The sequence below is a fragment of the Lissotriton helveticus genome, chromosome 10, assembly GCF_964261635.1.
Source record: "Lissotriton helveticus chromosome 10, aLisHel1.1, whole genome shotgun sequence".
NCBI classification, from domain to species: Eukaryota; Metazoa; Chordata; class Amphibia; order Caudata; family Salamandridae; genus Lissotriton; species Lissotriton helveticus.
The window spans coordinates 492,073,392-492,145,480 of NC_136071.1; the positions used below are offsets into that span (position 1 = coordinate 492,073,392).

At 46.0% G+C, this 72,089-nt stretch overlaps 1 protein-coding gene across 1 annotated transcript; it reads right to left on the reverse strand.

Annotated features, from left to right (window-relative positions):
- Window positions 1–16,010: 16,010 nt before the first annotated feature.
- Window positions 16,011–58,398, reverse strand: ANTKMT (adenine nucleotide translocase lysine methyltransferase). The gene is made up of 5 exons (XM_078664304.1): window positions 58,237–58,398; window positions 28,700–28,804; window positions 24,133–24,273; window positions 17,330–17,380; window positions 16,011–17,196 (listed from the first exon to the last, which is right to left on the reverse strand). Exons 1-5 carry the CDS (start codon window positions 58,396–58,398, stop codon window positions 17,008–17,010), a joined length of 648 nt encoding a protein of 215 aa, XP_078520430.1. The 3' UTR covers window positions 16,011–17,007.
- Between the last annotated feature and the right edge of the window lie 13,691 nt (window positions 58,399–72,089).

Consider the following 72,089-nt stretch of genomic DNA (forward strand, 5'->3'; position numbering starts at 1 on the left):
GTATTATTCACAGTAACTGTTTTAATAATCTAAGTATAGAAATAAATTGTAGCCCCTAACAGGAGTAATATATATATCATGTGTTTTTAAATAGGGTTGGTTATTGCAGGTTAGAAAGAGTTGGGAAGGTCTTAAGGTCAGTGAGGTAGGATAGGAGTGAGTGTAAACAGATGGAGAAATCATTGCTTGGAAAAGCAGGGCCTCAAAAGGTGTTGGCGCAGGGGACACGCAGAGTGTCTGTGAAAGAGTTTTTGGGACGTCAAAATTAAGGTGGTTTAGCATGTTTTCAAAAGATGGTTGGCTACAGTTGATATTTTGTGTGTTATGTGCAGTGTCAGCAGTATGTTGAAAAAGATGTGTTTTTTTAATTATGACTTCTGTTGAAAAGAAATGTTCGTGCGTTTTACATATTTTTGCATTTTATCCTTTTATGAATTGTTCCTGCTGGTTCTGTGTGTCAGAAGCGACACCGTAAGTTGTGTTTGACAGCCAAATCTCCACTAACTGGTGATCTGCTGTCAAAAGGAGGGTGAGGATTTTAAGCCTGTCAAATTAAGCAGGCCTGAATATTCTGTTTTGGGCTGCAGGTTCACAGTGCATAAAGTGCATGCAATGGTGTTGTGTGTTACCGCTTATTTACATGGTAGAGAAGTGTGGCTCAATGGTTAGAGCGGCATACCCTGATGCAGTAGTCTGGCCGGGACCAGGGTTCAATTCCCGCCTCGGCGGGTCTCGGGCTCAATTTCCTCGGACCTGATAATTCTCGCTTCGGTGCCCATTCTAATCATGAGTCCCACTCTGCACCTCTGGGCAATAGCTTGCTTAATCTCTACAACGGCCTCAAAAACGCTGAGTATGCCTGACTTCACCTTGGGGGGTGCCCAGGAGTGGGCTCCTCACAGGGAAAGGCCAGGAAGGGTTCCTCAGCGGTATTCGTACAAGCGCCGAGATGCCTACGGGTAGTCGTGCGCTATACAAGTGCGTAATCATTTCATTTCATTTCATCTGCTATTGTATTTTGTCTATGCTTTTTGTGCTTGATATACAGCAAGTATATCTGATGGCTTGACATGTGCGTTTTGTGCGTTTTTTTCTATGCATGTTTTTGTTTTATGTTGCTGCTTTTGATACTATTACAAGTTTACCTGTGTTGTGAAGGAATATACATGACGATGTGTATCCTGCACAACAGTTGGGTAGATTTGCTCTGACACTAAATTCCACAGATATGATATTTTCATATCTGTGAACAAGACAGACTACACTTCACCAGTGTATGTCAAATTTGGCTATATAGTATTGAAGTAAAATAAAAGAGATATACAGGATCAAAGTGTGTCACTTGCTGTTAGTCACAATACTGTCCTCTTCCCTTAAGGAACAGACAGCCCTAAATTTATTTATCCTTGATTGGACCTAAGGATGAAAATTATAGATTTGTGACTTTTGTACATGGTGACCTAATTTCTATATTACATTAGTCAGTTTTGTTCTGCTTCCTAAGTAGTGTATGGCTTTGTACCATAAAGGAAACAAGGTTTCATTTTTCCCTGAAGAAGGAACTGGAACATTAGCTGAGGTTACCGTATATGGTTTAGGGGCCAGTGGTAGAGTTAAAATTTGTGAACTATTTTAGATTTTTGTTCACCCAAGTAATTCCTTGTTCTTCCTATAGATTTTTCTTTTGTTACTTCTCCCCTGACTGATGTCGCATCGTGCCTAGCTATTGGGGATTTTAGCTATGTCCTAGTTTCATTTTTCTTTTCCATATTCCTTTCACCAGTTAGCCCTTTTATTATTTTTGTATTGTTCAGGTTCACACTTCCAGATTGCAGTAATGTACCAGAGACACCCATATTACGTTTAATTCCTTTTGTATGACCAGACTGGTTTTCAAGAATTTTCTTTAGGCCTACTTTGATGTTTTCCAGTCTGACTGTCAGGGTAGTGATGGACTGGTTAACTGACTCAATACTATAGTAAGATAAGTTTTCCACCTCAATAGGAGACACCTTACGTTTTTTTGAATATGACAAATTCAATGTCTATTCTAATTTGGTTTTTAGTTCCTTTTTTTCTGCTGCTTTAATTTTTGGTGGATTAGATGTGTTCTAAATCATGGAAATACCAGGACTCTCTAGTTCTTGTCTTTTGTTTCCACATTTTGATCATTAGCCTGTGTATTGTATAGTGCACCTGATGCACAGTTATTAAAAGGGAGGTATCTAAATGTCCCTGATAATCTGTATCATGTGATTTCTCTTTTGAGGTGTTCTAGATAAGGAATTTAGGAACACCTAGATGTAATCATTGAGGGAAAGAAATGTGTTTGCCCCATTAGACAATGCCACCATGTGTGAGGACATCCATTCAGATAGAATTCCCATGTCGCTATCTACCCTTAGATGGTAGAGGATATGCTCTCACATAGAAACCCAATTAAAGAGGCTAGAGGCACTGTTTTGCCTACTGCCTTTGTCTTTGTATTGCCTTTGAGAATGACAGTGTATTCTAGACCAGAAATGTCCCATGGCGTATGGCCACTCCCTCGCAGATTGCAGGCCACCTGATTGCAATACCCTTGTTATACAATGAACTGTTTTTGTACTTAATTGAAGGAAAATTAACAACTGTGTCACATTTCCTAATTCACTAGGTTCTGCCGGATTAAGTCATAATAACCTGCGGAACTCGCCCACAATCCTATCAGTGACAGCTATAGATGAAAACTCCCAGCACCCAGAAAAGTAGCAAGGCTGGAAAGTGATCGCCAGCGTGCCATAAATGGTATCTCCAAAGTATTGTGCTTGCTTCATCAAAAGGAGTTGAACATCAGAAAAGAAGGAGGAGCTGGTTTTGCCACAGCACCCGGGAGTTTCAGTGCAAAAGAGCGAAAGAATTGAGGCTTCAGTTTTCCACATGTCATGTGCTGGTAACCTCTGACAGTGTGCAGTCCCTTGAGCCCCTTGGCCTGAGTTTTGGCCACACAACCCCTTTTCTTTGCTCCAACGGAAGTGCAGTGCACCGGAGGATCCAGGATTGGCAAAAGGCACTACATTGTGGTACCTATGATTAAATGAAAGGGCAGCCCGAGCATCCTCTGACACTGAATAGAGAGTGTTGGAGCCTGAAAGTGTTGCTGAGAGTTACAGTCTGTTGCTCTTTCCCGATTAATAGTACTTGGGTCTGCATGAGATGATCTGTGTCCATGACTAATGAAGAGCACAATATCTGTAGTGCCTGCAGCACAGGAAATATTGGTGCACTGCATTGAGACATTGAGACTTTCAAGTGAGCTGCAAGTGTTTGCCAGGAAGGCACTCCAACGGATACTGAGTAACATCATTTTCATGAAAGGCCTGAATGAAGAGGCCCATGCGGAAGAAAACTACAGAAACAGATTTTGATGGACAATAGAAGCCTGCCAGAGAGGCTTGGACAGACTCTGGGTATTTCCCGTGCGATTGCATAAAATGAGTGTTTGGAGACTGTTTCTTATTGTTTTACTAAACTAACAACACAACTGCCAGTACTGGACTAACTTAATTTCTAATGGCCAGAGATCTGTTATGAACAAAACATAACAATCTGATGTAACATTTGTTACTAGTTTATTTAAATCATTTTTTCTGATTATTTTTTCATTTTTTCAAAAGACCTTTCTTGTGCATATACAAAATATATACAAAATATGTACAAATAGATACAAATTTTACAAAACAGATCATAAACCACTAAGCAACACATCCACACCGAATCTTTCTCACTACAGACAAACCATTCACATTCACTAAAACAAAACAACATATACCTCTGAGGTATTGGCCCGTGTCAATAGGTCCAGTGTCAGCCATAAAAATCAAAAAAACTTAGGGGCCGATTAGGATGGCGGTTTTTCCGCATCCTCCGGGCCGGCGGACACTTCCGCCGGCCCGGAGGATGCGGAAAAACCGCGGCGGAGACTCCAAAGACCCACCGCCAAATTAGGATGGCTGGTGGATCTGGAATTCCGTCCGCCGCTTTTCCGCTGCGGTCGGCTTCCGACCTCGGCGGAAAAGCTGTAACATGGCAGGCGGTGTCTATGAGACACCGTCCGCCATATTATGATGGTTGTGTAAAACTGCTTTTCCACGGCGGCTTTTCCGCCATGGAAAAGCATACGGACATTCACTTTGGGGGCCCGTTGCGGGCCCCCTGGGTGAATGGGGGGTGGGGGGTGCACATGGGGGGTACCTATGGTACCCCCCTGCATTTGCGTGCACAAAGCAGCAGGCACCGTGCGGTGCCTGCCGCTTTGTGCATGTAAATGTAACACATGCTTTTTTAACATTGCGGCGGGTGCAGCTTGAAGCTGCACCCGCCGCAATGTTAAATATAGAGGATGTGACCGCCACCCTGGTGGTCACATCCTAATCAGCACGGAGGGAACGCCGCAGCCCCTGCGGACGTTCCCTCCTCCTCAAGGGTGGCGGACGGACGGAAGTCCGTCCGCCATCCTAATCGGCCCCATAGTTAAGACAAAATACGATCTGTCCTGACTGAATTTGATGTTTTCAAAAGTATAAATGACAATGTAGACTGTATTACATCTGTTTGGCTCAATGAAATGTTCATATTGACACGGGCCTATACCTCAGAGGACTGCCCCTTTCTTTTATGCTGAGTTTGTAACCCTAAGCATATAAAAGGCCTCTGTGTTTTGTACTCTTTAGACTGCCTCATTCAGTTGCTAAAGGCTTCTGTGTGACATAGTCTCACTTAATTAAGTTTAATAAAGATGTCTTTTCATATTTCAGCTTCTGTGCCAAGTTCTTTGCATTAGTGAGACCCCTGAGAATGAAGATTACAGTTCTTCAAAGTGTGCAATCAACACCCAGATATAATCTAAAGTGGCCATTCTAAAGCATGAGGTAAGAGTGTAAGCTGCCTTTATGTCTATAAGCGATCTTCCATTTAAGATACCTAGACCTAGTTGGTTAAAATAAGCTGCTATACTTGCTCCGTGCTTGTTTGACCTTTGGTATGGCTTCTTAGTTCCGGTGTGGCTCAAGCTTGGTCATCCATGGTCACAAAAAGAGCGTTGGAATCTGCCTTCATGAGGTTTGCATTGAAGCCCCCCATTATTATCCACAGGTCACCCAGAAACTGAGCTGAGAGGTCCATCAGTGCTGGGAGCAAATTACATAACGTTGCTTCACGTTTTGACCAAGCAGGATGAAGGTAAATACTGCCTAGGATGACTGTTGTTGTTTTCCAGCTGATATTGTCCTGACTTGTTTATTAATGCTTTGAGTAGTACATAATCTCCTTGGCCTTTTCTCAATAGTGTGACTTGTGCTGCCAGATTGTTTTCACATAAATTGATACCCTCCCCCCCCCCCAGAAGGGTGGCCCCCTAATTGGGAGGGTATTTGCTTTTGAGTCATAGACTGTAAAGTCCAGCCAGTGAACCGATTTCTAAGCCCAAGCTTCTTGTAACACGATGACATCGAAGCTCCTCAGTTGATGTATTAATGCCATTTTATCTTCATCATTGTATAGCCCTTGTAGATTCCAGGAGCACATCTTTAGGTTTGGGGTTAAGGGCTCTTTTTTGGTTTTATACATCTGAGTGTTAGGTGCAAGGGCATGGGAGAGCCAGGTCGAATCTTGAGAGTTCTGCTGTATCGTACATTGGCGCCTGCCTCCTTCCTTGCCCATAGTAATTTGCAAAGATCCATCTCGTAGTGGTAGCATTCTTGTTCGTTGTGTGATGCCACATAGAATCGAATTTGCTCCAAGTCTTGTCATGTTATTCTGATTTTCTACTTGATGATTTTTATTGCTTCGTTATCCGTTTTTCTTTTTCTTTTAGGCATGCTGGGTACCTTGCTATTGCTGCTTCCCTAATCTGAAGACTCCAGCGTCCCAATTGGATTTATTGCCAAGTTGAGGAAGTCTATTTCTGTTGCCTCATTTTTGTCCTCAGTGTTCCGAGGGCAGAAGGCCACACTTTCGATGTTGGTTGTACTTATTTTCTCTAGTCCTGGCAGGTGAGAGCAGAGCTTTAAGATATTTCCTCTATTAAGCCTGTCCCATTTCCCTTGCAAGATGTACTCAGGGTACAGAATCACCATTGGATCCTCCATCTTTATTTTTGTGGTTGTGTTATGGTTTGAATTATCATACTCTATAGACTTATCGTGTTCTATAGACTGTCCTGGTATGGAACTGTTTTCGTACTCCTAAAATCTTGGGTTTGGCTTCAACAGTTAAAAGCATTGCCTCTTAATTGGATTGAAGGTTCCTTGTGCTTTGGTTTATCTCCCTCTATCACATTCAGGGGTTGTTGTCCGTTTTCTCTACTTTCCATGGTGGTTTGGGGTATCCAAAGTAAGTTATCTGGATTTAGCTGGATGGCAGCCACTTTGGTATTTATTATGGGCTTAATGCCTTTCCCGTCTATGTTTAAGTACTTTGGGTCGTCTTGAGATGCACTACCTCCATTTTGTGTTTTTCCTTATACTTGTGATCGAGCGCACAATGGGGCTTGCATCCAACCTTGCTCTGTTTCTAGACTACTTCTAGGTTTGGCATTTGTTCCTTCGCTTTCCCTAGTGGTATTACTTTCCATTTCTTTTTGGTTCGGAGTTGCTTTTTCCTACCTCTTTCCTGCATCCTGTGTTTTTTGATGATCGTCCTCTAATGTATTTTGCTCCAGGTGTTCTGTTTCCATATTCTGGCTTGCCTCTTGTTTTATTTGTGTACACTTCTCCTATTGAGCTTTTGTGACTGCCCCTAGCTTGTTCTATGTCATTGCCTTTGTGACTTTGTCTTGTGGCAGGCACCTTTTGCGCTATATTCCCATGTTTTCCTTTTGAAGCCATTGTAGTAGTTTTTTTTTTTACTGCCGTATCCATGTTGGAGCGTGAGATGCTGAATATAAAAGAATAAAGAAACTCATCTCAGGAGAATTGATAAATCCTGACAGACGAAATAAAAAAAAATTCCTCACTATCAGTGAATCAATCCTGTATTGTTAATAAGCAGGACAACATGTGCATCAAAAGAGCATTAAAGGAACTACGTCAGATTCAATACCAGATCTGCAATTTTATTTGAATAAAAACAGGTAACACAAAAGCCTACTGAACTAAGCAAGGTATCCCGAGAATATAAACTGGGAAGATATACAATTTCTGTCAAGAATATTCTGTGGTTTTAATCTTGTCCTGAGGAAGGTGGTGCACATAAAGCCAGATCCACCGAAACGCGTCGACTTTTAATTAAAAAAAAAAACCTGGGTTTTAACCAAGTTTGGACATACAAATAGGATTGTGTTTTAAACTCATTGTGTAAATTTATTGTGTAAAGACAAAATGATTTCGCATTGTTTGTTTTTATGAGTTAAAGAAAATCGAATATTGCTTCTAATAAACAAGACTGTAATCGCAATTGACATTGTCAGGTTAAATTTTATATTGTAGAAAGACACGTTCTCTTCTTTTTGGGTTCTACCTTTGACTAGATGAGGAGTATCAACATGGTCCTGGTAGTTTGAGTGCGGTGCTGAACATAGTTTGTGAGATTGAGTGGGAAAATGCTCTTTTGAGACTTTGAGGATTATTTAGTATTATACCGTCGGAACATCTTTTGTTTATACTATTGTAGTAGTGAGCCCTCTCTGCCTTTCTTTGTGTGGGGGATCTGCACTTTCTTGCTCAAGTATTTTTTCTTGTTATTTCCTTATATTATTATGACTGTTATGTTTAGTGTCACTTCCTCAAGTGTAGTCGTGTTGTGTGGCACACTTGCTCTCTTCCAACTTTTGTTGTGATGTGTCTTGGGCCTTCTCTGTGGTTGTCTTGATTTTCCCCCGGATTCCTTCTGCTTGTTCGTTGCTAACTCCTGGTTTCAGATGTGAGACCTCTTTTATTTGCTTTAACTCGTTTCAGTCTGGATCTTGTTGCTGTTGTGGCACGCTGCTCATTCTCCGGGGCCGTCTATATGCCTCCTTCTTTAGGTCCTCAATTAGGGAGATCATTATTTCTGGCAGTGTTTCCAGTTTTTAAAATATTGGGCTGCAATCTCCTGTGCTCTAAATATAAAGGCGTTCACGCGATCTAATATACTATCTAAACCCGAGACTAGGCTGGCCACCATCTGGAGTATGTTCATTTGAGCATTCAGCTGGTCTGCGTGTATGTATGCCGTTTTTGTCATTGTGCTTATAGACATATTGGTGGTTTTTAGGAGGCTCTTGATTTTTAGAGCAGATAAGACAGAGTTTTCCTTCCCCTCGCCGGTCCTGTTGCCGGGGTCTCCTTTTCCTGAGTGGTAAAACGAGAGTTCAAGAAGTTTGTTAAAAGGTTCTCAGTTTTGCTGACTGGTGGGGTTAAGTTCTCTTCACTTCTTCCCCCTCCTGTGGTGGTAACCTAATTTTCGTTGGTGTTAAAACACGAGTTCGACAAGTTTTAGCACCAGCTTGCTAATGAGCACCAATCTCCTTTCTGTTTGATATAGTATTCCTTACTACTGCTCATGTTTGGGTTGCTGTTATCTCTTATGTTATTTTCGTGGCGGTACTGGGTTTGAGCTCACTATTGAGAAGTTACTTGTGCCAATCTTAGTTTGTATATAGCTTGGCACTTTCTCTGTATTGTTTTCATGTAGGATGGAACCAACTTAAGAGGCAGCAGTTGGCTTCAGCATTGGCCTGAACCGCGATGTTTGACTAATTTCTTCCTGTTGGTCGCCTTTTTTCTCTAGTTCCTTAATACTGCCTTTTGGGCTCTTTGGGTTTGTTGTGTTAGTCATCAAGCTCTTTGCACTGGTAGATGAGACCCATATCAGTGATATGGGTGTATCTGGCCCTGTTGGTTGTCCCCTGGGTTTATCTTTTCGTGAGGAGCCCTTTTGCCTTCTTTGGGTCGAGCTCCCTTTAAGATTTTTCCCAGGTTACTCTCCCTTGCATTTGTGTTTCCGTCCAGTCTTAGCGCAATTGATGCTATTTTCTCCTTTCCTAAGATTATTTCTTCCAGAGTCAGAGGTACTGGAAGGGAAGTTTTTATAGGTGCGTCCCTGCTGTGCATGTCACCTGAGGACTCATTATTTGTGAACAGATGGTCTATGGGCTGTGCTTTTTGTTATTTCATACTTGTTGAGGGTAGGTAATTCCTAATGTCTTCACAATCCCCTTTGATTTTAACTGGAGTCTTAGGGCCATATTATCAAGAACGGCGATAACATTATCGCCGCTTTAGCGGCAGGAAACTGCAGCTAAAGTGGCGATAAGGGGCTTGATAATATGCCCTTGTGAATTCCAATAGAAGCCCAGGTTTGATGTCCTTCACACCAGAACCTGGGCTTCTATTGGAACTCACAAGGGCATATTATCAAGCCCCTTATCGCCGCTCTGTGGGACTATAACACCTTATCTTTCTGTCTTTTTGCCATCTTATGCGGGCGTTGGTGTGCTTGTATCTGTGCAGAGTTTCGAGTGTGCATAGTCTCCTTTGACTTCTTTCCTTTATGGGAGTTTTTTCCTTCCTTTGGCTTTATTTTTATATTGACCAATGGCATTCTTATTGAGTTCCTTTTGTTGTCCTAGCAGACTCCCACTCCCGAGCTCTGATTCCGACACCGACCATAGGCCGCGTTGCTCCACTGTGGCTGGAGTAGGAGACACTGCTGGCCGTAGGCTTGGCTGGTGCTACTGAGGCAGATAATTGCCGCGGGGTCACTGGCGGCCAGCATGACTGAGCAGAGCTAACTGCCGACAAGAGTCCGGTCACCGACGCGTCAGACCACGCTGCTGAAGCGGCTGGCTCTGAAGATGATTATATCAGAACTGAACAGCAGTCTACCCAACGCACCCAGATTGCCACTCAACTTCAAGTACTTGTTTCAACTTTCAGTGCTTTCGTTATTTATAACACAAATAATAATGTTGATCAAATACAATTTTAATGTTGTGTAAGACAGTGGGCGTGATCTCGCTAGGGCCAGCCCGCTGCCTATTGGGGAACTTTAAGGCATCAGACCACACAGACTCTATGAAGGGAACGTATGCCTGACATGATGTAGACTGCAGAGTTGGGGTGGGTGACACCGGCAATGAGATGTCAGTTGGTCAGGGCATCACTGCGCGCTGCAAAGATCCTAATGTTTTTAAATAATTCTGGAGAGCAGGTTTTGGCTGCCTTCAGCTTCGGTGCGGTCCAGCAGGGCTGGCTGTCCATTTCATCCTTCTCTGACATTAATATTACCATGAACACTATTTAGTTAGACAAGAAAGCCCTTGAATACCGTGCCTGTAATTAAGTTTTCAGCTCTCTTATGAACAAATATTCCACAATGTCAGTCATTACATTGTAGCTGATAAACAAACATATGGCTATGTTTACTTGTTTCATTGCTGGAGTTCATAAAGAAGTGACATCACATACAGTACATTTAACTGCTCAAAATAATAGAGTTTCTCATGGTGCAAATGGTTGTAATTTGTGATATTTATGTTTCCCTCGTCTTCATTGCTTCATTTTGCTCGCGAGAAAGTGTCACTCATACTCGTTGAAATGTCACTCATAATAACACTGAAATTATGAAAATGTCACACATGGGATTCTGAAACCAAACCTTGGCAGCTATGCAGTTCTGAAGCAGCGAGTATCGTCCTTTACTTACCATAATTATTCTTTACAAGCGTTCTTTAAAGTATTTTCACTCACTGAGTGTTGCAAAGGACCCCCCCCCCTCTTTTTAGGTACCATTAGCCTGCCCTGCTGTCATGTTTGCAAGATTTCCCTAAATGTTCTGTTGAATAAGCATCCAAAACACAAAGACACACCTCCACCATCTCTGTCTGACAAACAAGAAGAACGTACACTTTAAAACCATTTTTATTGATTAAGAAACAAAATCAAACCGTCAACCATGAGTGAATAAATATACTGTGCATTTTATAATACATACAATGACATAAAATAAGGTCAGTGCGAGTGATTGGCCGCTTTTTAATATATATATAAGAGTGAAGATCCTTGTCCCACATGCATACACGTTGTGCTTGCAACACTGGACTTGCCGTGCGCTACCGACCCTTTATCAGGGTGACATAAGTGCTAAGGGGATAAAAACAGGCTCAACGGGAAACAAAGCAATGTTTGGTGATCTTCGGGTGTCATGGGCTGCGTTTATTTCCGCGTATAAAACTCCAGTTCCGTTAAACCCTACTATCTGTCCAATTCTAATTTAGTACAGAAAATTGTGAAGGAAAAAACCTAACCAGAAATGATCCTCTCCACCCCCTCGCGAAAGGCTAAATAACTGAGGGAACGGTGACGGATACCTCAATTAACAGAAGATGTCCCTTTTCAGAGGCCAAACTTTTGGTGGATATGGAGATTATTAGGCCTCATACTAGATACACCGGTGCAGGTAAGAGCGGTGGTGCCAGGTGGGGGGGAGGGATTTCAACAGACAACGACGAGGGAAAATGAATTATTTATTTATTTTCCCTCGTGGTCGTCTGTCGAATCCCCTCCCCCAAACCGTGCCCCACCACTCTTACTTGCACGGGCTGCTCCTGACATACACAGCTCTCCTAGGAGGCCACATTTTCAATGATTATGGATACTGACCATCTCTCCCCAGAATGTATCCCTCTGAAAGGGGGAGGTTTACCGGGCATGGTAACTGATTCTTCTCCCACTTCTTAGACGGTATCTTCCCCAAAAGACTAAAAAATGAGTGGCTAGGGAAACTGAACGCCTCTCATTAGAGGATATCTCTCCTGAGAGACCAATTTGGAATGGGTATGGAGACTGGCCACCATCTCACGCACTAGATTACAATATTCTTGATATGCCAAAGTTGTAAGGTTTACGGAGACTGACTCCTCTCTCACCAGAAGATTTCAGTCCCAGACACCAAGGGCTTAAGGGGTAAGAACATTGATCTCTCTCTCTCACTGTAGTGCATCCCCGATAGGTCGACAATTTAAACCACAGTTACTTCAGTGTATCTTTCCAGAGAACCCAAATGTTTCACGGCTAAAGTGACCAAACTTCATTTGCTTAGTACAGACAGTCCCTCGAGTCCAAGCTTAATGCACATTGGCACACTGTTCTTGGCGGGATAGATGGGATCCGTGTACCATACCCATTGCCTGCTGTAGCTTACGTTGTCCCTTCCCTACTGAAAGGGCTTCCAGTCTAGCAGCTTTTATCGGTGCTAAATTCACAAACAATACATTACAGGAGAACCAGCACCACATAAATATACAAAGAATACAACCATAATAGGAAACTTTGTTATAAGATAAATATGTTTATATACGTCTATATATATATATAGATATCATATTATATAATATAAAACCTATGCACCACCAAAAATAAAAATGTTGAAACAAAACAAGATTAAAAAGTGCAGTAAAAAACAGGCTTTTACCCATTGTGTAGATGAGCTTTCTAGATTACTAAGTTCCATTGTTGTAAACATTGTGTTTTTTAAGCGTGTGAACCCAAGGAACTCAGTGGGAGGTGATGGATTTCAAAATGACCTCCATGTCATTTTCTGTCCGACTAGTTCCTAGAGATTTAATTCTTTTCCTCAGGAACGCAATGTGCACAACAGGTTCCACTTCCATTTTTCTCTTTAAAACTAAAGGTGGGTGGAAGATGCCCCTCCAAGCGTTCTGAAGTATTGAAAATGTATAAATGTTTAACTAGGTTGGAAAGCTTAGTAAAGCTCACAAAATTTTGCTGACGTGAAATTTCTTTTATAAAGGTTTCTGTCGATTTTTTTTGTAGCATAGAGCATTCTCCCATTAAGAAAACATCTGTGCTAATCATTTTCCCCCAAAACTACTTTTGTTAGATTTCCAAAATTAAAAAGTTATAGTTCATGAAGTTTGCAATAATTTGATAAAACTTTTACATTTTCCCAAAGTTTGTGGAGAAAAATCTCTGCACATCCCTATTCACAACACTATGTGTCGATTTCAGACGCGGATGGCAGAGATGGGACTAAAAGCACTAGACTACATTGCAAATATCCCTAAAATGTTCTCTATTTTTTCATTGTACATCCCACCAAGTTAGATTTACTAGGGATAAAGGGTAGGTGAGTGCCTTCAGTCTTCCCAGGGATCTGAAGTTCAGGCTATCTGCACCTCGGAGGCATTCATGTGGTGTCCACTGGAAGCCTTAAGCTGAGGTAAAATACTGTCTAGGTAAAGGGCCTCGCTACACAATAGTGTCCAGAGCATCCTGGGCAGGGTTTGCACTGGGAAGGGGTCTCAGCTTGCATAAAGATCTACAAACCTATACAGATTATTGGCATATTGGACTTGATTTCACTGCATATATTTTGTTGGTACTGCCCATGTTAAATTTGCTCTTAATGCGGGTAGTGGGAGTTCTAGGGCTAACTCCAGAAAAAGAAGACACGCCAAAGTGTTGTCCTTTCCATGAAGGTAGCAAAAATGTACTACCAATACCAAGGAATTTCTACAAACTTGATCTCAAGAGCAGAAGTGCCTTGCAGCATGCTTCAGCCAAATAGCTGCACACACGAGGCTGCAAAATTAGTGTTTTCCATAACTGTAATACTGCAATCTAACACTAGTAATATTAACAATTTCTTATATACCACATCATACAGCACGTTGGCTATTTGTAAGTGCTGTAAATAACAGGTGTTAGTATTACTCAATATAATAGTACTGAATTAACTGACCTTAAAACAATTAAGACCAGAGGAGTGATTGTGCTGTGATTTGTACTTGCAACCTGCTGATTGTCGCATGTTTCCACAGCTAGCATTCAACTCACTGAGCAATCCTGTCGGCTGACTATTAGGATCTGTCAACCCTAATTTGACCATTACCCTTTCGGTAACCCTTATGCTTCCTGAGCTCACGCGTTATCCCAAATAGATTCCTATCCAGAGAAGTATTCTTAATCTTCAGATGGAATACTATTTAAGTAACCCTAAACTTGACTGTTACGATAACCGTTATCTTGAGTGTACCCCTAATCCTAATCCTAACTCTAAATGTAATAATAATCCTAGTTTTACTGCAAATCTTAGCTGTTATTGTAACCATTACCATAAACCTTCCTGTAGTCCTAACACAAACCCAATGCTAACTCCCATGTTAACCCGCAACTAAGATTAGTGGCTTTAGTGTGGTCCAAGAGTTTGCCCTCACAGTCCTAAGAAGCGCTTCTTTCTGTTGGTACCGCAGCAGATGTGTGAAAGACTTCAGAAAGTGAGATGCCCAGAACTCATGGTCGTGTTCGCTTGTGTTTCTTGTAACAGACCTGTGGCAGAATCACACCCAGAGTATACTCAACCTGCTGCAGAGATTTTAATACCCTTGTCACATTGAGTTAAATTTAATGCCCCAGTCCGCAGCTGCAATTCCCAATTTGTTTTGTTTTGGTACAGGAGTATATTGTACATTGGACTTCCAAGTGATATTTACTCACCAATGTTTGCTTGGTGACAATTTCTGACCACCGTGGAAAACCATCTCTAAAGGTATATTTGAAAACAATGAACAATTCTGCTCAATGCTTGCCTTCTAATTTCAGTGCAGGGTGTTTTCATTATTTGTGAATGTTTTTTTAACAACAAACCAAATATTGCTAAGTTTCTACCTGGCTTGCCACAGTCTCCGAATGAATGGAAGCGACTGAGACCTTTGAGGTCACTGCTTCTCAAGTAGGATTAACACTAGTGTTAGAAATTGGGATGTGGTATCCCTATAGTTTCATTTAGGAAAAACAAACTACCCCACAGTCTGCGCTAGGGGTATGCTAGGGATATGGCATCTTCCAGAGTTTTGTACAGTGGCAGGCTAAGTTTTCCACCTTTGTGCATTTTAAATGTAGGACTATCACTTCTTTCATCTTCTTTCAGAACCATACCTCTACAGTGGCCGAATCTGGCTTTTAGGATTATATTTTAAAAAAGACAGTAAATGTTTCCCCCGTTGGTATATTTTCTTACTAAAGTGGTTTTCAATTTGAAAACACGTATTATAAAATACGTCCTGACAGTTCCAAACATATATGTATATGTTCTATTTTTTTCTATATGTCAGAGAGAATCTGGTCATTAAGAATCCTCGTTAGAGGTAAGTAACTACATTGCAAAATGGGACAAAATGTGGCAACCAGACATTCATTGACAAAGGCACCTTGGGATTGTTCAGCCATTGCACTGTGAGATACATCGATTTCCACCTTTTTTATGGTACATTCCTGATGTACCAGAGTGCATTGGGATAGGGTGATGAAGCTCAGAACAGCCACAGTTGCAGTTGCTTCTACTGTAGCTGTCAGATTCCAGGTAGACTCTACAGGACCATGTTGAAATCTTAAAAATCAAGGGCCATATGTATCAAGCCAAATTGACTTCGCAAACGGCGTTTGCAATTTGGACTAATGGAATGTATCAAGGAAATTTGCTTGAAAAATAAGGAATCACAAAATTTGCGATTCCTTATCTTCCGATTGCATTTAAGGAATCGCAAATTTTGCGATTCCTTACATGCAATGTAAGAAGCCCAAAAAAAATCGCAAATTGGCCTTAAGGAATCGCAAATTACCACCAACTTCTAGTTGGTGGTAAGTTGCGATTTTCTTTCAAAATGCATATTTTTTCATTTTTCAAAGTGCCATGTGACACACATACATGCCCTTAGGGCATGTATGTGTGCCACATGTGCACTCATGCAGAATTCAGGGGTGCAACAGGGTGTCCTTTGGACACCCCTGCACCCTTGAAAATATTCTCAATTTGCGATTAGCAAATTGCGAATCGGAAATTTCCCCTTCATTCCTATGGGCCTCCTGGCCCATAGAAATGAATGGGAAATTATTCCTTAATTGCGATTAGCAATTTGCTAATCGCAATTAAGGAATTTTAAGAAATCGCTAAAAAAAAGCGAATTTGTACATACATACCATTTTGCGATTTCTAAATAGCGATTCCTTAAAAAACGCTATTTAGAAATCGCAAAAGGGAATGTTGATACATATGGCCCCAAGTCTTTGATTAAATTCGTGTTTGTGCTGTCAGTGTCCGTTTCAAGAGGGCGTGCAATACAAGCATATTAACTATTTAGAGTTTGGGAATTGGCTTCTACTACCTGCAATGAAGCCCCTTAACCCAGTTTGGACTACTAAAATATCTCCATCTTAAAAACATAACCCGTGAGGATGTTTGTCAAGACTGGGCTACTGTAAAATCACCGTTCTAAAAATGTAAAAGATGTGAGTTCTTTACAATTGTAAGTGCAGAGTTAAACCCACAGCCATAAAGAGAAATTAAGTGAGATGAGCCACCCTTGTTGTAGAGGACTACAGAGGGGCATGTACAGTGCTGAGACAAATACTTTAGGTTGGCCTAACTACTGCCTCTAAGGCACAATCAGATAGGTAATGGCCTGGAATGTGACCCCAAGTGATCATCAGTGGCTGAGATTAATTCAAACATCTCGTCCATCACCTTATTTATTGCAGTAGATGCCTTAAATGCGACGAGTATACCCAGATGTGGCTCCTGTGATCATGATACCAGGAAACTGATGCTATTTCTCACTGAAGAGACCTAAATAGGTCGAGACCGGTTAATGGAGTTCCTGCCCAGATGGACCTGACCTGGCAGTTCTAGGTATAATGTTCCTACTGCGGCAGGACCAAGAATGATGAACATATGGCGAATCTATGTCTAAAGTGGCACTTTGTGCAAAAAAAACGATGGCCTAGGATACATCCTGAGCAACAGCCACTGGCTAAGATTAAATCAAGCATTCCTTCCATCACTTTGTTGTTTGTTGCATAGAGATGGACAGACATCTGCAATAAAGAATGCATTGCTAGACATGAAGTAAAAGTCAGATAAAGCCCAGCCTCAGCACTGAAAGAAACAGACCTAATGCCATTGGTCACAACTTCTATAATTTCTTTCAGGATCCTGGACTTATTACTTCTCCAGGAAAGGTACTGGGTGTTAGACCGCTTTGCCTGCAGGCTGGCCCAACCCAGCTTGCCGTACCGTCTTTACATCGTAGGCCCAGGCTCTGTCTGCACCCTGTCCCAGGATGCTGCTTGGAACCCAGGTTGGGAGAGGGAAGCGCCCTGTGACCACACGTGCACCGTCTGGGAGCTCCGCCAGCATTTTAGACTCCAGTAGCTCCAGCTGTGGGACAGAAAGTAACAGATTTGTTGATGAATTATATATACATCTCCAAAATACAGCTATTACAATTCTGAGCAGTGAATCACAGTTTTTTGTATTATCTCTGGTAGAAATGAAAGTAAATCTAACATACCACACTGGGAGCCAAGAAAACTGAAATGTTGCGACAGTCGTGCAGCTTGACCTGCAAAGTAAAGAGAATATGTCACCAGTTGGTAAAAGGGCGTGTGCACCCCTAGGAGGAAATGGAACAATAACTTAATGATTCCTCACATACCTAGCATTACTATTTTTGGAATGCACATTTTCTACCTGAAATTGTAGTACTTGATCAAGGCTCTCTGCCTTATTCCTGGCTGTTTAGATATTCTAACAGGTCCAGAAGGACCCCAGAATACTTATAACAGCTGAAGACATAGATATTATTCGTGGTGTAAGACAGGGGTGTCTGACGGCCCCCATTTTTTATATTTTATACATTAATAAGCTTTATCCATTTTTAATGAATATTACCCCAGATGTACCCAAAATCAAAGGTTCATTGCTACCCACACTCCTCCATGCGGACGACACAGTGCTTTTGGCAGATACACCAAAGGCTTGGAGTCTGCTGGTGCTTGTCTTTGTGGACTTCATGGCCGCTCTGGATTTGTGTACAACCTTCACTAAGTCTGATATGATGGCTTGTGGTCCAAGGCGCAAACAGCTCTTGACCCTATCTGTTGGCACCTACTCTTTGAGCAGCATAAGCACCTTTTCTTATTTGGGGGTCGCTTTTACAGCTACGGGGTCCTAGACATCAAATACTGCGCAGCGCAGGACAAAGGTGCCAGGGGCAATTGGTTCCTTCTACAGTCGCCCGCAACCAAAGGGGGGAGGTCACTCATTCCTCTTTGAAAATATATAAGTCACAGTGTATTTCTGTTGCAACATGTGGCGCCGAGGTGTGGGGTATCTCGCATTGTGAGGCTATCCAGACCAATGAAAACAAGTTCCTTAGGAAACTTCTTTCAGGACCTATTTCAACGCCACACTTAATTTGTTACGAAGAGCTGGGCTGCATTCCCTACATAGAAGATCATATTAGAGGTAGCCCAGTACTATTGGCGTTGGCTAACTGTAAGAATCATGAGGCGGGCCTGGCAAGAGATATTATACAGGACTGCCTCTCATGCCACCCTGGCTAGCGTATGTTGAAGCTGAATATCACAAAATCGGTTTGCAGGAGGCTTTTTTAGAACCCCAAATCTGTAATAACCAACCAAAAAAGCATGTATAACAAGCAAGTATTTTATAACCGTGAGCGCATACGGAGATTTACTAAATAAAAAGAGAAGCCCAGCATTGCCGCTTACTTAATTCAGACTATCCCACACTGCCCGAATAAATATTTATGCTGTGCTCAGGGGCGCTGGGGGAGGTCCTTATTATTCTGTTTTAGAGCAGACACTGTCACATATTTGTTATGCATACCTCTGGGCTTTGTTAAGAGTCTAGAGCTGTTAGCCCATGTCCCTGCGATGGCAAGTCCGGACAGTCTATGCTGCAGTTTACATGTTTTTGTAAATATTATGAAAGATATGCAAAACATTTTTTGGCCCCTTTTTTTAAAAATAGGACGTGTCATAACATCAGACAGTGTAGGCCAGCTTTTACTTTTTTTACTGCAACTATCTGATGCCAAAGCTGTTTTGCACATCGGCTCATTTTTAAAAACCTGCTGTGAGCACCCGTGGCACTATGCTTTATTAAGTTTGCTGCTAAGATTGTCTCACTACATATAATTGCTGCTATATACTATTGCTTTAAATTATTTGTTTTATGTGTTTTTAATTGATGCTGGCAATGCTATGATACTCTTATGGACATGTACTACGCCCAAATAAAGTGTATTTGACTTGACTTGTAACACTAATATTTTTAATCAAAATAAGTTTTAAAATGAAGTAGTGAAAAAATAATTAAATCATATTCAATCCTTTTTAATGCAAGAAAACACCGAAAAAAGGCTGCAAAGACCATTCTCTGCAGCCACTTTCAGGTCAACATCCTGCAGCACCTTTAAGGCCAAGAACCAGACAAAGCACAGTTCTATATAAGGTCCTGAGAAACACCATAGTCTTGATTGTCAAAGGTGAGGATGGACATGGTGTCTTTGGCTAAAGAAGATATTGATGAAGATCAGAGAAGACTTACTGCCCCCGGTCATTATCCAGGTTATTAAAGCATGACAGCACTTTTTTGTGTGTTAGAAAGACAATATTCGAAAGATGCTATTTGTTTTTGGGGGTAAAAACAGTGTCCTCGATGCAAAGGATGTTTTCTCTCAGCTTGTGGGAAACACGATGGGCCCGATTCACAGAACTAACTTACGTCAAAATCCTAAACGTACTACTCATGGTATTCACAGAATGCGCTTTCGACTGTCCTAAGTTTACGTCTGCACTCGGGCCGGAATTTCCGCACCCGGAGCGGAATTTCCACCAACGGGCCGGAATCTCCGCTTCCAGGCCAGAATACCAACAATGCATCAGATATAGTCAATTAACACCAGATTGTGGATATTCAGGCCTGGAAGTGGATATTTTCCGGCCCGGAAGTGGATATTCCGGCCCGATGGTGGAAATTCCACTCTGGGTGCGGAGCTTACACTCCGGGTGCGAATATTCCGGCCCGAGTGCAGACATAAACTTAGGACAGTCGTAAATGCATTCTGTGAATACCATGAGTAGTAAGTTTAGGATGTTGTCGTAAATTAGTTCTGTGAATCAGGGCCTAATTGTTTTTTCCTGACTAGTACCACCAGGTGTGCATGACACTTCTCTAAGGGGAAAGTCAGTCTAAATAAGGTAAGGCACCTGAGGATTTTCAGTGAATTATTCATTACCACTGGACTCTAAATGAAGCCTTGAGTTTCTGCTCAGGCAAGGACTGCAATAGCCTAATCCCTATTTAAAATGTGCCACTTGAAAGCGTCCCATCATGTCCAGTATTTAAAGAGGGAATAAAACTGGAGCTAAATGAATCACTTTTGCAAGCCATTCTCCATCTTCTCAGGTAGGTTACCACCTTGATCAATTTGCATTATTACGCAAGTATCAGGAAAAAGACTCCCTTCTTCGGAGCAAACAATTCAGGGATAATACCCTTTTGCCTGAGCTTCAATAATAGTGCTGCCATTGTCAAAGCAGAACAACAACTTTAGGCACTTCTTGACTAGAGTTGTATCGATCAAAAAACCTAAGGCCACAACATTATACAATATAGTAAATCCTGCTCTAAAACTAGGATTGTGATGCAATTCCCTGAATTAACACCTATTTGCATAAATGAAGAAGGGCAGTCATCCAGATTTAAGGATATAGGTTCATTATAAGAATATCCTTGGGCAGTGATCCAACACTATAAGGTTCCTACAGCTTGTTTATGAGCAGCACAGCTAATTCTGAAATTGCTGAATCAGGTTGCTTCTGTTGATTAGTTGTCCCCATAACAACCAGCGTTTAAAACATTTCCTCATACCTTTTCTTCTTTACCTTAATCATCAATAACCATTTTTCTTGACAAACCTTATTTGCAGACCTCATTGCTTACATTGTCACTTCGTCTCTGCAACTTCTTTCCTTTTTAGTTTGTCGCACAGAAATATACTGGTTATTCTAATACTCTTAGCCAATAGATGTTTTGCATTGTTATCCTTGGTATGATACCCAGTGGCGGCTCCTCGGCTAAATCAGAGGAGTGTCAACCCACTGCTTTTAAGCAGTGTGAAAAAGGAAAAATAAAATGATAACAACTTATTGTTATCATCATTTTATTGTTTCCAGCTGCTTTGTGGGCAGGCGGGCGGGCCTGCTCTGCTCTCAGAGCAGGGCAGGTGTGGTTTGCCCACTCCAAGTGCGCATGAATGATTGGCTGGGCCACTAGGGCCGGCCAAACACTTTGCATGTTTTCCACGCAGGCTGCATTACAGCCTGTGGGGAGAACATGCCCAGGACCCCTGTCTCCATCTTACAGCGAACAACGGCGCTCAGACCAATCGCAATGCTGCATTGCAGTGTTGTGATTGGTCTGGGGAGCCTGGGTGCTTACCAATCGTTAGTGGTCAGGGGAGCCTGGATGTGCTTCCTGGTTGCTGTTCGGCTCGAGTCCAGGCCCCTACGTCCCCCCAACCACCAGGCCATTCCGCCAACCCCGATCTGTGCCGGCCGCCACTGATGATACCAAAGTTGACAGATGCCATTTCAGTTCATGCATTCTCCAGACCTTTGTTCACCTGCAGCTTTTAGACGGGGGCCCAGAAGAGCAATTGCTGATATCAAGAGCCCCTTATGTGTCTCAAGCTTCTGGGTCATTCTATAATCTGACTTGTGCCGTCTGGGCCACATTCAGAGTAGAACGATCAAGCGGACCAAATAATAGAATTAGTGCGTTCCAACAAATGTGTTTTTTTTAATATGACATTCAGACATGTGCCCAAGTTGATCAACCTTTGGCAGGCATTTTTTGTCTAACCTGAAGATGCAGGTATGCGGAAAGTGGTCATTTTAGTGCATACACCATTTTTAAAGTAATCTACTTGACCACACTACTGTGCACTGAAAAAAGTATAACCAAGGACCTCATTACAGTCAAGTGTTGATACTCCAGTGAAGTGGGACAGCCTACAATGGCATCTATTTACTTGAGTGAAATGCATTTACAATATTTGTACACGTTTCCTATTACCACTCCAAATTATCTTCAGTTAATTAAATACTGTTGCTGGTACCCCAAACGCCCATTACAAGTTAAAAAACCCAAAGATCGTTAGATTCATCAACAAAGACACCAGATTAATTCTTCAGCTATACCTAATCAACACACCAATAAAACAACTGTATCGGAGGCCGAGGCATACCCGTCAAATAAATTTAATGGCCTATACATTTTATTTCACAGTAGAATATACTCTAATCCAAATAACTGACTAAGCTATCCACCACTTAAAATGTACTTGCATGTTTCACTATACTAATTCAACACTAATCCTCTATGGGTCCTGGAGTAGCGTGCTACTCGCCGAAAAAGCGCTTAGATGCTATACAAATGCAATTACAATACAATACAATATGTGCAAAAAAGGGCAGATCCATATTCACAGCATTGAGCCGATCTTGGAACTTTATACTCTGTATCTTAGTGACATGTTTAGAAATGTCATCAGTAGCATGTCAATTGTGTGACACGTCTAAAATGTAACAGATATTCCTAATATGGGAACCACAACAAAAGCAGCCATCAAAATGTGGAGTGTTAAGAGAAGAAATACAATTACACAAGTCAGCTTTGACGCACAGCCCGAACAAATTGGAAATCCTCACTCAAGAGAACATCCAATCAAGTTTAGAAAATAATGCTATGAAGACTAGGTAGGAGCTTGAGCAACTGCTTCAGAACACACCTCGACTGATCGACTACATCATTTCTAAGAACCTGGATCTATGTGCCCTGATCTTAGAGCTCTAAACCCCACTAGGGTATTTCTACCCACAAGGATGAAACACATTTAAAACCCAGAACGGATCCATCTTGAAGGGGTTTCTCCCTGACATACTAGCCACATCTTGCTGGCTCATATCCAATGAAGAGGGTACAAGCAAAACTGATATTTTTCACCCTACAGAGATCATAATTAATAGTTCTCCAGGAATAAAGTCTCTGGAACTTTTCCGACTTGTTGGACAGATGAGGGGTTGTAAAACCAAGCTGGCAAGGTACAAAAGAGGGCTTGACTCCTAAAATAACATTACCTTTAGAAAAGTTAGTCAAGAGATGAGCGGATGAAAGTGCTTGAAGCTCACTTAGGGGCAGATGTATCAAAATACCTATTTGCGATTCTCAAATAGCGATTTTTTGAGAATCGCTATTTGAGAATTGCAAAATGGTATGTATATAAAAATTAGCTGTTTTTTAGTGATTTCTTAAAATTCCTTAATTGCGATTAGCAAATTGCTAATCGCAATTAAGGAATAATTTCCCATTCATTTCTATGGGCCAGGAGGCCTATAGGAAGAAATGTGAAGTTATTCTCAATTTGCTAATCGCAAATTGAGAATAATTTCAAGGGTGCAAGGGGGTCTTAAAGACACCCTGCTGCACCCCTGAAATTTACATGTGTGCACATATGGCGCACATACATACCCTAAGGGCATGTATGAGCGCCACATGGCACCTTTACAAATGCAAAAAAGTGCATTTGTAAAAGAATTCGCAAATTACCACCAACTACAAGTTGGTGTAAATTCGCAAAACTTAATTGCTTCTTACATAGCATTTAAGGAATCGCAATTTGCGATTCCTTAAATGCTTACGCAATATTAAGGAATCGCAAATTTTGCGATTCCTTAATATTGCGATGCGTTTTTGTTGATACATTCCATTTTCCGATTTTTTTGTCGCAAACGTTGCGTTTTACCGATTCTCAGCGTTTGCAACAAAAAAATCGTTTGATACATCTGCCCCTTAGAAACTACCAGGCAAAAAAGCTGTCCCATATGTTAAGTACTTGAAGGACCTAAAAAAGAGTAATTAATGAGAACAGGGATAACTATATTCAAACCCCAGGCGTAAACCAGATAGGGAATAGCATGGAGCTTAATTTTTTTAACACTTTAAAAATCTTAGAACTACTGGTAGTTTTTCCATAGTATCTTTCTTGCTTTTTACAGTTTACAACGTCCCAAAAGCGTTTCTGATTTCAGTTTCTATATAAACATTACTCAAACTTTAAACAAAACGTTACTAAGATCCTGCTGTGCTACACTGTGTGATAAGTCTCTATAACTTGAATACTACATACAGGTGGTTTAGTTTAAACAAAGAACATTGATCAGTAGAAATTAAACACGAGGATACAGCTGCCAAACACGGCAGTGATACGATACAGGCACTTACTTTCCACAGGTCTTTGCGCAGGTAAGATACCTCACGGCTGTAGCCTGCCCTCCAGGCATAAAAGCTGGACAGACGGATCAGCCAAGGGTTCAATTCATAGCCAACCGCTGGCTTGAAACCCCTTCTACAGGCCTCCAGTACCTAGGAGCAAAGACAGATTGGAAATGTATGAATGTTCTACAGGGAGTTAGTAGACGTGTGTGTTTACCAAAAAGCCCCTGCCTACTGTCTTTACTGTGGCATCTCTGAAATGGATGATAGAGGGCTTGTTGTGAGGCAGCCCTTTCTATATAACTACCAGAATGAGGGACTGTCGTGAATGATGTACTAGGACCCTTGTAAATATTAAAATACATTTTTCAGTTTCAGCTTTCACCAGGGGAATTGTGCATTGGTAGCCCTGACTATGCTATTATTTACCAGCAGATGGAGCTGTGGTAAAGTGCAGGAGCTGCTGCTTAATCCAGTAAACCAATGTAAAGTAAAGTCCACATTTGTAAAGCGCACAATCCCCGTAAGGGTCTCTAGGCGCTGGGGGGCCGTCGGGAAGATTAAGCGAGCTATTGCCCAGAGTCACATGGTGCTGAGCTAACCTGCCGCCGGAGCCGGGGATCGAACCGTGGTCCCCAGATTCCAGCGTCAGTCGCCCTGGCCGCGGCGCCACACCTCTCCCACCATGTAGACTTTATGATTTAGGTATGTGCTTGGTAAACAATAAAGTGATACTGGGTGTGTGTTGCAACTCACTTCCCTGTGGTCTCAAAGTCCCCAAAGCCTTCTATCAATTCAAGATCACTTCGCTCTCACCAGAAAAGAGTGCATTAGGTTTGATATAGGAGCGCATTGGTGACCATGGTGGGAAGTTAGCAGTCAATCAGCCAGATTCATCAACGGAAAAACGGCTCGCAAAGGGCCAGATTCTGAGAATCTGGCCCTTTGCGAGAGCAATTTTTGCATTTGGGATTCATAACCCCAAATGCAAAAATCGCAAATTGCGAAATCGCTAAATTGCGAGGAATTGCATTTAAGGAATCTCTATTTGAGATTCCTTAAATGCAATTCATGAACCATTTTTGAATTGCGAAATCGCTATTTTTGGCCGCTATTTACCGCGAAGTCTGACTTCGTGGTAAATAGCGAAAACTTAGAAAAAGGCACTTTAGTGCATTTTTCTAAGTTGTATGTTACACACACACACATGTCCTTTGGACATGTGTGTGCGCAACATCAGTCTACATTTACATTTCAGGGGTGCTACAGGGTGTCCTTTGGACACCCCTGGCACCCTTAAAATCGCATCCTTATTTGCGATTAGCAAATTGCTAATCGCAAATAAGGAATGACTCCCCATTCATTCCTATGGGCCTTAGGCCCATAGAAATGAATGGGGAGTCATTCCTTATTTGCGATTAGCAATTTGCTAACCGCAAATAAGGAAGCTGTAGAAATCGCAAATAATATTGCGATTTCTACATGAATCCCGTTTTGCGAGTCTTTAATAGCGATTCCTTAATAATCGCTATTAAGGACTCGCAAAAGAGGACAATGATGAATCTGGGGGTAAGTTGCCACTTTTCTGGTTTGTCAGAGAATCAGAATTTTATATTAATTCTGGGGAACATTTTTCGAGAATTGCCTAAAATTGGGTTTGTGAAGCAAGCACAAATGTTGTCATCAACATCAAGTTTTTTGCTAGAAAATGTTGGCCCATTGAACTAATCTCTGACAAATGGTTTTCCCATACATCTGATGAGATAAATGATTTCCTGCAGAGGACTGGAATCAAGCATGGAAGGTTTTGGTATCACTCACTGGCGAGCAGCCTCGTTGTGAGGATAACCCGGCTTATTAAAGATAGTTTTCACTTGGAAGTACAATCAGCAATTCAATAAACAACAACTGTGCTTCAGTTGCATATCACACTACACCTTCCTTTATAACAGCAATTGCATTTTAAATTGTTAAAAGGGAGAGTGGATAGCCAGTTTGTGCCCAGGCTGGTTATGCAACATGGTGCATGTTTGTCGGAGAAGAGGAAGAGGTGGTGTTCAAACTAATAAGAATAAAGGGTAACCCGCCTGGAAAGTTTATAAAGAAAAATCCGATAACAAGAGAACTTCTTAGAAAAGTGATATGCAGGTGGGTAACTGGTTGTATGCCTACAGGCCACCATGTGTATGCAAAGGTGTGTCTATGTGGTTGGAACTTGCAAAGGTTTTACAAGTGTGGGAAAACTGTTGAGGTAGAAGTTGGTGAACAACTGGAATGTGGAAAGGGTACTTAAATTTTAAGAAAGATGTGCACAACCAAGAGTAGATTAAAGAAGGTTGCAGTTTTGTTTAAATGTGAGTTTTGATGCAATTAGCTATGGTGAGCAGCAAGGTCTTATTTAGACCCTGCGGACAGGATACACAACTAATGTGGTGGATGTTTCGTCCGTCATATTATTAGAGCAATTGACCAAGTTTTGATGACGTATCTGGTCTGCTGTACTCTAAAAAACACCTTAAGTGTGTCCAGGATAAGCAGTGTCTTAACATGTTGTACTTATGAATGATCATCCTTCATATTTTGGAGAGCTACAATGAGATGTGTGGCTGATGATAGAAATGTGTCTGACTATAATGGGGGGGGGGGGTGGTTGATGCAGGAGCAGAGAAAACCTATGCATTTGTTCCCCTAACTTAGAGGTTTTTTGGGGGTTTTTGTTCTTTTGGTGCTTTGAGTATGCTTTAAGACAGACGATATGTTGCATCTCATATGTGTTATCTAGAACTGGAATTGTTTTTGGAATATTAATACCATGTGACCTCTGTTGGATGTCTGGGCGAGTGTGTGTATTTTATGTTGAATGGTTGAGGGATGGAAACAACCTTTACAACGCAAATTTTACAAAGCATGATTTTACCCCGCATGCCGTTACAATGCAACCGGCTTGCTGGAGGGGTTATAAGGTGTTGGATTTAACTCCAACACCTTCCCTACTGTTGCACAGACTGGCATTGGAATAGTAAATTATACTATTCCAAACGCCAGCGCACCCCGAACAGCAAGTCGGGGTAAAAAATTGTGGTTTAACGGCATGCGGGGTAAAAGCATGTTTTGTAACGTCATACAACCGTTGAGGGAGTATCTGTAACTGACACAAATGCATTTGGATGGGGAGACAGTTAAAAATGAAGACCTGATTACATATTTTAGCCTTTGCTTTGACTAAAAGGTTTAATTCAACAATCTTATTATGTAAATGATGGCCAGAAAGCAAGGAAGCACTTAAGGACATAGACAGGGACAGATCAGAACTCGCCTGCTCCTAATGCCATCTGAACCATTGCCTAGTTTAGTCATAAATTAGTATGACATTTCAATAAAAAATAGACCTAGAACATGAACTGGAGATCTGAAGGCCTTGCTTTGAGCAAGTGACCCTGTACCAGTGTTTGGCCGGCCTCTCGTAGAGTTTGAAACTGCCAAATGGGCCTGCTGTAAAGATCCAGTGTGAGGGCTGTACTTTCGTATTTTTTTGGTCCCATGATCCGTGACAAAAACAAAAAATCGGCCATCACTATGGCTCTTTCAAGTTGGCCTATCTGGTTGTGCAGTCCAGAACTGCCTAATAACCAAAACATACTGTGTCAAATGCATGCAACATTAATTTTTCTGAAGATCGCTTATATAGCATGATAAAGTTGCACAAACACCTCTCGTTGTCTCCCACAATGGTGGAGGAGGGACTATTCTTGCCTAACAGGCTTTTTGAAGCTGGTGATTTGTTGAACTTGCTTGCGACAAACAGACATTAGTAACTCAGATCCCACTATCCCTTCACTCCCATTCTCCCACTTCCTCGTGTAGGCTGATCTATCAGAACTGGAATAGCAAAACTTTGTAGAACATTGGGTTCTGCCCTCTGCGGTGTGCCTTACATCGCCATTGGATCTTATACATCATTGAATCATTTTAACAACTTGGTAATTCAATCTTCATGTATTTGTTGATATATATCGAGCCTGTTTAACATAAGTATTGTGATTTTGTGCCTTTTACACAATGTTAGCAAGCTCTATTATTTGTGGTTTGTTTTTCCTATTTTCTGTACATGAGCAACTCCTCTGGAGTTACTGAGAATATATGACAACTAACAAAATGACCATTGCGATTGCCGAAAATCATACGAGCGGGCAACATGTTGCTATTGTTGTCTTTTGCAGAGGCACTAAGGCTCCAGTCAATCACGACTTGATGCTTGGTTAACAGCTGAGACCATGATTGGTCGAGGATTCTCAACTTTTGCATCCCAATGGCAGTTCACACACACATGTGTTTTTGACCTAATGTGCATTACTAAACAAAAACAATTATACACCTTAATCACTGAGTTTTCAATTGATTGGTCATGGTTGCACTATTGTATAAAAGAAAAATATTCTCAATTGTATCGATTCGGGTTTGACTGAAAAATTCCAGTTGTGATTATTTGTATGTTTTTCTAATTTAGACAGGTGTAAATGATACACACATGCTCTTTCGGTTGTTATCTCCTTGGGACAGTGGGCGCTTCTCTTACAATTCTGCCATCGCCAGAGCCTAAATCCACCATCTTGCCGGAGCGGCCATGCAACAGGGCCATTACGTTCTTCACCTGCCCTGTACTTGCAGGCATGTATGGCACCTGGAAGTAAAAATAGAAAGGTCAGATACCTTACATATCACCCGGGAAAACTCACATATCCCCAGCAGTCTCTCATTTCCCCCAGGAGACCATCAAATAACCCCTAGCAGAACCCTCATAAAGTCCATAGAAGGCCGTCAAACAATCAATAACAGATTTATCTTTACTCAAAATACATCATAACATAGACCCAGACTCAAATGAAAAGCTGAAGGGATGAATTAAAGGTTTCATCAGCGATTTGTTGGAGCACAGAGACATAAAGATACTGTGGATTAATTCGAAGGGATGGCAAAAGCGGCTTAATAGGCACAGCATGATTTTACATTTATAGCCTAGGTATCTGCCAACCATTACTGCTCAGAGGTACATACCCTGTATGTGAAGCATATTGTACTAGTGCTTTGCATACATTGCACAATGAAAACACATCTGCCATCTTCCTTTCACAATGTCATGCAAGTAAAACTTTCATTATGATGCACATTTTCATAATGCTATGTTTTCAAAGCATAAATGTTACTGAGGAATCTGTAATAAAGAATAGGAAATAATACCACAAGTTCAACTCTCTGTCAGCACATAAGATGAACAGAATTTATTGGAGACCAACAAATAATGCAAATACGTGCGGCACGGAGACAGTCAGCATAGCCACTGAATGTCCGAAGACGTGACGTTTCCGACAGCTTTTATTGACAGAAACCACAAAGAAAAAGCGTCATAATGTACGTAGCACATATTAAGCATATGAATATTTGTCTGTTAGAAAGGCGAACCCGGGGGAGGCAGAAGGTTTCTGACTGACCACCCCTAGGTCTACCCCTCCTTCAGAGAAGGGACCGAGCGATGTCGAGAGGCCTCCGACGGGAGGGCCCTCTCCTAGAATCGTACAGCAGAGTAACCACACCACTCCAAATATACACCACACGTAGGTAGAGGTTTCAATCTTTATCGAGCAATAAGTATCGTTTCAATATATACAGCAGATCCAGAGATCTGGAAAATCTCGTAGCAAGGGGCAAGGTAGCGGGACAGTCTTATCGATGATCGGTGGCAACGGGACCCTACGCACAGCTCTCAATCCTCGAGCTGGGGGGTTCCGGAAGGTTGGGCCGCGGCAGCGCCAGCAGGCTCTAGGATGGTTCGGCGAGCGTGGACCGCGGCAGCGCCAGCAGGTTCCGAGGTGGATCAGCAAGTGTGGACCGCGGCAGCGCCAGCAGGCTCCAAGATGATTCAGCTAGGGTGGACCGCGGCAGCGCCAGCAGGTTCCGAGATGGTTCAGCGAGTGTGGACCGCGGCAGCGCCAGCAGGCTCCAAGATGGTTCAGCGAGTGTGGACCGCGGCAGCGCCAGCAGGTTCCAAGATGGTTCAGCGAATGTGGACCGCGGCAGCGCCAGCAGGCTCCAAGATGGTTCAGCGGAGATGGACCGCGGCAGCGCCAGCAGGCTCCAAGATGGTTCAGCAAAGATGGACCGCGGCAGCGCCAGCAGGCTCCAAGATGGTTCAGCGAATGTGGACCGCGGCAGCGCCAGCAGGCTCCAAGATGGTTCAGCGAAGATGGCTTCTCGACTCCGGGATACAACTGCCGTCCTACTCCGGGGCTGGCCCAGATATAGGTCTGGAGTCCTTTGATGTCCGGACCCTCTCGCCTGGGGATCAGAGGGGCCGGGATGATGGTGTCCAGACACCCAGCAGGGGGGTGGAGCCGGAGCCCAGGGAGGCCGGAGGGTGATCGAAACCAGGCATCCGGGGATGGTTGGAGAGCCATCGAAACTCCCCTCTCCTTGTCTCTGGTGGAGTGGCCACTCTACCACCCGGAGGGTTCATGGTGCCTCGATGGCGGGCTCGCTGGGGCCGTGGCCGCGGCTGGTCCGGGACCACGTGTCTGTGACGTGATGGGCCCAAGATGGCGTCGGGCCTGGAATGAGGGTCCGAGGTGGGCACCGGACCGGTAATGCTGGGGCGGCCCGAGGGTGTCGGGTCAGTGGTTGTGGGCCGCCAGGTGGCGGATCTGGTGGTTTGGAGGGCGTGCAGAGGTGTGCCCGAGGCCGACCCGGGCTGGATGGAGGGCCGATGTCGTCCGGGGCCCGCCATGCGGGAGGGGTAGGACCAGTGCTTAATTTGTGCCGGTGCTTTCCGGTGCTTAGCACCGGCACTTAATTATCAGGGCCGGGTCTACATATTTGCTGCCCACGTCACATATTGATGTTTTTTAAAATGTACTTTTACTATGTACTAAGTGCAGCCGCCGCAGGCCCGTAGCGTGTTTTTCATGTATACCGAGTGTGAGTCACGTTGTTTAGTGTTGCTGCTGTGAGACTTCTTAATGACTTTGCCTGCAGCCCAAGTGAATATTCATAAATGAAATAATATGTAGATCATGGCGCCCGCGTCCCTTCTTAGTTCAGTGAGTCAGTGCAGTGTTAACTGTTGTCGCTTGGCGGTGGGCGGGCCGCAGAACACACACACACATATACACTGATTTATTTGGGCGGGCCGCAGAGGAGGGTCCGATGGGGTAGGGGCTGTGCGCGCCGATTTTTTTCACATTTGATTGCTACGCCCCAGCATGACCACTGGAACTACTCAGGAGTCATCGACGTTTAAGTCAGCCCGGCCCGACCGACGACCACGTTAAGGGCAGATCTGGGCTTCCTGTGCAGGCATCGATCTGCAGCCAGCCAGTAGTACAGGGCTGACGGTTTGGTAGCAAGAAGCAGCACCAGGCCACCTAATCGTACTAATTAAAGAAAAGGCAGTGCAGCCAGTGTGTTTCCCTTCCGGCCGGCCCACCACGAGTAACGGTAAGATTAGAATTAAGCAGTAATTGTAAACTAACTAACCCGCTATTGTTTTGGCATAGTGACGGCATATTACTGGAATGTAAGTTGGCTTCGTTTAGCTTTTTCCGGTTGTAAGATCACCAGCAGGGTGGGAGGCAGGCAGCTCACCTCTGATGGCTCCACAAGATATGACGATTATTAGGATCATCATGGATGTGTGCCTGGCCTAGTAGTAGGCGCGGAAGCCGTCACCCCCGCCGGCCGTAGCGGTACACCTTCATGTATCTGGATATGGCAGGGCGAGGCCTGCCCTGCCGGCGCCGCAGTATTGGCCTGCCAGTTCCGGGTAAGGTTTAAGTGAAGTTAAAAGGCCAATGCGAGGTTAGCATAAAATAAAAAGAGGAGCCAGATGTCATCCATGGGGGGCTCATTTTGATTGGACAGTTTTCTATCTTTCAAGATAGCAATCAGCAGGCCTCGGGTGCATTGGCTCTCATAGAGGGAGTGGTCCTACAGATGGGCGGCGGTACCGAGTGCTGGACTCCTCGATGCTGCACAGCACACGTGCCCAATGACTGACCAAGCGTCCAATTTCAAGCCCTCCCCCTATAGTATTAAAACACTGGCAACACTCTTTGGTTGTTTAAGCAGCACGTGCCATGCCCCACCCTGCCCCGTAGATGGTTTCTTGCTTCCAGTCGCCTTCTTGTAATATAACAATCTGGGTGTTACTGGGGAGAAGTGCCGATACCTCCGCTGTGCTCCCCCTTAGAGAACTGGAAAACAGTGGCTATACCCTGCACCCCTCTGGGTTGGGAACTTTCCCTTACTGTACCGGAGGACAGACTAGCTGCCAAGGTTTCAGAATACTGTGTGACATTTTCATAACTGAAAAGTGATATTTCAACGACTAGGAGTGACACTCTCATGTGCGCACAATTAACTCCCGGTGTAACGGTTTATTAGAAGTCACTCTTACCTGTGCTTAAGCGGCTCTTCTTAGTGCACTGTGCAGAGCCAGCATGGCGTGATCGTGCTTTAAATGACACTCGAGTCTTTTGTGAGCAAAAACAAGCAATAAAGACAAGTGAAACATATAAATATTCGAAATTACACTCCATTGAGCAAAGAGAAAGTCTAAGAAGTCACTAGCACGTTAGTAATGAGGCCTAAAAGAAAGGGAATCTGATGTAAATTGTGTTTCCCAACATTGTAAAGAAATAATGTATGTAATTATTAACACACAGACAGTACACACACACTCTGGTCGGTGGCAGTGGGTGGTACCTACTTATTGGTCTTGAGTTTTGCAGCACTGCAAGCAGCTTTCTGACGTTGACGACTCTGCAAGGCAGCAGGCCTACGGCTGGGAGCCACACCCCACCTGTAACCTTATAGCTTTTCCGCCTGCTTTATGTCCAGGCTGATGGGTGTCTTTATTCCGGCCACTATGTGTGTACAGGGTCGCTGTAGCCATGGGGGCAGGAGTGGGGCATAAAAATGCCTGACCCCACTAAATGCAACTGCGAGGTTGTCAGAGAAGGCTTTCAGACTAAAGCTTGCTCTGCCATGCCTATGGGGCTGGTGAGGTCCTCCCTAAAAAGAAAATCAGCTAACAGGGCTCAGTTTTTACACAGATGCCACCTGACTTTTAGCAGTGCCAGTTGAAGATGTGGGTGGCACTAATAGAGTAAGTGGGTGGAACCAGTGTAGGGAGTGGGTGGAGCCAGATAAAACGTGGGTGTGGCCTCCGACAAAGATTAGAGCACCTGCACTTCATATTTTACAAATTAAGCACTGGGTAGGACCACGCCACGAGGCCAGGTCCAACACGCGTCCCCCCCAGCTGAAGGCAGGGGAGAGTCACCCATCTTCTTGGGGATTCTCCTCGCCAAGGCGGAAGAACCTGGAGAGGCCGTCAGCGTTGGCGTGGTCATTGCCAGGGCGATGTTCCACGGTGAAGTTCATCCCTTGGAGGGAGATGGACCAACGTAGCAACTTCGGGTTCTCGCCCCGCATCTGCATCAACCACCGCAGGGGCCGGTGGTCGGTCTGTACTTGGAAGTGGTTGCCGAAGAGGTAGGGCCGGAGATTCTTTAGGGCCCACATGACGGCGAATGCTTCCCTCTCGATGGTGCTCCATCGTTGTTCTCGGGCCAGCAGGCGCCGGCTGATGAAGGCCACAGGAAGGTCGACTCCGTCAGGGTTCATTTGGGACAGTACGGCCCCAATGCCATGTTCCGAGGCGTCAGTTTGGACGATGAACTCTCGGCTGTAGTCGGGGGCCTGGAGCACCGGGGCGGTGCACATGGCAGTTTTTAGGGTCTCAAAGGCTACTTGGCACTCGGGGGTCCAGTGCACCTTCGGGGGAAGTCTCTTGGAGGTTAGTTCTGTGAGGGGCCCCACAATGCTCCCGTAGTCCTTTATGAACCGCCGATAGTATCCAGTGAGCCCCAGGAAGGCTCGGACGGCGGTCTGGGTGACGTGGGGCTCCCAGGCCCGGATGGCGTCGATCTTGGGTTGAAGGGGAGCCACTTGGCCGCTCCCCACTTGGTGTCCCAGATAGGTCACGGACCCTTGACCGATCTGGCACTTGCTGGCTTTTATTGTTAGTCCGGCCCGTTGGAGGGCCGTCAGGACCTTCCAGAGGTGGGTCAGGTGTTCGTCCCAACAGAGGCTGTACACTGCAATATTGTCCAGATAGGCGGCACTGAACTCTTCCAGCCCTGCCAGCACCCGGTTCACTAGTCTCTGGAAAGTGGCCGGAGCATTCTTCATGCCGAAGGGCATCCCGTTGAAGTGGAAGTGGCCATCGGGGGTCGAGAAAGCAGATCGTTCTTGTGCCCCAGGCGTGAGGCCGATTTGCCAGTATCCGGCCGTGAGGTCGAAGGTGCTGAGGTACCTGGCAGCCCCCAGGCGATCGATCAGCTCATCCGCTCGGGGAATGGGATGGGCGTCGGTCCTGGTGACGGCATTCAGTCCCCGGTAGTCGACACAGAACCGCAGCTCCGGGGGCACTCCGGGGGCGGCGGCCTTCGGGACCAGGACGACGGGACTGGCCCATGGACTGTCTGAAGGTTCGACTACCCCTATAGCTAGCATTTTGGCAACTTCGGCGTGGATGCAGGCCCGGACTCGGTCGGGGACTCGGTAGGCTCGGTGCCGCACGGGCGGACTGTCCCCGGTGTCGACGTCGTGAACACACCACTGGGTGACTCCGGGGGTGAGGGAAAATAAGTTCGCAAATTGACCCAGCAGTTTCTGGCAGTCCTGGCGCTGTTCGGGTGTCAGCGCGGGAGAGAGGGAGACTCCCTCGACGGAGCCATCTTTCTCGGAGGTGCTCAGGAGGTCTGGTAGAGGCTCGGAGTCGTCCTCCGCTCCGTCATCGGTAGCTAACAACAGGCTCAGTTCGGTGCGGACAAAGTGGGGCTTGAGCCGGTTGACGTGTAGGATCCGGAGGGGGTTCCGGGGGCACTCCATGTCCCCTAGGTAGGTGACGGGGCTCTTGCGCTCCACCACTTTGAAGGGCCCCGTCCATTTGTCCTGGAGGGCGCCGGGGTCGACCGGGGACATGACCCAGACCTGCTGGCCCGGCTCGAATTCGATGGACGAGGCATTTTCATCATACCAGCGCTTCATCTCCTCTTGACTGGCCTTCAGGTTGGTTTCGGCCAGTTCCCATAACTTCCGAGTCTGGTTGCGGAGAGTCAAGAGGTATCGGAAAACATCGGGCGGAGTATCGGAGGCGGCCAGCTCCCAGCCTTCCTTGACCAGGCTGAGGGGGCCTCGCACCGGGTGGCCATATAATAGTTCAAAGGGGCTGAACCCCAGGGACTTCTGGGGTACCTCCCGGTAGGGGAACAGGAGGCAGGGCAGCAGAACGTCCCATTTGCGCCAGAGGGGCTCTTCTAGGCCCTTGATCATTCCTTTCAGGGTCCTATTAAATCGCTCCACTAGTCCATTCCCTTGAGGGTGATACGGGGTGGTGAACTTATACGCGACCCCGCACTGTTTCCACAGGGACCGCATATATTTCGATATAAAGTTTGTGCCCCGATCACTGACGACCTCTCGGGGGAAGCCGACTCGGGAGAAGATCCCCATTAGCGCCCGGCCCACTACGGGGGCGGTGATAGTCCGGAGGGGGATAGCTTCTGGGTAGCGGGTGGCATGGTCCACCAGGACGAGGATGAAGCGGTGCCCCTGGGAGGTTGGAGGATCCAGGGGCCCCACGATGTCGATCCCTACTCGCTCGAAGGGAGTGGTCACCACGGGAAACGGTTGGAGTGGGGCCTTGATTTTCCCCCCACTTTTTCCGCTGGCTTGGCAGGTCGGACAGGTTCGGCAGTGGTTATACACATCGCGGCGCATCTTCGGCCAATAAAAGTGGGTCACCAGGCGGCTGTAGGTTTTGTCCTGCCCCAGGTGTCCGGCGAGGGGCACATCATGTGCCAGGTTTAAGAGAAAGTCTCTGAAGTGGAGGGGGACGACTAGCACTCGGCCGGCCCCCAGCTCGGCGATCTTCTGTTCACTGTACAGGAGGTCCTGGTCCCAATAGACCCAGTGGGACCCCGAGGAGTCTCCTGTGGCTTGTGTGGCGGCTTGCTGTCGGAGTCCCTCAAGGGAAGGACATGTCTTTTGTTCCTGACGGAACTGCTCGCGGGTGGGGCCCCCTTCTTGGCGCCACTGGGCTAGTTCGGGAAGGGGCCCGAGCTCGGGAAGTCCTTCATGGCGGGGGCCCTGCGGCCCCACGTCGGGTTCGGCCGTGGCAGTGGCGGGTGGCGGAGGTGCCGGCCATTCAGGTTCTTCGGGCAGATTGTCTTCAGTTGGGACGGCGTCCCGGGTGGACATGGATCGGGTCGTTACGCAAACCCATTGAGGAAGGCCTAGCATCCCCAGATGCTCTCTTCTCTCGATCTGTGCCCAGGGGGAACTTTCCAGGTGGTTCCCTAGGAGGCAGTCCACTGGGGCATCGTCTCGGACGGTGACTTTCAACAGGCCGGACACTCCTTCCCACTCGAAGGGGATGCGGGCCATCTGGCACAGGCTCTCGGAATTGTCCGCGGACCGGACAGGGCACAGAACGTGGGGCAAGATTTGTTCTGGGGTCACCAGATGGCAGCGGACGGCGGTTATGCTGGCCCCCGTGTCACGGAGAGCCTCGGCCCGGCGTCCATTAATGGTGACCCACTGGCGGTACTTCTGGGTGTTGACCGGAATCTGGTCTCGGGGGATCATGTCTTTGTTGCCCAGGGAGGCGAGGCACATGGCCGCGGACTCCTATTCTTCTGGTACCATAGGGACCTCTTCTTCTTCATCCTTTTCTGCGCTTAGGGCAGTTGCAGTGATTTGTCGACCGGGGGGCCCGGTGGTGCCGAGCCGCTGGTTCATGGGGCAGAGAGGATCATTGGCATAGTGACCCAGCCGTTGGCATCTGTGGCACGTAACGTTGGGGCGTGGCCCTGGTCGGGCTGGAGGGGCCCCCCTCGGGCTGGAGGCTGGTGTAGAGGAGGCGGGCGAAGACCCCGGCGGGAGGTCTCGGCCTCGGCTGATGCCAGACACGCCGCCTCGCGGCCGGTGGTTCCCCGGGGACCCTCGTCCGTATTCTCCTGTGGTGTTCCGGTGGACGCGGTTGCTCGCCCACCGATCTGCTTCGACCGCTAGCTTTCGCGGCTCGGTCAATTTGCTGTCGAGGAGGTGCTGTCGTAGTTCAATGAAGCAGTTGTTGGAGAGGTGCTCCCATAACATCAGGTCGACCAACTGCTGGTAGGTAGTGACCTGACTGCCTTTGACCCACCCCTCGAAGGCTCTGCTAAAAAAGTTCACATACTCTACCCAAGTGGTACCGGGGATTTTTTTACAGTCTCTGCCGGTACATTTCGGGGGTGAGTCCGTAGCGCGTGAGTAGGGCCGTTTTCATGTGTTCATAGGAGGTCATTTCGGTGTCAGGGAGTTCCAGCAGGGCGTCTCTCCCTTCGTTGACGAACTTTCCCCACAGGCCGGCGCCCCAATCCTTCAGGGGCACCCGATGGGCGGTCATGGCCACCTCGTAGGCTTTGAACCATTGTTGGATATCATCGTTCTTGTAGTATTCTTTGACTACATCTTTCGGTAGGTGAACCTTGGCGTCCACGGGAGGGGCCGCGGTCTTGGCCCCGGCCGCGCTATCTTCGTTGATCTTGGCCTTGATTTCTAGTTCTCTCAGGCCTCGTTCGTGTTTATATGCTAGTCGTTTTTCTTCGAGGTCACGTTGTCTCCGTTTCTCTTCTATATCCCCCTCCAGCCGTAGTTGCTCGAGGGCTATCTTTTTCTCCGCTAGCTGGAGTTCTCCGTCTAGCCGGAGTCGCGCAAGTTCCACTTCGTGTAGCCGGTTGCGCTCTCGTTCTCGAGCGTCTTCATAGATGAGGTCCGCGTTTAGTGTTGAGGTTCTTTCCCCCGTCGGGGGTGCGCTGGTTTCCTGTTGCCCGTTCGGGCCATTCTCCTCTTGGGGTGGTCTGTCTCGGGTTTCCACCCAGGCTTGTAAGGCCGATTTGAAGTCCTCTTTTGTGCTCAGGCCAGTGATAGCGATACCCATGTCTTTACAGAATTGTTTTAGTTCTTTGTGGCTGTATTCTTCTATCTTCTCTTTCTGGAATTCGGCAGGTAGGGTGGTTCCTTGGGTCGTCATGGTCTCTGTGTGTTTTTCCGTCGTAGCGGGTAGATCACTCTCTGTACGATTTTGCGTTGGCTCGGATCGCAGCGCCTGCCACCAATGTTAGAAAGGCGAACCCGGGGGAGGCAGAAGGTGTCTGACTGATCACCCCTAGGTCTACCCCTCCTTCAGAGAAGGGACCGAGCGATGTCAAGAGGCCTCCGACGGGAGGGCCCTCTCCTAGAATCGTACAGCAGAGTAACCACACCACTCCAAATATACACCACACGTAGGTAGAGGTTTCAATCTTTATCGGGCAATAAGTTTCGTTTCAATATATACAGCAGATCCAGAGATCTGGAAAGTCTCGTAGCAAGGGGCAAGGTAGCGGGACAGTCTTATCGATGATCGGTGGCAACGGGACCCTACGCACAGCTCTCAATCCTCGAGCTGGGGGGTTCCGGAAGGTTGGGCCGCGGCAGCGCCAGCAGGCTCTAGGATGGTTCGGCGAGCGTGGACCGCGGCAGCGCCAGCAGGTTCCGAGATGGTTCAGCGAGTGTGGACCGCGGCAGCGCCAGCAGGCTCCAAGATGGTTCAGCGAGTGTGGACCGCGGCAGCGCCAGCAGGTTCCAAGATGGTTCAGCGAATGTGGACCGCGGCAGCGCCAGCAGGCTCCAAGATGGTTCAGCGGAGATGGACCGCGGCAGCGCCAGCAGGCTCCAAGATGGTTCAGCGAAGATGGACCGCGGCAGCGCCAGCAGGCTCCAAGATGGTTCAGCGAATGTGGACCGCGGCAGCGCCAGCAGGCTCCAAGATGGTTCAGCGAAGATGGACCGCGGAAGCGCCAGCAGGCTCCAAGATGGTTCAGCGAAGATGGACCGCGGCAGCGCCAGCAGGCTCCAGGTAGAACAGCAAGGGGAGTTCGTCTCAGGGTCAGCCGCGACAGCGTCAGCAGGGCTTCTCGACTCCGGGATACAACTGCCGTCCTACTCCGGGGCTGGCCCAGATATAGGTCTGGAGTCCTTTGATGTCCGGACCCTCTCGCCTGGGGATCAGAGGGGCCGGGATGATGGTGTCCAGACACCCAGCAGGGGGGTGGAGCCGGAGCCCAGGGAGGCCGGAGGGTGATCGAAACCAGGCATCCGGGGATGGTTGGAGAGCCATCGAAACTCCCCTCTCCTTGTCTCTGGTGGAGTGGCCACTCTACCACCCGGAGGGTTCATGGTGCCTCGATGGCGGGCTCGCTGGGGCCGTGGCCGCGGCTGGTCCGGGACCACGTGTCTGTGACGTGATGGGCCCAAGATGGCGTCGGGCCTGGAATGAGGGTCCGAGGTGGGCACCGGACCGGTAATGCTGGGGCGGCCCGAGGGTGTCGGGTCAGTGGTTGTGGGCCGCCGGGTGGCGGATCTGGTGGTTTGGAGGGCGTGCAGAGGTGTGCCCGAGGCCGACCCGGGCTGGATGGAGGGCCGATGTCGTCCGGGGCCCGCCATGCGGGAGGGGTAGGACCACGCCACGAGGCCGGGTCCAACATTGTCCAATCAAGGAAGGCCTAGACTGCATTATACCATTTATGGTCCGAGATATACGTGTCTTTAGTATGTGCGTACGTGGCAATCTTGGCACTTTCCACTGTAATGCAACGTATTGACCTTAGTACTTTTCCATGTACTAATTAGCAATATCATAACACGTACCAGAAATATTTCTAACTGTGATATGCTGAAATACTTGCGGCTAAACCAGCATCCTGCTCTGTTCTCGCATCTTTCTTGAACAAGTCTTGCATTACAAAAGCAGCTTTACTTGAGTATCATGAAAAAGGACAAGTATCTATGTGTTGATTCTCATGTCAACTTAACAGGGCCTTAGGCATTTGGTATCACTAATAAAAGATGGCTGCCACATTACTACATTAATGATTTACATGCTTGGTGATGTGAATGTGCACATATTATTTTGTTGTAAGATTTGTATCGTGCTTACTACCCCCTAAATGGGGCACTGAAGCACTTAGCCACACGAGTAGTCTGTGGAGAAGTTTTTTAATGTATTAAATATTTGCATTAAAACAACAATAAAGCATAGACACAGCAATGCTATTTGTAGAGAGAAATATTGTTTATACGTTTAGATTGACTATACCTAATGCAGGCCTGAATTTCAAAATGTCTACTGTTGTTCGCCATTTTGTTTTGTGACATGCAAACATTTTATATCTAGGCGAACTGGAGTTCTAATTGTCGAACATGATTTTCTTTTTCCTTCTTTCCCATGTAAAGAAATGCCTTATTTTCTTTGTGAGTATCAAGGAATGTGTTTGTGGATTGTGGCATTATGCAGCCTAGTCCATTTACCTTATCCTGTTACAGATAGCTTTCTTTGAAGGACGCATATGGAACTTGTTAGTGAGAACCTAACGAGTATGTAATTGTACCTTCTTGTGTCAACCTTATTGGACAGTCTTATGAGAACTGGTGTAGGTGTGTAAAATGTTAGAGTTTGTGTTTCTTTTAATATTGCGCAGAGCGGAATTGAGTAGTTCAGACTTAGAATAGAGCAGAGGAGGAGACTTTAGAATTCTTTCACGAGAGGACTAACTTTCCTTTTTCCTATTCTTTAAGGTGACCACATGCAGAATCGTCCTTTGATTTACATGATTTTGATATCATCTGATTTGCATATTATTTGAGCTATACACATTCTGATTATAATGTGTTACTAACCTGATTTTTGCCTTCAGTAAACCAATAACATTTAATAAACCTTAAGGGTTTGAAACTAAGTTATTCTCTGTCATTCTGTGGAGCCTAATGGCCTTCACATACTAATGAATGTTTTGATTTATTCACCAGGCTCAGATGTGGAACTAGATCCATGTGATAGCGCTTTATGATCTCATCATCATCATAATAACTTTATTTCGATTCGTAGAAACAAATCATAAAAGTTCAAACATTTACACAGTTTAAAAACATGATACCATTATGTTTACATCCTTGATCATTATTATATTACCACTAAAATTTACAGATACAAAAGAGTCACATGTATAAAAACACATAAAATGTTAGTCAGTACATATGCAATTCATATCAGTGCTAATCTATACGATGTTTTTATAAATCAACTTGTGTGCCATGATGATAATCAATATCGGTTTCTGATAGCAAGTGCCGCTCTAATAAAATTAAGCACGGCATTGCATATTGCTGGGGTTGATAGTGAGAGTAAATGGTCATATTCCTCTTTATAATAACGGGTTCCAAGGGATAACAAAACCGGCCTGATAAAACGGTTTCTTGAATCTTTGTACAGAGTGCAAAATAGTACAAGATGGAGAGTGTTTTTAGAAACTTTGTTGTTACAGGCACAGGGGGGTAAACTCTCACACCATCCCACTTGTTTTGGAAAAGCAAATAAGAAATGCAGTGTATTAAGGCGGAACCTAGTCAAGTAAAAGCGCCATTGTGTATGTCCTATATATGAAAGGTAAGGTTGATGCTGCAACCTTCCCTTGTAGTAAACCGCACTCTCACTGTTTCTCAGAACACCTAACCTGGTGCGATACGCCTCTTTAATTAATAACTTTGTCTCACTACCAACAGACTCAATATTCGTAAAGATATGACCCAAACCTATCCTAAAAAGAGTTTCCCTAACATATGATAGCCAAGGGATCTTCTGAAAATACTCAAGCTTGAGGCAGTCTTGTAATATTGCCTTTGTGAGTTTCAAATAATCTGAGCTCCAAACTTTACTCCAGAGCAGTAAAGGGGAGACATGGATGATATCACGCACAGATTCAAGACCCACCTCAGTGTGGCAAAAAATGTTAGAGGTGCCTGTTGGCACACATAGGAGCCGTTTGATGAACTTTATTTCCATAATTTGAATTTTGTTGCAGGATTGCGTTCCCCACACACCCGCACCGCATGTTGCAACTGGGATGCATTTTGCTATATATAGGGATATTATTATGATCTCCAAAATTAACCCCATTAAAAAGCGCTATAACACGGTTCAGCATGGGGATGTGTGGCTGGAAGTATGTTGCGTTGCTTTGTGCCTACGTGGCTTATGTAGAAAATGTTTCCATGTTGTGCATGATGACCACTGAGGTGCAGTTATCATAATATGGGACGCAGCACTTGGTGGTGTGATGGATGAAAAGTGTGAAATATAGATATGCATTTTTATAGTTTGTGGTGTGCTGGTAGTTCAGATTAGCTCTGTGGCTAACTTTAGGGTCACGCCTACCAGAGAGCACAGCTATCTGGTTGTAAAAGAGCTATTGTGGGCTTACTAAGAAATTACAGCGAGCTTAAAGCCCGCCTATTGCTTAGCATTGCTTAGCTTTATTGTCAATCTCATTTACTAGCTTCTTATTCAATGGTTTCAGTAAAAAGAAAATAAAAACAGTTTTGTGAAAAAGTGCAAAATGAAAAAATTTGACCTTTGGGTGGGGGGGCAAAGGAAGATCTGGTGGGCGAGCTAGTGGTTGGACGGGAGGAAGAGAAAAGCTGTGTACGAGGTAGAGAGGAACATGTGGGAGATCAACATGTGGCAGTAGAGAAGCATACGATGAAGTTGGGATGGGGAAGAATAACACAAGAGAGAAACATGGAGCACAAGGGTGCATTTGAGAGGACAGAGCTGGGAAACACATGCACACTAATTGATAAAAAAAGAAAATAAATAGTTCTATAAAGTTGAGCAGTGGAAGGACTCAAGTCAGCCAAATCTGGAGGATGGGCTAGAGGCTATGCTCCAGGGGTAGGACAAACACAAGGTAGAACAGTTCTATGTTTCTCTTTTGAACTTTACATTTTCCATAACGTTTAGAATATTGACAGGCAATGAGTTCTAGAGGCTGGCGCTTGAATTGAAAAAATAGAGCCTCCTGTGCACTACTGGATGATCTGTGGTGCTAGCTTTAAGCAGATTGTCTTATTTTGTTTGGATTGCTTACATTTAATGTGTAAATATAGTGGCCCATTTCCTTGGGGGGGGGCGATGAGGATGATGCACAATACCTTGAACCTGATCATACAGCTACAGGTAGCCATTGGAGTGCTTGGAAGAATGGTGTCATACGTTCAGAGGAAGGCGGAGGAAGAATTTTACTCTATTTTGTATTAATTGTATTTTGCATATCATAAAACATCTGGCACCATGGTATTGATTTTTGGCTTAGTAGAGACGCGTCAAGTTATTTCGATGTGTTGAAGGCGCTCCTTGTGACGTTGTTGGCATAGCAGTGCTCTTTCCATGTTGGTATGTGTACAAAGCAATCAACTCTATTGGTGTTTCCATACATATGAAGCACACATTACAGTTCCCACTACTTCCATGCTTTATATTTACCCTCCCATGCACTACGTCTGTTAGTTGATGGTCAGAGAGTCAGAGGGGCTGCTGCCTGATCTGCTACCCCTTGGGCAAGATCAAGGCTCATCCACTCACAGTCAACAGGCACAGTGCAACACAATTGTTTGGCTGCATCTACAGTGCACAGCGGAGGAAGCTTTTCCCTGCTACTTCCAAGCGCATGTTCAAATCCTATTGAGCCTGAGGCCCTGTTTAGTAGCAGGTTAGTCAGTGACCTTACTTATTAAATGCTGCAGATGAGCACACAGCTCTGTAAAACCATGTAAAAAGTTGAAATCTGTGTGAATGTACAATGCGCACTGCTGACAAGCTATAGGTGCCTGAAGGGAGGGATTAATGCTACGATTCAGGCAGTACTGAGACCACGTCCAACCAGGGCCCGCCCTGGAAAGTTTGCTGCCCTTGGTAAAAATGAAAAAGTATGGCCTCTCGTACCCTCCCCTTCCTGGCATGCTTGTACACACACACAATACACAAAAGCAAATCCAATGCTGTTTTCACCTACTGTAAATCACATGTATCTCTTTCACTCTTAAAGGATTAACTGAGCTTAGAACTCACTTAAAAATGTTTTAAAACTAACTGCTCTCCTACTCCTTCCAGTCGTATTTTTAAAATAATGAATTAATTTGAACTTTTAGCAGACCCAGCAGCTGCAATTTGCTGCTGAGCTTTATTCTTTTTAACATACTAGTCCGAGATGAGGCCTGCAGTCACAGTGCAGGAAGATGCTAACTTTTACCCTGTTAACTCATATGAAGAATGCTCAATGCCATTTCTATCTTCTAACCTTTCTCTGCATGAGACTGTCTTTGAGGAATACATATCCTCTCTGTATCACTGAAACCTTTTGTCTAGTGATGCACCACTGTTAACCATAGTATGTTAAAACTAATACGACACTAGCTACGACAGTCTTGTATCACTTGACGTGGTTAGGCCTAAACCACTATCACTGGAGTACACTGAAAAGCTGTCATCCTGACTGGTACCAGCCAATGGAACTGCAGCCACACAGATTACTGAAGGCCTGGTCAATTTCCTGCTATGTGTTTGAAAGCAAAAAAAGGCACCACGCCTCTCCTCATGGTTATTTCAGAGCGTTGAAACTCTTGATAAAGAGGTCGTCTGCTTTGGACTCTCAAAAGGGTCTTTTAAGTCTAATCAGTGAGGCAGAAAACAGTGCCATGATCTTCACAGTGACCACCTTGCTTAACTGTAGGCCAGTTTGAAAATGTTCATATTTAGACGTCTTCTGAATCTCATGTATTTTGGTTCAGCTTTCATGTATGAATTCAGAACCCAGTAGCCACAATTCGTTAATTATCTTAACTATTAAACAGCTGACCATCTCTTTGGTACTTCTCAGGCACCACAATGAATTTACATTACCCTAAAGCTGGCTTGGTGATGGCCTCAGTGTTAGTGCACCCAATGTAACAACAGACCAGATCCTTCTGTCTACAGGTAGTCAAAGTTATATTTCCATTCAATCTGTCTGGGGCTACGAGCCATACTTTGAAATGATGTGTCCGTCTTGTATTCATTCTCTATATGCCAGATTTAAATTGGGGTACTTGTACAAAAAAGGAGCAATAACCTCACCAAGCCAGAAATGGGTATGTGCAGAGCCCATTTGTTGGAAATGACTGCAAGCTATATATTGTGGCCAGAAAAAGGTTAGTTCTCCTATTTAAGCTGTTTAATGTTCGACATGTAACTGATTTACTAGTTTTGCAATATTCAAGCGATAGCTCTTGTTGATGTTTTGTAGTTTGCAAGTGTTTTTTAACTCTGCTTGGTTTACCAGTTCCAAACTGATAACCTTGTAGTATTCAAGCAATAAAGTCCATCTGTGTTTTGCTGTATTGTTATTTTTTAACATTCAGTGTGCTTTAGCCTTAAGTGTGAACGGCATTGAATGGACTTGTTGGGATACATTTTTATAATTGACTTGTCATGATGACTTTGTGTATTTTTCTTTGTTTTTTGGGAGATTTACAATTTGAAATAAACTTCAGTTGAAGATGTACCACAATATAACTTTGGATTCTGAATGTTAGTGTCTACTAGAATACAAAGACAATTCTCTTTTATTTGAACTAATGAATTACCAAAGATATTTCAACCTGATAAACCCAACTTCTTCTTGGTCTTATTAATCTTGTACTTTGAAATGTTGTACTTGGTTTGCTCGGCCTTACCTTGACGGACAGTTCTTATATAGTATCAATGTGAATTGAGCCACCACTAGGCGCTACCCAAAGAGCAAAGTGAGATTAAACAATAATCCTCACAGTTTGGTCAAGTGGGCATGGAGGTGGAGATTCAGGCATCGGTCTCCTGGTTATGAAGTCTGCAAACGAATGACTAGATCACATAACCATCCTACCTTCGCAACTATGACTCTTACTTCACTTTGGACTAACTATACATAGCTTAATGGCTGGAGAGACTGTGAACCTCATTTGCTACCTTTTCGAAACTAATCAACAGATCATGATCTCTCAGCATACCTGACAATGTTTCGATCAATTACTGCGCTGTTGGCGTGCTAGCAGTTTGGGATATTGTGTGGCAGAGTGCACGGCCTGTGTTATATGACACTACTCAAATCAGCTAAATGAAACAATGGAACAACATTTGCAACAGTGTTATAATAATGGGAGACATTTTATGGGCCATTGTATGCAAAGGCTTGTATTGAGGGATGAATTTTGGGACACTGATAGACAAGTATATAAGAACACTTTTTATGACAGTGCCAAGATACAGACACACTTTGGTTGGCTATACAAGGTGGCAGTTGAACATGAATGGACAGTCATTGGCAATCACTGATGTCATTTTATGACACTCAAAAAATCTGGAGCTATGTGAGAATTCTAAGTTGCTGTTAAGTTGTACGTGAGAGACATGATCTTGGCCAGTACAAAGCAAACATAATTTTAATATTTGTGATGAAGTTGACATTTTCTAAGACTCAATAATGCTTTTAGTTTCAAGCACTTTCTGCGATAGGGCACGGCTTGCTGTGTGATTTGTCAAGTTACGACATTTGACACACTTAGAACCTAAAGAAAGCTACAATATAGTGGAAACGGTTTGGGTGCTTTATAGCACTATACAGAAGGTGGTTGACATGCTTAAGCATACTGTACTTGAAAAAGGCATTTTTTTAGTTTAAGAAGTGAAAATGGAATTTTGGACCAGGGTCTTAAGTGGAATATTGCTACATTATGAGAACGTGCTTGGTTGGACCTGGGCAATAGATGACCACAAGAAGTCATGCAGGCAATAATGGAAGAGAATGGGCATGGAATCATTTAACCAGGCTCTGAGTTTTGAAATCTATGAGAAAGAGAAGGGAAATGAGAATTCAGATGTTGGACAGCATACAAAGAAGGAATTAAGGGAGAGCCCTAATGTGGCCTCAAGAAAAAGGAAGGAACAAGATGGATGAAGAGAATTATATGTAAAACGCACGCATCACAGTAAATGACCATGTCAGACACTAAACATTCCAACACTGATGTTGAGAAGAGCATTCTCTACAAGAACACATTTCTTTTCCCCTTACAAATTAGTATACAGTTCATTTAATTTTATGGCAAGTCAAAGAGGCTAATATTATGCATATCCTCGTTATTGCCTCACACACAGCAGCAACCAAGATAGAACATTAAAACAGAATCAGAACCGTTAACCCCTTCTCTGCGGCGGCAATTCCACCGCAGCGCTAGTGGGGTGGGGGGGACGCGCAGTGCTCCAATGCTCATGACGGAACCGCTCCGTCACGAGCCTCGGGTGCGCTGTGCTGATGTCTGAACTGGGGTGGCAGAGTGGGCTAAAGAACGGTGATGGATTAAACCCAGATCTTTTGACTGGGTGTGAGTGTTTGTTTGGTTCAGATGCTCCGTCCATCACCACCCCCTTTTGTGGTGCTGATGACGGAGCGGTTCCGTCACGGCCCCGCCTGCTCATCAGAACGTCCAGCGGAGGCGCGGAATCCGCGCCGCGCACGCGCGCCGAGCGGGCCGTGACGGAACTGCCCCGTCATCAGCACAGCGCGTCCGTGGCTGGTGACGGAGCGGTTCCGTCACCAGCATGGGAGGGGTTAAACATTCCAAATATGTTTACTCAGAACTTGAAGCCATCTTCCTTCTTTGTTGCTGCTCATGCATCAATCAATCAATCAATCCATTTATAGAGTGCGCTACTCACCCGTACGGGTCTCAAGGCGCTGAGGGAGGGGGGTTGCCGCTACTGCTCGAAGAGCCAGGTCTTGAGGTGTTTCCTGAATGTGAGGTGATCCTGGGTCACTAGTAGGTGGGCGGGGAGGGGGTTCCACGTCTTGGCCGCCAGGTAGGAGAATGATCTTCCTCCGGTGGTGGTTCGGCGGATCCGTGGGATGGTGGCGAGGGCGAGGCTGGCGGAGCGGAGTTTGCATGTTGGAGTGTAGAATGTGAGGAGGTTGTTGAGGTATTCGGGGCCTATGTCGTGGAGCGCTTTGTGTGCATGGGTGAGGAGCCTGAACGTGATCCTTTTGCTGATGGGGAGCCAGTGCAGGTCTCTCAGGTGGGCTGATATGTGGCTGTGGCGAGGGATGTCGAGGATTAGTCATGCGGATGCATTCTGTATGCGTTGGAGTCTTTTCTGAAGTTTGACTGTGGTTCCTGCATATAGGGCGTTCCCGTAGTCTAGTCGGCTGGTGACGAGGGCCTGGGTGACCGTCTTTCTGGATCCGGTAGGGATCCACTGGAAGATCTTACGAAGCATGCGCAGGGTGTTGAAACATGAGGATGAGATGGCGTTGACTTGCTTGGTCATCGTGAGAGAGGAGTCCAGGATGAATCCCAGGTTGCATGCGTGATCAGTGGGTGTCGGTGCGGTGCCCAGTGCTGTGGGCCACCAGGAGTCGTCCCAGGCGGATGGGGATGGTCCGAGAATGATGACCTCCGTCTTGTCTGAGTTCAGTTTCAGACGGCTGAGTTTCATCCATTCCGTGACGTTTTTCATTCCTTCCTGGAGGTTGAGTTTGGCGGTGGCTGGGTCTTTGGTGAGGGAGAGTATCAGCTGGGTGTCGTCGGCGTATGAGATGATGTTGAGATTGTGTTTGCGTGCGATGGTGGCGAGGGGTCTCATGTAGATATTGAAGAGGGTTGGCTGAGCGATGAGCCTTGGAGTACGCCGCAGATGATCTGGGTGGCCGTGAAGCAAAAGGTGGGGAGGCGGATTCTCTGGGTTCTGTCGGAGAGGAACGAGGTGATCCAGTCCGGGGCTTTACCTTGGATCCCGGTGTTGTGGAGGCGAGTTATTAGGGTGCAATGGCAGACTGTATCAAAGGCGGCTGAGAGGTCTAGGAGGATGAGGGCGGTTGTTTCCCCGTTGTCAAGCAGGGTCCTGATGTCGTCAGTTGCTGCGATGAGGGCAGTCTCGGTGCTGTGGTTGGCTCGAAATTCAGACTGGGATGGGTCGAGGGAGCCTTTGGCCTCGAGGAAAGCGGTCAGCTGTTTATTGACGATCTTCTCGATAACTTTTGCAGGGAAGGGAAGAAGGGAGATGGGGCGGAAGTTTTTGAGGTCTTTAGGGTCCGCTGTGGGTTTCTTCAGTAGGGCGTTGATCTCTGCGTGCTTCCAGCTCTCTGGGAAGGTGGCGGACGTGAGGGAGTTGTTTATGACATTCCGTAGGTGGGTTGCGATCATGGTGTCGGCTTTGTTGAAGATGTGGTGGGGGCATGGGTCGGAAGGAGAGCAGGAGTGGAGGATGTTCATAGCGTGGGCGGTGTCTTCGGTGCTGATGGGAGTCCAAGCGCTGAGGATGGTTGTAGGGGGCATTGGTTCGGTGGCTGGGGGAAGAGTCTGGGTGCCGAAGCTGTCGTGTAAATCGGCGATCTTGCAGTGAAAGAACGTGGCGAGGGAGTTGCAGAGGTCTTGCGACGGTGTGATGTTGTTGCTGCTGGCGCTGGGATTGGAGAGCTCTTTTACTATGCTGAAGAGTTCCTTGCTGTTGTGTGTGTTGTTGTCCAGCTCCTCTTTGAACGATCTCTTTTTGGTGGTGCGGATCAGCTGGTGGTGTTTGCGGGTTGCGTTCTTGAGGGCTGTCATGTTTTCTGTCGTCTGTTCGCGGCGCCAGGTTTTCTCGAGGGTTCGGCAGGATTTCTTCGATTCTTTGAGGTCGTCGGTGAACCATGTTGTTTTCCTGTTGCCGGGCTTGCCTGGAGGGTTCTTCAGTGGTGCAAGGGCGTCGGCGCAGTTGGCGATCCACTGTGTGAGGTTGCGGGCTGCGTCGTTGGTGTCAGTAGTGTTGATTGGTGGGTTCTGGCTCAGTGATGTGGTTAGCTGGTCTGTGGTGACTTTGCTCCAGCATCTACGGGGATCTGTTGCGGGCGGTGGTGGGATGTGGTCTTCTTAAAGGTGAAGTGGACGCAGCTGTGGTCGGTCCAGTGTAGTCCGGTGGAGTGGCTGAAGGCAATGTGGCTGCTGGCAGAGAAGATGGGGTCGAGCGTGTGGCCGGCGTAGTGGGTGGGGGTGTTCACCAGTTGCTTAAGTCCGAGGTTGTCGAGGTTGTCAAGCAGGGTGGTGGTGTTGTTGTCATTGTTGTTCTCCAGGTGGAAGTTCAGGTCCCCTAGGAGGATGTAGTCTGATGAGGCGAGGGCATGTGGGCTGATGAAGTCGGCGATGGCTTCACTGAATTGTGTCCGTGGGCCCGGGGGTCTGTAGATGAGGGTTCCTCTGAGGGTGGTCTTGGGGTCGGTGTGGATCTGGAAGTGTAGGTGTTCGGCGGTGGTGAGGGCATCTTTGGAGTTGGTCGTGACGCCGATGGTGTTCCTGTAGATGATGGCGATTCCTCCTCCGGTTTGGTTGGCGCGGTCCTTTCGGCGGATCTTGTATCCGTCCGGGATGGCTATGGCGATGTCGGAGGCTGAGGAGGCGTTCATCCAGGTTTCTGTGAGGAAGGCGACGTCTGGTGCTGTTGTGTCGAGGAGGTCCCAGAGTTCGACAGCGTGCTTGTGGACGGAGCGGGTGTTGAGCAGGATGCACTTGAGGTGGTTGTTGTTTCCTGGTCCGGGCGGTGGGGTGCAGGTTCGGACGCAGGTGAATTTGCAGATTTGGCAGGTGAAGGGTCCGTGGGTGCACTTTGGGGTGGCTTGGTAGCAGGAGGCTGGTCGGCCGGTGTTGAGTGCGTGGAGGGTGATGGTGTCGTATCTCAGTCGGGTTTCTCGGTTTTAGCGGGGACCAGGGGTTCTGGCGCTGGGCGCGGTCCAGGCGCGGACGTGCGCGTCTGCTGTGCGGCCTCCATATGAGGGGCTATGGGAGGGGGAGCAGCTGGGGGGCAGGAGCGGGGCGGCGAATGGGGCACCAGGGGGGCGGGGCAGCAAGGGAGGCAGCGGCAGGAAAGCGCGAGGGAGGGGAGCGGGAGGGGGGTGGCACAGAAGGCAAAAGGGGGCGGAGGGGAGAGGGCACAAGGGCACCAGAGGCGACAATCAACAATAAACAGTGGTGAAAAAACAGTTAGAGGCAGAAAAATAAAAGGACAGAATCACAGTCAACCAAGCACGGACACAGCGGGCAGCGGGCAGCGGAACAGCGGCACAAGAGGACCACGTGGCGGCTGAGGGGGACGACCTACCTGGTGACAGGGTCAAGGATCGCTCCCTTCACCACCGCGCGGCCTCCATATGAGGGGCTATGGGAGGGAGGAGCAGCTGGGAGGCAGGTGCGGGGCGGCGAATGGGGCACCAGGGGGGCGGGGCCGCAAGGGAGGCAGTGTCGGGAAAGCGCGAGGGAGGGGAGCAGGAGGGGTTGGCACAGAAGGCAAAAGGGGCAGGGGGAGAGGGCACAAGGGCACCAGAGGCGACAATCAACAATAAACATTGGCAAAAAAAACAGTTAGAGGCAGAAAAATAAAAGGACGGAATCACAGGAAACTTCCGCCCCATCTCGCTCCTCCCTTTTCCTGCTAAAGTCATCGAGAAGATCGTCAACAGACAGCTGACCGCCTTCCTCGAGACGAACGGATCCCTCGACCCCTCTCAGTCCGGCTTCAGAGCCAACCACAGCACCGAGACCGCCCTCATCGCAGCCACCGACGACATCCGGACCCTGCTCGACAAGGGGGAAACAGTGGCCCTTATCCTCCTGGACCTCTCCGCTGCGTTCGACACGGTCTGCCACCGCACCCTAGTCCAGCGCCTCAGCAACATCGGTATCCAAGAGAAGGCACTGGAGTGGATCATCTCGTTCCTCGCCGGAAGAACACAAAGAGTCCGCCTCCCCCCGTTTCGCTCCGAGGCCACCGAAGTCATCTGCGGCGTCCCGCAAGGATCTTCACTCAGCCCCACCCTCTTCAACATCTACATGAAACCTCTCGCAGCCATCGCACGCCAGCACAACCTCAACATCATCTCTTACGCCGACGACACCCAGCTGATCCTCTCCCTCACCAGAGACCCCGACACCGCCAGAACCTGCCTACACGAAGGGATGAAAGACGTCGCCGAGTGGATGAAGGACAGCCGCCTGAAACTGAACTCGGACAAGACGGAAGTCCTCATCCTGGGATCTTCGCCCTCCGCCTGGGATGACTCCTGGTGGCCCCCAGCCCTGGGCACCGCACCCAAGCCAACCGACCACGCACGCAACCTGGGCTTCATCCTGGACCCCTCCCTCTCGATGACCAGACAAGTCAACGCCGTCTCCTCATCGTGCTTCAACACCCTGCGTATGCTTCGCAAGATCTTCCGCTGGATCCCGACCGAGACCAGGAAGACTGTCACCCAGGCACTGGACTACGGAAACGCCCTCTACGCCGGAACCACAGCCAAGCTACAGAAAAGACTCCAGCGCATCCAGAACGCCTCCGCCCGACTCATCCTGGATGTGCCCCGACGCAGCCACATCTCCAGCCACCTGAGGAACCTGCACTGGCTCCCCGTCGACAAGAGGATCACGTTCCGGCTCCTCACCCACGCACACAAGTCTCTCCACGACCTGGGCCCCAAGTACCTCAACGACCGCCTGACCTTCTACACGCCCCGCCAGCTACGGTCCACCAGCCTCGCCCTCGCAGCCGTACCACACATCCGAAGAGCCACCGCCGGAGGAAGATCCTTCTCTTACCTGGCTGCCAAGACTTGGAACTCCCTCCCCATCCACCTTCGGCTGACCCAGGACCATCTCGCCTTCAGGAAACAACTCAAGACCTGGCTGTTCGAGCAGTAGCATACCCCTCCCCCCAAGCGCCTTGAGACCCTCCCGGGTGAGTAGTGCGCTATACAAATGGCATGATTGATTGATTGATTGACAGGCAACCAAGCATGGACACAGCAGGCAGCGGGACAGCGGCGCAGGAGGACCGTGTGGCGGCTGAGGGGGGCGGCCTACCTGGTGACAGGGTCAAGGGTCGCTTAGATACGTTCTCTATATGAGAATGATTATTTATACATGTTTGAAAGTGTAAGGTTGAGTATAAGTTTTGAGAGGAAATGTAATTATGTGGTTAGGAGTGGTTTGTTACTTGAAGATGTACAGACACGTTGATATTTTTGGGTTTGATAGGATTGTTCTGTTTGAATTTGTTTCTTCTTGAGGTGTTTACAGGTTTTTAATTTAGGAGGTTAACATGATTCATTGTTATACTCAGCTGTATTTATAGGAAGGTTAATACATGTTTTATTTGACTCATGGTTGCTGGTGCATGGATCCTCAGTTGAGATGCTTGGCAGTCAGGAGCAGGGCAGTTGAGAAGAGCCTTGTGCTATCAGCTCTCGAGTTGTAAATGCTGCCAGCAAGGCAAGCGTAGTGTTTACTTGCGTGATGAGTTGCTTGTGTTTTCATTCCTCGTTGGAAGCTCCTGTAGGAGTGCATTGCTCAGGCACCCAGCAGCAATTTTGGATTGGGCAAATTAGGGTAACGCTTATGACATTGTTGGCAGCCATTTTTTGGGACTTATGGTGAAGTCATTTTAAACATGAGACAGCACGGTGAGGAGACTTCGATATGAGGAGTCTGGGAAGTGTTGTTCTTTACGTCTGAGTTAAGAAGGCCTGTTTTTGGCCCTGGGTATTTTGAGACATGTAAATTCAAGGTTCTGAGGAATGTCAGAGTATAGGTGATAAAGTGCAGGCATGTTCAGATATTTTCTCTGCTTTGGCGTCACAGTTGGGTAAGAGATTAGATGAATGTGTAGAGAAATTACTACCTACATTGGGGAGTAGTTTGGACAGAACTGAGGAGGGGGAGCATTTTTGGTCGGTGGAAAAGAATGAGGTGAATGAGAGTGTCTACTGAGGGATGCAAGGTGTCTCAAAAAGGAAACACTTGCCAGGAAACAGGAAGAAAAACCCTAATTAGGGAGGACATGATGGTCTTGATGGAAGAAGAAAAGAACAAAAAGGGCAACTCAGTTGAAGTTGAAACATAAGGCTATAAAGGCCACTAAAGGGGCTTTAAAAGTCGTCCAGTAGTTGTGATGTGCAGATTAGTTGTGCTTCTGATTTGGAGGAATCAGATCAGGAAGAACTGAAGGCAAAGGAACAAAAAAGAAATAGTAAAACATTTGATGAGATGAAGGGTATATTAGATCCCTCTTTGAGAGGATATGTTTGATCTGCACCTTATTTAGCACCCACTAGCTCCACAATGGACCCTCACAGATCATGTTGCTCAGTATGTTGTGTTCTGGGTTAGGCAGAAAATACCTAAAGAAGTAAGGAACCGGTTAACATTGGAGTATACCAGACCAAAGTTGGGTCCGAAGTGGCTTATACTCCTGACTGGGATCCAAAGATGATGGCCATTTTAAATAAGTCTGGTCGGGATTCGGGAAAGGGAATGGACAAGTGCCTTCAAGGGTATCAAGATAGATTGTTGGTGGTTTTTGGAAGCTTGACAAATGTTTTTTGATATATGCGAGGACGCATATTGATCAAGACTAAATTTAATGCTGGGGACATGCACCAATGAGTGCAGAGAGCCATTTGTTTATTGGGTGACACTAATGCAGCTCTTTCTGCTTAAAGGAGGAAGAGTAGCCTCTTAAAAATGCGTCTTAAGTTGACTGAGCTGGCAAGCAAGGAGTCAGGCATTGAAGCCCAACGGTTTCCCTTCTGGTGAGGAGTTCATGAAGGATATGTCCAGGTATGTATGGACATTTAATTCAGTATAGAAAGCACACAAAAAATCAGGAATTTCTTTTAAGGGACCGGGAGAACGCAGGGCTGATTTCCCGGCTGAGGATATGGAATAATGTGGGCTTCTTTTGCACAAGGTTTTACACCCTCCAGTGGATACCAGATGCCATGGTTCTTCACATAGCATCAGAGAGGAAGAGTATGAACTTGAAGAGGTGACAGAAGGGCCAGAGGGTCACAAGGTATGTTTGGCAAAATAATCTTTATGTATCCTTATAAAGCTGGGTGGCAATTTTTGTCATCCTAGAAGGAAATTATGACAGATCAGTGGGTGTTGGATACTGTTCAGGGTTATTGTATATAGTTGGTAGGATTGCAAGGCAAAACATGAGTTCAAGAGCTCTAAAGTGTTCAAAGGGACGGGAGATTATGGTCACTCAGGAGGTGAAAGCTCTTTTGGAGAAAGATGCTATTGAGAGGTCTCGGAGAGACTCAAAAGGGGTTATAAGCAATTTATTTTTAGTGGAGGAGAAGGACAAAGGATTGAGAACAGTTATCAATCTAAAGAATTCGAATGACTGGGTTCAATCAATCATTTCAAGATGTGAGGCATCCATCCATTGAAATATCTTCTGAGGAATGGAGACTGGTTAAAGCACCTGGATTTGAAAGATGTATATTTAACAGTTCCAATATGTTCCTATATGCCTGTTCCTTCAGGTCCGAAGTATATGTCACTTCGGCAGAGGTTGATGTGGAGGTTCATATGTCTCCCATTTGATCTGACATCGGCTCCGTGGTGTTTCACAAAGGTTAAAAGGAGAGTAATGGCTTGGTTGAGATCAAGAGGTGTTTGTTTGATAGTGTATTTGGGCAATATTCTAATTATGGCGGAGACAAAGAAGCTGGCACAAGAGCAAATGGAGTTAGCAGTCCATGTTTTGGTGGCTCTATAGTCTGTAGTCAAGGATTTTGTATTGAGGTTGCCAATGGAGAAGTGAGTAAAATCCGCAGGGAATTACGGAGGCTGAGGAGCAGCGAATCAGTGTCTCTACGGCAGCTGGCCCGATTGGTGGGTTTGTTTTTAGCATCAGTTCATGTAATCTTTCCAGCCCCATTACATTACAGCGCTTTGTAGAGATTGAAGGTTTTTCATCTTTGAAAGGGGGTGAAATGTTTGCAGAAGATTGCTCTAGAGACCAGGAGGCTAGGGAGGTGTTGGATTGGTGGCCGGCCAATTTGGAGGCTTAGAATGGAAGTGACATTTCTGGAGAGGTTCCAGAGTTAGTAATAGAGTCAGATGCCAGTCTTCAAGGATGGGGACGAGATGTGGTTCCTTGACAACATGAGGGAAATGGTCTTTCCAGGAGAAGAGGATGCATATCAATTACCTGGAAATGTTAACAGGTTTTCAGTGAACAGTTTTGGCAGGGACCATATAAAGTGCTGTGTTTTGTTGAAGATGGCTAATATGTCCATGGTCAGGTATGTAAAGAGATTAGGAGGTCCACCGTCGAAGACTTTAGTGGATTTGGCAAGGTACTTTTGGCATTTTTGTCTGAGCCAGAATATCATGTTACACCCTTAACATATTGCAGGAAGAAGCAATTCAGTGGCTGATTGGATTCAAGGAATTTGAGGGAATCCAACGACTGGATGTTGCACAGAGTTGTCTTCAACATTTTAGAGAGGAGTTGGGGTCCATTCAAGGAAGATCTGTTTGCAAGTAGGTTAAATGCACATAATCCGGCCTTTTCAGTTGGAAGCGGGACCCAGAAGCCAAGTCAGTGGATGTGTTTCCACAGAGTTGGAGGTTGAGGCACAGGAAAGTGTCTCCTCCATTTTCCATCATTCAGACGTTGGTAGGAAAGTGAGGAGAGAGCAGGAAGACTTTCTTTAGGTGGCTCTGCTTTGGCCCTCTCAGGTGTGGTTTCCAGATGTGATGGATTTGTTGGTAGATAATCCAGTGGTTATTCCATGTTATCCAGGGTTGTTGGTGAATCCGATGGGGGAGTATCACGAGCTGTTGTTGCAGGGGAAACTGCAGTTGACTGAATGGATTATTTTCGGAGGGTATGGAAGGTGTTAGGCTTATCCTCAGAGGCTACAAACCTCAAGGGATCCTGGGCACCAGGAACTATGAAGGCTTATATATTGGTGTGGAAGAGATACGTTTTTTTGTGCTCTGAGAGGCGTTTGGATACTGTTCCAGCATTTTTAGTTTGTGTTGTAAATTATTTTACAGAAGTGTTTTTAGGAGGCAGTTCTTAGAGTACGCTGAATTTAAACAGGTCAGTGATTTCTGCAGGTCATATTTTAGTGGATGGATGCCATTGGGGCAGCATGATATGGTAATGAGATTGATTAGAAGTGTGACGTTAAAGGTTCCTCCAGGTCCGAAGTATATGTCACTTTGGCATGTTGATATAGTTTTGAAGGAGTTGACAGGTTAAGGTGAGAATGAGTTTTTGTCTTTGAGAGAATTGTCAACTAAATTGGTTATGTTCCTCTTTTTCTTCGGGTGAGTGTCTGACATTAGAGCTTTGGAAGTTTCTTCTAGGAGTTATTTTCCTGAAGTATTGTGTTTCTTTGTAAGGAGGAGAACTAAGACTTTGCCTAGAACTATCTATTTTTTTATCCCAGTATGGAGCCAACAAGAGTTTGTGTGTGGTAATGTGTTTGCCAGCGAAAGAGAGAAGGACTGGAGGTCTGAGAAATCAGGTTAACTCTCAATTGTTGATTTCTTACAGACACCTGCATAGGCCTGTTTCTTGTCCACCTTTAGGGAGATGGGTTAAGGTGTTTATGAGAAACGACAGAAACTGACATTTCTACATTCGGGGCGCTTCTGCAACAGGCTCTTTGAGCTCAAAAGCTTCTCTGCTGGGAGGAAGTTTAGGAAGTATTCTTGCTTCAGCATATTGGGCTACTGATTCTGGACTTAACAGATTTTATTTCAAACGAGTGGAGAATGCTGCAGTGAATGGTATAGCTAGGCTTTGGATATGCATAATGTTGGCCTCTGTGCCTTGCCATAAAACCCAGATTTTCTACAGTGAAGTGGGTAGAAAATCATGATTTTATTAAAGACACTGAGGCTAATATTAACCCTCCTGAGTTGACTCCCACCCTTATCCTTTTTGGTTCTTTGTTTGAGAACAAGTTTAAAATCAGATTCGGTACGCGGACGGCATTAGAGTCTTTTTTGGAGGATGTCATCGAGAATAATTCAAAGAATGGTTGATGTGTCTTTATTGCTGTTCTTTGTTCATTTGTAGCAAGAAAGAAGGACGATGGCTTCATACTCGGAGTATTTATACATTCTATCTTGGTTGCTGTGTGAGGCAATAAAGAGCATATGCATAAACTAGCCTCTGTGTCTTTAATATCATGATTTTTCTACTCAACCCTACTGCAGAAAATCTGAATTATTGCCACATACTCACATGACACAATATGTTCGAACTATCAATTTCGTAAAGAACACATTTACCTGCAATTTTAATGGCACCCTCCTGAATCCTGGCATGAGTAAGACCGCCCACACAGCATAGGAAGCAATCCCACAGCCCCCCGCCATCTGCAACAGGGCCCATCCCCCGATCGGCTTTCCATGCAGCTGGGCTCGGACATCTTCCAGGTCATCCTGATTCATGCCTGTGAACAAGAGACAAACAAATTAGACCCTCTTAGCCTCTGTATCGAAGGACATCACCAGAATGGAACACAAGGATTAGTTACTTACCTGTAATCCTAGTTCTCTTCCAGGGGTATCCTCATCAAAGTCATAAGCATTAGAATATTCCCGCCCATGTGCGGGACCCCGGAAACACTATATTATATGTGCCCCACATATATATACTCATATATATATAAATACATATATATATATAACATGCAATAGCAGCCAATAAAAACAGAGCTGAAATATGCTGTGTAGAATTTCCACCATACATGTAATAATAATAAGCATTAGAAACATGAGAAACAACAAAAAGTTTGTTTATAAATTGTTTTAATGCTCAGAAAGCAGTAGAAATTCTTATAACTCACTGGAAGCATAGAAAGCTCCCAGGCTGCATTGCAAACACCCAGTCTAAAAAGACTGAAAAGCTAACCTGTAGCTGCATAGCAATAAACTGACACCGTGCCTTTAAGGCACTCATGACCCCCAGTATCCCATCATGCCTCAGGGGTGACAGTTAGGTCAGTTGTTCTTTTCGGAGACTGAAAATAAACCCAATAACAAATAGGTTAACAATATCTCCTTATTAAAGAGTGTCCTTTGCCCGGGGAGGCGGGAGGGTTGCTTATGACTTTGATGAGGATACCCCTGGAAGAGAACTAGGATTACAGGTAAGTAACTAATCCTTCTCTTCCAGGGGATCCTCATCAATAGTCATAAGCATTAGAATAGAATAGCGAGCCTCACCTCATCTCCCTGCGGGCAAAGGAGTAACAATACAGTAATAAACCATATTAAGCCTAGTAAACACTAAGCTCGTATAGGCCGTAGGCTACCCAAATAGATTCCTCAAAGAGGCTTGTCCTACTTGAGTATCGGCCCTGGAATCAGACTCGAGACAGTAATGTCTCGTAAAGGTATGAACTGATTTCCAAGTCGCAGCCTTGCATATCTCCGACATTGGAATGTCGTGCAAGAAGGCTACTGTAGCGGCCTTCCCTCTAGTGGAATGCGCTTTGGGTGACTGCAACAAAGGCTTGCCTGCAAGCTGATAAGCCAATTTTATGCAAGAGACAATCCATCTCGCGATGGACCTCTTGGCCGCCGGAAAACCTGTTCGCATTGAACCATAGTTCACAAACAGTTGATCCGTTTTTCTAATCCCTTTGGTCATTTCCAAATAGAACTTGAGCACTCTTTTAAGATCTAAGGAGTGCAGTGACCGCTCGGCTGGGGTCGTAGGATTTGGAAAAAATGCCGGTAGGGAAATGGATTGATTTATATGAAAATCAGAGATGACTTTAGGTAAGAAAACCGGATGAGCCCTTAGGACTACCCTATTGTGATGAAAGATAGTGTATGGTTCTTTCGCACAGAGAGCTTGAATCTCGCTGACTCTGCGAGCCGAGGTAATCGCCACCAAAAAGGCCGCCTTCCAAGAGAGATGTTGCAAAGAGGCCTTGTGGATGGGCTCAAAAGGTGGTGACATTAACCTGGATAGCACCAGGTTTAATTCCCATGGGGGAGAAGGATTTCGCACAGGGGGATAGACTTTCTTCAACCCCTGGAGGAAGTCCTTAACCACCGGAACCTGAAAGAAAGAAACCTGATCTGGTGATTTTCTGTATGCAACTATGGCTGACAAATGCACCCTAATAGAAGCGTATTTCAAACCAGCAGTAGCTAGGGAAAGGAGGTACGGCAAGATGACGTCCTCCTGTCCTTTGGTCGGGTCAAGGTGGTGATCTTTACACCATAAGAAAAACCGCTTCCACTTAAACGCATAAGATGCTCTCGTGGAGGGTCTCTTGGCCTCCTTTAAAATGTTCATGCACTCAGGAGGCAAGTTCAAATGTCCATATTGCAGGACCTCAGGAGCCATGCTGTTAGGTTCAATGATGGGAGGTTGGGATGCATTATCCTCCCGTTCATCTTGCTCAACAGGTCCGGCCTGCAAGGAAGTTGTCTGTGTGGACACACAGACAGATGTAGAAGGTCCGGGTACCACCACTGCCGTGGCCAATCCGGAGCTATCAGGATCATGTCCATGTTCGACCTGCAGAGCTTGGAAACTACTCTCGGAATCAGAGCCAAGGGAGGAAACGCGTAAGCGAATGTCCCTGACCAATCCATCAGTAGAGCATTCCCCTGAGTCCCTGGCCGGTGGAACCTGGACGCGAAGGCGTGGCATTTGGAGTTTTCGTCGTCTGCAAACAAATCTATGGTTGGACGACCCCAGCAACGAAAAAGCTCTTCCACCACTTCGTCGTTTAGCACCCAGTCTGGCTGATCTTCGAAGTGCCTGCTGAGTGCGTCTGCTTTTACGTTCAACTCGCCTGGAAGGTGCACCACCACTATCGTGAGGTCTCGAGAGAGGAGCCAATGCCAGATTGCCTGAGCCTCTCGAGACAGAGGGCGAGATCTTGTGCCTCCTTGTTTGTTCAGATAGAACATGGTGGTCGTGTTGTCCGTCTGAACTAGGACTGAGTTGGACTCTATCGCTGGTAAAAAAGCTTTGAGAGCCAGGAATACCGCTCTGAGTTCCAGCATATTGATGTGGTATGTCTGCTCCTGCGCAGACCACAGGCCTTGAATCTGAAGAGGACCCATATGTGCTCCCCAACCTTGCAGAGAGGCATCCGCCACTATCGACTGGTTTGGAAGAGGCTGGTGAAACCGAACCCCCACCAGCAGATTCTTTCTCCGTGTCCACCACTTGATGGCGTCTTTCGTCACTTGGGAGAGCTTGATGCGATCCTCCCAAAGACCTGTCGCCTGGTCCCATTGATCCTCCAGGGCCTGCTGTAGAGGCCGCATTCTCAGCCTGGCGTTTGGGATGAGAAAGATGCAGGATGCCATGGAACCCAGCAGGGATGCTACTTGTCGGGCTGTTGGAAGCCGAGATTCTAGCAGAATTCCACATTTCTGGTTCAGGGAAAAAAGTCTCTCCTCCGAAGGAAACGCTTTTCCCACTTTTGTGTCCAGAACGGAGCCTAGATAGTGAATTGACTGTGTAGGCCGCTGGACTGACTTCTCCAGATTCACATGGAGACCGAGCCTGTGCAATTGGAGAAGACACAGATGTAGATCGTGTTTTACCCGCACTGGAGACGGACCTTTTAGGAGCCAGTCGTCCAAGTATGGGTATAGGAAGAGTCCCTTCTTGTGCAAAAAAGCCGCCACCACTGCCATGCATTTGGTGAAGACTCGTGGTGCGGACTTGAGACCGAAGGGTAGCACTGTGTACTGATAGTGTTTGTTCCCTACGACAAACCTCAAGTACTTGCGATGTTGTTGAGCAATTGGGATGTGAAAATACGCATCTTGCAGGTCCACCGAACACATCCAATCTCCGACTTGAAGATGTGGGCATATTTGGTGAAGAGCCAGCATGAGGAACTTTTCTCTGATGATGATCTTGTTTAGAAGTCGTAGATCGAGTATTGGTCTGAACTTGTCCTCCTGATCTTTTTTGGGGACAAGAAAGTACCTGGAGTAGACTCCCTTTCCTCTTTGAGCGAGAGGAACCTCCTCTATCGCTCGCTTTTGTAGTAGGACTGTTACCTCTCTTCGGAGCAAGCTTAGTTGGTGAGGGGAAGCGCTCTTTGGAGGTATGTTCTTTGGAGGAGCAAGGAAACGTAGTTTGTATCCATTGCGCAGTATATTCAGCACCCACTGATCCTTGGTGATGCTGACCCACTCTGCCAGGTGTTGTGAAGCACTTCCTCCCACTGGAGTGGGCAACGGCGCCAGAGGAAGCCACTGATCAGGCTTTTCCTCCTCTTGTAGTGGTAGAGGATTGTTGATGACCTCCTCTACCTCTGCCAGGTTTACCCCAAAACTGGGGTTTTCCTTGGGCTTTACTTTGGGACCATTGAGGGGTTTGAACCCTCTGTTGAGCCCCTCTCCCCCTGTTGGGCTTGAAACGACGCTTGAACTCTTTCTTCTTTTCCAAGCCCACCGCTTTCACTGTGTCAAGTTCCGTCTTCATTCGGGTCATTTCTTCGTCAGCATGCTCACTGAAAAGAGCGGAACCCGAAAAGGGGAGATTAAGGATGCGATGTTGAGCATCTGGCTTTAGGCCTGTCAAGCGCAACCATGCTGATCTCCTGGCACAAACCCCATGAGAATAGGAATGCGCCGACAGGACAGCACCATCCGCAGCCGTGCTTATCATCTGATTCGCCACCAGACATCCTTCAGTCACGGTCTCCTCAAAGTCCTGCTGGTCTTCTTTTGGCAGCTTGGCTTTGAACCTTTCCATAGAGTCCCATAAGGCTCTGTCGTACCGCCCCAGAAGTGCAGCCGCACTAGAAACTTTAAGAGTCGACGCAGCTGAGTTGCAGACCTTGCGACCCCAGGAGTCTTGCGTCTTGCTGTCCTTGTCTGGGGGGACGGAAGAAGAACCTGCCACTGCGTGTGTCTTCCTCGCCGCCGCCACAATAACAGAGTCTGCAGGCGGGTCCGATCTTACAAAAACCGGGTCAGAAGAGGCCGGTTTGTATTTCTTTTGGATGCGGGCTGGCACCGCTCTGATAGCCGCCGGAGTTAGGAATACCTCCTTGACAGGATCTATAATCCCCGGAACTAATGGCAGTAGAGGACGGGTGATCGCCTTTTTGTGTAAAGTCTCAAAAATGACTGTCGTCGTAACCTGAGGGACAGACATTTCAATGTTCAGCTTCTGAGCTCCTCTTTGTAAGACGTCCAGATATGTGCCAATGTCATCCACTGGGGAAGATCGGGACGTAGGACTGTCCGTCAAAGTAGGGGAGTAGTCCCTCTTGGAAGACCTGGAAGAAGCGGTAGAGGAAGTAGACGGAGTCCGTCGATGTCTATGGTGGACACTTTGCCTCCTCTCTTTTGATCGTTTCGAAGGCTCTTCTCGTCTAGGAGAGCGAGACCTGACCCGCACCTCTGGATCTTTTCTGGGAGATCGGGTCCTTCTGGGAGATCTGGGTGGTGTTCTCACAGGAGATTTGCGCCTGGGAGGGCTATGCTTGTCCATCTCCTCCACCAGATTCTGAAGAGGAGACCTGTGGTGCGAGCTGGCATAGTCTTGCATACGCTTTGCAGCCCCAGAATCTCTCCAATGGTCCAAAGACCTGTACCATCTAGGTGACAGTCTGACTTTATCCGCCCAAGGGTCCGTCCGACGCATAGGTGATTTGCGTACCGGACTTCTGGACTTTGAAGATGCAGTTGAGGAGCCAGAGGACCTTGAGGTGGAATGACGGGAAGCTGATTCCGTTACCATCACCACATCTGAACATCTCGACGCCGAGCGATCTTCCCTCGTGGTCGAGTGCTTTCGGGGAGTCGGCGGATCAAACAATCTTGTTTTAGAATGTCTATGCGAGGATGCATGGTCTCTCGACGTCGAGTGGCAATGAGCAGCCGCCGACGGAGTTCCACGTCTCGACGTCGAACGGCGAGTACCGGCCGTCGACGGAGTCCTCTCTCTCGACGTCGACCGACGATGCCCAGTCGTCGACGGAAGTCTCGACGTCGAACGACGATGTCCTGTCGTCGACGAAGTACCCTGCCTCGACGTCGAGTGACGATGCCCAGTCGTCGACGGAGGTCCTTCTCTCGACGTCGAACGGGGATGATCAGTCGTCGACGGAGGTTTCTGCCTCGACGTCGAATGTCTGTGCGACGACGGCGGAGGGGTATTGGACACCCTCGACGCCGAGAGCTGACGAGACACCGACGGAGACTGCATCCTCGACGCCGATCGACTCTTCCCTGTCGACGGCGGAGGGGTCTTGGTCCTCGACGCCGAACGTCGCTTCTTCGACGACGGCGGAGGAGTCACACTTCTCGACGCCGGTCGACGTCTGGATGACGACGGCGGAGGAGTGACCTCCCTCGACGCCGGTCGTCGCCTGGTTGACGACGGCGGAGGGGTCTTGGACCTCGACGCCGACCGTCGCCCGGTTGACGGCGGCGGAGTTCCCTTCCTCGACGTCGGACGTCGCCTGGTTGACGCCGACGGAGGGGATTTCGACGATGGAACTGGATCCTTCGACGTCGTCGTCGTACCTGGTCTTCTTTTTGACAGCGAGCCCGCCGTCGACGGTAGTTTTGACGATGAATGATCCCCCGGTGGTTCTCTTCTCAGCGCCGAGCCCGACGCTGAGGGTGAGGGGCGTGAAGACTTCTTTCTGGAAGATGAGTGAGTCTTCTTGGAGCCCTTCCTCACCGGAGATCTTCCTCTTGATGACCTATGAGCTAGGCCATAAATGCGAATCCTCTCCCTGTCTTTTAAAGTTCTTCCTGACAGGTGTTCACAATGAGGACAGGTGCCTGGATCATGTTCCTCAGGCAGACACAGGATACAGACGTCGTGGTTGTCTGATTTGGCCTTCTTGTTGCCACAAGAAGGGCATTTGTCAAAGAGTGAAGTCATTTTCAGGAGAAAATGCTCACCAAAATGACTGAAAAAGACAGTATCTTACTTGACTAGATGTTAAATGTCGAGTAAGAACCAAAAATTGTCAAAAGTGAAGAGTATTTCTGTCAAAAAACAGGAAAATTAGTGAAGCTGTGTAACCAGGGTCCTTCTCTGAAGGAGCCGGAAAGAACAACTGACCTAACTGTCACCCCTGAGGCATGATGGGATACTGGGGGTCATGAGTGCCTTAAAGGCACGGTGTCAGTTTATTGCTATGCAGCTACAGGTTAGCTTTTCAGTCTTTTTAGACTGGGTGTTTGCAATGCAGCCTGGGAGCTTTCTATGCTTCCAGTGAGTTATAAGAATTTCTACTGCTTTCTGAGCATTAAAACAATTTATAAACAAACTTTTTGTTGTTTCTCATGTTTCTAATGCTTATTATTATTACATGTATGGTGGAAATTCTACACAGCATATTTCAGCTCTGTTTTTATTGGCTGCTATTGCATGTTATATATATATATGTATTTATATATATATGAGTATATATATGTGGGGCACATATAATATAGTGTTTCCGGGGTCCCGCACATGGGCGGGAATATTCTAATGCTTATGACTATTGATGAGGATCCCCTGGAAGAGAACTGACTGGTAGTTGACTGGTGGTGCAAGTTTCAAAAGACGAAGACAGGAGCTGTGTCTTCCATGTTCCCTACCAAGAATATCTGCTGTCAACATGCCACTGGAGTGGAAGGAGTGTGTTATGTGCGGCTTTTGGTGCATTATTCTGCAATACTGCTTCCAGATGGTGGATATCTATCATACTGTTTCCTCTATGCCAAGCTTCTCAAGCGACACACCCTGGTATAGATACACGCATAAATAATGTGTAACTGCTCTTGCATGTCTGTCCTATTTATCTTATTTATTTATTTGTGTAGTTTTATATCGCAGAAGCTAGACCCGGAGGTATCAGAGCCCTTTACATGAGGATCAGAGCGTTACAGGTTACATAATTACATCAAGTTACAGGCTTCAATTAAAGACATAGGATAAAACAAAAACATAAGATGCGGGGGAGGGAAGGAAACACAACGGTTCGACGAGGAAAACAATGTCAGATGTCTGGTTAGGTAAGTGTCGGCAGAGGGGGTGAACCAGAGCCAAAACTCATCTATAGCTGCATAGGACAGCTCTACCGGGCATCGGCCAAGGTTCCTCGGGCTCCGAGGTAAGTACAAACAATTATGTTATCTGCCCAGGGGGCATCGTCAAAGTTCCATCGAAAGGCACCGGTCCTGGTGCTACTGGGAAACGCCTTCCGCCACGTTCTCCAGCTGGCTCCCAGGACTAAAGTGGTGAGAGGAGAGGTAGAAGTGACAGATTCCAAGGTCGGCAGATTGTCCTAGACCGAGCAAATTGAAGGGAATGCTGTTAAGACACTCCACAGTTTTTCAACTGCGTGCACCTTGGGCCACTGTGAGGAATATATCTTATGACTAATTGATCTATCGTCATATGATTGTCTGATCTAATATAATTTCTCAAAAAGAAAATATCGATGTCAACTTTTATTGCCTTGTGGACACTAGGGCCCTGCAATATTTCATGTCTATAAGTCTAGGGAAACAGATTAGGGCTAACAAGTAATAATGGCCGATCAAGTTGTTATTTATGCCTAAGGAAAATAATATGGAGCAAAACAGAATATAGAGAGGGAAATTATTTGTTAATTAATGAGCTGCTCAAATCTTTGAAATTATGACATTTGGTGGGTCCTTAGCACATGATGAGCGGACACTCTTTTTACTTTTTAAGACACTGCAACTTACTCACCAGTTCATCTGAATGATAAGTGATACATCAGATTATCATTACAGAATTCCACTTTTCTGAATAATGTGAAAACAAGTTGTAGATAGAATATAAAATCCACCACAAAAATATTTACTTGTATAACTATTTGCAAGGGAAATACCCCAACCTTAGCTGTACACATCAAATACATTAATTGTTCGCCTAATACAGAGAAACACTTATTTTTTTTAAAGCACACGTGTTAGAAGATTTGTGACTGAAATATATTACACCATTATGAAACAACAAACACTGTGGTTGCAAGGTCTATATTAAAAACGTTATTATTAATATATCTACAGTGATCCCTATTAGGCTATACTGACAATTTGACATTTTACAATTATAGAAATCGTTCAGTAAATGTAAAATGGCTCCCAAAGCATGCATTGAATGTTAATCGCTGGGGTTAATTTCTTGGGTGAAGATGTAGTCTACTGAATTTCAAACCTAAACCTCGTTTTGAATCCCAGCTCTCCATCTTGGTTGAATTGTGTGACTCTGGTCAGCTCACGCAGCCGCTCAACCCTGGTTTGCTTACCTGCGTGTGCTATGCAAGAAAATGCTTTTTTTTTTGGTGGCAACTCGATGTTCCTTTCTCGTACTGACCCTAAATGTTACCTTCACCAGGATTCCTTAAGCCTTCAAATCTTTAACCTGAGTTCTACAGAAAAAGTGCACTAGTGTCGAGCAAAATGAATTTTTATATGATGGTTTCCATACACTGGAATTCATGTGATGTGATCCATTATCCTACTGAGACAGACTTACAAGTCTGTTAACTATATGGGTTCTGGAAATTAACCGACAGGAGACCAAGAAAGCATCTGTCCTCCTTGATAGAGTGTATTAAGATTAGGCTGGCTCCGAAGGCAGATAATAGATGCAAGGGTCATTTTCTGCCAATGAGGAGGAAGGTGGAAGGAAAGAAAGATAAATAATGCTGAAGACAAAGGAGAATGCAGGGAATCAGGAAGAGAGAGGAAGGAAAGAGGTGAAACAAGGAGAGAGGATTAGTGAAGAGAGAGAGGAGCATAATATCAGAGAAAAGAGATATGATGCAGTGTTTAAGAGGAAACGTGAATAAGCATATACTTTAAGTCCGGAGGGTAAAATAGTTGAGAGTGAAGAAGTGGGTGAAAGGTGAGGGGTGGCCGGAAAAAGGTAGAACGAGAAAGCTAAAAAAGAGTGGGGTGGAGAATTAGGAGACAACACTGAAGAAGGAGAAAGAGGTAATTAGAAGAAAGAGACCCATTATCATCCGCAGGAATAGGCAATGGGTGGTTGGTGCAGAACTCAGTGGTCTGGACAGATGCAGTCATTCCTACACTGATCCCCATGTGACGCTGGTTGTAGTGGTCATGGTTTCCAGTTATTCCTAGACTGAACCCCCTATAGTTTTGGGTGAATTGGCCATTGTATCCCAAATGGTTGTGGGCATTAATGAGTCTCAGTGATGCTATTCATATTGCTAAGGCCCATCCAACAATTGTGCTAACACTATCCCAGTGATCAAAACTGTTGCTTTTGTAAAATGTTTAAAAAATATATAATTAAGAGGTGACACTCTTTAGGTCTCGCCTGGAGATAGCTGTTAGCTGTCGCCCAATATCTATTGTAGACAATACCAATACTCACATTAGGCTTTGGGTCAGCCCATTGCTTACCAGTGGTTTCTTTTTTGTGTCAATCTCATTTGCTTGCCCGATCCATGCATATTTCTAAATATCAAGGTAAACTCAAACATTTGCCTCTTCGAGACATGCCTGTCGGCAACTGCAAATAGCGAACAAGTCAAGATGAGTAAACTGGGCAACTGCATGAATATTGCACTTCTGAAGTCCACACAACTCAAAAAACTACCATCTCTGTGTTAGTTTGATGCAGCCTATTCTGCTAACAGACATCTTTACAAAGCCTTGTTGAAAAAACCTAGACAGGTTAAAACCGGTCACACACAATATAAAATGGCTTTGAAATTGAGGAAAAATTAGATTAAAAAAACACAACTAGGATCAATTAATAGCGGCCACACAGAAGAAAAGTCCTGAACTACTTCATAAACTGTCAATTCTGTTAGGTCTATAATAATAGTCCCCACGTCTCCACTAAGCAATGGGTTTTAAACTTCAAAGGTATTTTTTACTTTGTACCCAGCTGATTTCAACCTAAACCTATGTAGTAGCTCAGTTCTCAATATAAAACACATCTTCTTACTTCTTTTTCCCTAGGGAGTTGTCTAGATGAAATATGTATATAATCTCCCTAGAGTAGCCTTCAGTCTAAGCTGTGCACAAAAGATGCCTGCTTTGTCCAGCCACAACCACTTGCTCTTCAGAATTTCTAAAAGCCTAAAAATTCAGTCCCATCATGACTCGCCTGGACTTTGAACTTGAATGTGCCATAGTGACAAATATGGGAATAGGTGCCTGCACAAATATCACTAATTGGCCCTAAAAAGAAGAGCTTTCACTCAGTAGCTTGAAAACTATCTGTGTTACTAGACTCGTTGGACCCTGGCCTGGTGTTACGATTCCATCATTCCACACCTCGGGGACCCTGTGCATGGTGGACCAACTGCCGGCGCGCAACACCCATTGGCCTCAAATGGCTTCAGCCCCCCCCCCCGTCGTGTGTGGCAGCCCGGGATGAGACACTTCCCGGGCCCGCTCACAGCCGCACCCGAGTACTTCACAGGTCTTTAAAAGACCTTGTGCATGTTAATGGGGCTTTGTTGTTGTTTCACCCCTTCTAAGAGCCCCTGCAGCTCGACTCTGCCGATTGCCTAAAGATTCAGCCCCCCCCGAAATTTGACTCTAGTTGCGCCTCTGACCAACTGTATCCTGGAAATCACCCCTATCACCCTGCCAACGTCCTTGTATGACTTCTGCCTGCTTTCCATTTCAGGTTTGGACAAATTGGAAACCCTATATGTGTTTCCATGGACTACATCTCCCATAATGCACTGACAAATACTCACCAAACTCCAGCATCCACTGTGCAATGCTTCTTACGAAGCTGCTCTTTGGTGCTTGATTCTTTCTTCCAGGGCTTGTGAGAGATGGGACTTTCACACTCCTTTGACCTGTCTTGTGCAGCATTCCCATGTGACTACCCCCAGGGATTGCTGCTGTCTGGAACTTCTTGCAATCTGCCATTGCCTGGAGCTCCTAGTTCGTATAATGAAGTTTGGTAGTGTACCAGAACTCTTTTTGCTTGTTTTCATGACCAATTCCTGCCTTGCTTCTGCCAGAGCCTGTGTCCTATCCCTGTGCCTCCTGCTGCAGATTACTCCTAGCCTTGCGTTGCTTTTTGCTTACTCCCTTGTCTGCCTTTTGTCCACATTCAGGTGCAGCCCTCTGCTGCTCCCTTTCTAATTGTTCCTTGTTTGTTCCTTCTGCTGTTATTTACCTTTGCTTATTCCTTTTGTTTTTTCCATAGCTCTCATGTTTTCTTCCCCGTCTTCTAGATTTTGCCACTTGTTTATTTGCCCTTTCTCTGTGTATATCTTGCAGGAGCGATTACCATGCAGTTCCACTCTCTTGCTTGCTAGAGTTCCTTGTATCCTTGTGCTTGTCCTGCCCCATTTGGTCTCCAGTTTTTCCCTGAGTGCCTTGCTCTTGAACATTTGCTAGAGTTCTTAGGTTCCTTTCTAGTGCTTGCACTGAGTACTTCTCTTGGGCTCTTTGTGTCTGGTAAATGTGCTATTGATTGGGTCGGTCCTCACCTGTGTGTAAGTGTATTCCTTTCATACAGGGGTTGGCTGTTGGAGTCCGGGAGGTAGTCCTTTCTCCACTCTTTGTCTTGTGTTACCTGTAGTTTTAAGTGCCTCAACTGTGACAGCTTGATATTGCTATTTTCATAGGAATTACCACTGTGCATCCAGTTGCACCCATAGGGGTTCGTCTTATGTAGGGCCGGCTTTAGGGCAGTGCAACTGGTGCGGCCGCACTGGGCAGTGACCTGTGGAAGGGGGCGTTGTGACCTCAGGGGGACGGGGGCGCTGTGTTTAGCAGTATTTTATGATGGGTGAGGTGCGGGGCACTTTTACAGATGGTAGGGAGTGAATCTGAGGAGGTGGTAGTGGTACGTGGGGGCGCCAAACGTGATTGTCGCATCGGGCGCCAGAAGCGCTAAAGCCGGCCCTAGTCTTATGCATAGAAATACTATCCTCGTTTGTGCCCCTGGTTTCAGATACAGAATCCCTTCTGCTGCCTACTTACAATGGTGTTCGAAGGATGACTATTGATAAGACCGATCAGCACAGAGATGCTGGTGTTCCCCATTGGTGTGGTAAGTTCTGTGGACAACCCTAGTGGTAACCCCGTATTTTTGTCCATATTGGTTCCTTTCCTCCCTGATTGTACACATTAGGCCAGTGGTCTTCAAACTTTTTAATGCAGCGCCCCCACCCCCCCGGAGAAAAAATCTAATTTACCAGGACCCCCTGAGAAGTTTTCACAATTCTTCTGTTAAATTGGCAATATTTAAATATTTCTCGACTTCTTTACACGTTGTAGTTAAATGTTGTTACTGTTTTAAAAATGCAAGCAAATATACATGGTTGTCAAACATACTATCTGGTCAAGCAGGTCTTACTAATGTGTAAAGGTATCCACAGTGCGATTATTAGAAATGGGGGTGGGGGTTTTGAAGAATATTTGGAGTCCTTCCATTTTGACACCTTCGCCCAGCCAGGATATATATGACAAAAGATGTTAGTGATGGCCAATTATAGAGCGGCTAATTGTCGCTCATTCATTTCCTTGCTTAAAACAAAGCACTGCTATCATTCTTCTTTTGACCAGAGCCTCGTGTCCCCTCTGGGACCACTTAAGCCCTCTCTAGGGGGGCCCACCCCCAAATTTGAAGACTCCTGCCCACCCCCCAAATTTAAGACCCCTGCATTAGAATAGCCTTGTTTTTTCTGCCCTCTTCCTTACCTTGTTTGTGATTTTTCTTTCCTCATGTATGCCTTTTCCTCCTTCACAGTATCGGTATACAAACTCTCAGCTTAACAGCCTAGTCCATGGGTTTAGGGATGCTAACCCTGAGGCCCATAATGCTTGGTCCCTTCTTAAACCTCTTGGAGCTGTGTGCTGTTCATCTCCATTAAGCTGAGATCAAGCCTAAAGCTAGCTTGATGCAATGCTCCTGACCTGCCATAGTGGAGTGTCCTAGCGCATCAAGAAGTACAGCTAAACTGACCACAAATTACCCAGAAGTTCTCTGGCCATTCATCAGAGAGAGAGAAATGCTCTCAAACAACTATCTACTATTGATCACAAATAAAAGAATGAGGAGCCAACTTAAGAGTTCCACCAATAAGGTGTTTTCTTTTATGCACTCAACTCTAATACCAAGTGACTAATATCCAAGTTATTATCCATTTCACAATTATCAG

Coding starts and splice junctions, on each gene's coding strand:
- ANTKMT (XM_078664304.1), bottom strand. CDS start 58,398: ATGAATCAGGATGACCTGGAAGATGTCCGAGCCCAGCTGCATGGAAAG. Junction 24,274..28,699: donor GCTCTGGCGATGGCAGAATT/GTAAGAGAAGCG, acceptor CTTTGCTCCTAG/GTACTGGAGGCCTGTAGAAG. Junction 17,381..24,132: donor TGCGCAAAGACCTGTGGAAA/GTAAGTGCCTGT, acceptor TTTACTTTGCAG/GTCAAGCTGCACGACTGTCG.